At 36.4% G+C, this 57,581-nt stretch overlaps 1 protein-coding gene across 2 annotated transcripts; it reads right to left on the bottom strand.

The window, feature by feature from the left end:
* Positions 1 to 21,781: 21,781 nt before the first annotated feature.
* On the bottom strand, positions 21,782 to 26,790 carry LOC150030058 (protein POLAR-like 1). Of its 2 annotated transcripts, XM_090310109.1 has the most exons (4): positions 26,018 to 26,718; positions 24,990 to 25,450; positions 23,888 to 24,207; positions 21,782 to 22,128 (listed from the first exon to the last, which is right to left on the bottom strand). In XM_090310109.1, exons 1-4 carry the CDS (start codon positions 26,388 to 26,390, stop codon positions 22,113 to 22,115), a joined length of 1,170 nt encoding a protein of 389 aa, XP_090166235.1. In that variant the 5' UTR covers positions 26,391 to 26,718; the 3' UTR covers positions 21,782 to 22,112. The 2 variants fall into 2 exon arrangements, with proteins under 2 accessions (XP_090166235.1, XP_090166236.1); XM_090310110.1 differs by lacking the exon at positions 21,782 to 22,128 and having other exon boundaries at positions 23,383 to 24,207; positions 26,018 to 26,790.
* Positions 26,791 to 57,581: the final 30,791 nt, after the last annotated feature.

The following is a 57,581-nucleotide window of genomic DNA, read 5'->3' as shown; positions in this document are numbered from 1 at the left end:
TGGCTTAGTTGTACTTACGAGCGATTTGTGAAGGGTTATCGCACTGCTGATTGGTTAAGATGGATACATAATATATCTATGGTAAGTAGAGTTCAGCTGTCGGTCTTTAGTGGAGTGCCTGACAGTTAACGGATAGTGGATCCTGTGACTAAAAAGTTTAGTAAGTTATTCACGTATTGTTGGAGCTTCGAGCTACAGTTCTATAAGGTCCCCTTGGTAGCTCAATGGATTCAGTTGAGGATCAGTTCTTGGAGTTGATTTGAAATGTTCAAATTGACAAGTGGTAATTTGATTATATATGATATGATTGGTATGATGTATGAGATACATCTAGTGGAGGATTAATGTAAATGAGATTTACATTAAGTACATGGAATAGAAAAAAAAACTATTGTTTATATGTTTCATGAGATGAAATATTAAAACTATAGGTTATAAATATAATATGGTAAGTTGGTTATCATATATATTTATAATAATATTAATTATTGGATAATTAAATCTTTTTCTCTAATAACGAATTGAGTGGGAGGTTATTGGTAGTTTGTGGTAACCATGAGATAAAATAAAAATTATTTTTCTAATTTTAGTAAGTTTTTGCAAATGTTGAATTTGTGAATTTTCTCTCGAAAAAGAAGTTGTCAAGTAAATAGGATTTACTAAACGACAACTTTACTAAGGTAAACAATCGTGTAGTGTTTTATATGCGACAGACACGAAACTAATCGATGAGTTAAACGATCGCTTAGCTTTTGCTAGATGATCACTTAACTTTTGCTAGACGATTGGGCATCGACCTATACGATAGGTTTCAGCCATCTCCCACTTGCCCAATCGTGTACACGTTTATTGTTTTCTCCTGTTTTTGTCTCAATCCAAGTCCACATAGAGCCCACCCTCTGGATTTTCACACCGAGAATACAAAGGTAGCCTTCTTGGTGGCGTCTTACTCAACTCGACACCGTCGAGGTTTTGTGGAAGTCGTTCGTGCTGTTGGGGTGTTCATAATCGTGGCGATTGCTGAAGACGAGTGCACGATGTTCGTGCTATGTAGTGGTCATATTGTTCGAGCATTCGAGATTGTTGTGTTCGAGTGTTCGTGATCAAGGAGCTTAGCGTTGGAGACGAGTCTACAAATGTGTGTAGAGTTTTCTCTTCTTGATCATTTGTCGTTTCTTGCTGTAATTTCTATATCGAATGCATAACCATTTGTCTCTGTTTATAACTGTAATTTGTAATGTTCATACTTGATTGTAATTTTGAATGATCTATTCTGCTGCTCATGGAAATCCTCGTGATCGATTTCCTTCAATTTTATGGAAATCTCGTTGGGTATTTAAAGGTGTTAAGGAGCAGCTTTCTCTTCTCTTTCTAGATTATGCCAATAAGGTACATTAAATTTCATATCCTGTTGCGCTGCCTACTCCTCGTCAGAAGTTCATTGGCTCTGCCGTGAAGCTTTCATATCCTGTTGGGGTGTCTGATTTGCTTCCACTGCCCATGTGTCATGTCATCCTTTATCGCATACGTCTACCAACTTATTCAACTATGTGATTCTAATGTTGGCATTGAGAATTCCTTGCAATTGCATAAGTATATTTCTTGAACCCAGAAAATCACGATTTTTATAACTTTTGTAGATAGAGACTTTGTGTGTGTGTGATTGAATAATATAACTATTTTTATTAATTCCTTATCAAGTTGTCGCATTTTCATAGCTTTTTTCTAATTGCTTTAGATAAAATAGATAAAATAACTTGTATTTCTACAAGTTATCAATGCTTCATGTTAAAAATTCCCTTGGAGTTGTCGATGTGCTTCCTGTGCATGCCAGTTTTAGAGATAGTAGCGTTCTCCTCTATACAGAGTCAAGAATACTTCAACATTGAGGTGCCCGATGTCACACAGATAATATTATCTTGTACAAGTTTTGGACCATCATACATGTGTATTGTTGCATTTACACATGTTTTGTAATGTATATGATTGATTCTTATACCCATTGAAACCCTCAGTCCTTGCGGTCGAACAACTGCATCCCTGAGAGCCCTAGAATTGGCTGCCGAACCTTCCCATCCTTGAATAAAAAATATGAATTCTCCATTTTGATCACAAGCCGCAAGAACATTTGTGGTGATTCCCCCATTTCTCATCCTATATTGTGGTCGATCAACGACACTGATATTCACTTTGGTATCGTGTCGTCCAATGCACCCAAAAATTCTATTAAAATTAGGTTAGTCATGATAACTCGAGACAATGTTAGTACAATTTATTTCAAATGTATTCATAGAATAATACTGAAACTCTTTTGTAGCTGAAACCATTTACATTGTCATTGATACATGTACTTATAATTGGTTGGAGGGTTTTCAACAAGACTACATGAAGTTGTATTACTGCCCCAAGAACTACATTGAAATATCTCGGGACTGTCTCACTAGATCTCGAGAAATATGTACATATTACTCGATTCTTGACATTGTGAGCAAGAATGTGTAGGAACATTGCCACCATCTCTTCAATACCAATACATCTAGTTGGTTCTGAACATCCCGTCATCCTAAGCATATTACACAAAATTATAAACATTTTTCTATCCATTCGAGTATTTTTGTGACATGGCAAGTCATTCTCGTAAATGTGGCGAAAGAAAGTCAACTAGAAAATGCAATGTCTAACGTATAATGGATTTGTTCTATCCTTCGATAATTGTTAAATAACTTGGTTGATGTTATAAACAACTATCTTTGGGATTATATAATAATTGTTATGATTGTAAACAGCTCCTCAACCGTCTCTATCTTACTAGGGTAAGGGGGAAGTAAGTAGATCCTGAAAGGAAAAAATGTACTTAGCATTAAAAGAAAAATTTTTTGCCAAAAGGGGAGCTTGTTATTGCAATTGATTGGCTTGTAAATTTTCTTTTAGTGGAATGTTGGTCTTCTTCTTTATGACTTCAATTTTTGGTATCTTAGTGCTCTTTTGCATGATTTTATTCTTATACCTTTTTTGTTATGGTGCTGATTTTTTTTTTTCGTTTATTCCCCTTTTGGGTTGTGATATAAAAGAAAGTGTTTGAAGTTGTTGCCTTAAGCTTTTCTTATGGAGAGACTATTCTTTTGATGTGTGGCACTATGTCATGTTTTGGTTGTGAAAAGAGAGAAAAATGGCATCATCCCTGTTGACATTGTCTTCATGACTTTTGATAAGGAGCATTGAGTTTAAGGGAGTCTAAACTTACAAGATCGAACTTGCAAAAATCCTAGTGTTCAGGGGGCGCCTAACGTGGGTTAAGATCCTGTGACAAGCAATACGAAGTCTAGGGGGAACCTAGATAGAATACTTGTCTTTTGTTTATTCTAACACATGATAATGTATCTATTAGATAAGTAGTTTACTTATAAACCTTTGAACATCATTGATACTCCTTTTCAATTAGGTTCTTAGCCCCCTAAGTGTAGGTGAAGTTACACCGAACTGAGTTAACATTTTGTGTGTTTTTTTCCTCTTCTTTTATCTCTTTGTGTTGATTATTTTGTCAACAGTTTCGTGACTGACATTGTGGTGTTATAACTCAACAGTCTATGTTTTTCACAAACCCAAAACATAAATTTGAAAAAAAACATAGAATCGTAAGTTAACCTAATATTGAAAGAACAACAGAACATGAAGGAATCAAAATGCTAACATATAGATCCAAACCCAAGATATAAATCCCAAAAAATTTTAAAACCCTGGGCTAAAGAAGTTTTACAGCCATAGAAAGAAAATAAAAAAAAAAAGAGAAAAGATGAGTTCAGGAAGAAAAAGGAAAACAAAACTCATACGAGTCAAACGGAGTAAGAAAGAAGATGAGAAAGACAAACCATACGGCGAAAGAAGAGATAATATGAGAGAAAATGAGTAAATGTGAAGAGTCACATGAGAGAGATAGAAACAACAAATTGGGGGAGTAATGAAAACAAATGGAAAATTGGGTGAGAGTGATAAAATGGTTGGTTATTACACACATCGTTTTATTTTTATCAGTGCAACAAACACAGACCCAATCTTTTTTTACCCACCCAATCCAACTCAGATTGGGCTACCAAACAACCTTTAAGTTTTGTAGTTGGAAGGAAAAGTTATTGAATGAAAAATGAAAAAGAAAGAGAAAGGATGGAAATGGAGAAGAGATTCAGATTCAAAATGAAATGAGGGAGAAAGAAAAGGGAGAAGAAGAGAGAGAAGAAAGAAAGAAGAAGGAAAAAAAAATTTAAAAATATATATTTTTAGTCATCTTACCACATCATCATTTTGTCAAATTTTTTTTATTAAATTTAATGATTTTATTAGTAGGGAAGACCGTTTAAACTTATTCTTGAAAACTCAAGGACTAAAATCGTCAATTTGAAACAGTAGAGACCAAATACACCTATTCTTCAAAATTCAAAGACCAAAAATGTATTTTTTTTTCCAATTTCTTTTTGTGATTTTTGTTCCTACATCATATTTTTAGAAATATAGCGCAAAGAGGACACATATTATAAAATAAAATGTCTACATTTTTTTGCCACTTAAATCTATTTCAATCTCTAAAACTTCATCCTTGTTTAGTTTTCTAGTCTTCCAATCTTTTTTTTACTACGCTAACTTCGTGGAAGATTCAAACTACCAACTTCGAAATTGCTATCATATAAACTCCTAAGCTTGTTTTACTAAATAGTTATTTTTAAGTCCTCTTAAATAAGTGTTTAATGTCTTTACAAGTAAGTGTTTATGATGATAGCATCGTGTATAATGTTGTGAATATGATGAGCTTGTAGGTGTTGTTAAAGAAGAAGAAAATTTCTAAGTGTTAAAGGCAAGGCTCTCAGGTTCTTTAGAAGGCAGAAAAATATTCTAAGTATGGAAGGTTAAGCTCTTAAGTGAGAGAAGAGGAATTAAAACTTGGAGGGAAAAACATAGAGATGTCCATGCGATGAAATCATGTCAATGTATACGACAAGTCATGCCAGTTCATGCGATAACTCTTCCAGATGACATGCGGCCAAATGTTTAAGGAAAAAGGAATTATGTCTAAGTGTTATTGTAGGGTTTTGGAAGTTCGTGAAGGAAGTTTAGTTAAGGGTCGAGTATGACGTTGTCTGAAGCTAGACAGAGTGTAAAGGAACTCTTAACGAAGAGCATCTATGAGTACGTTCGGATCTTTCCTATTTCATTGTGACCAAAATTACCACACACACATTCTATCAAACTGTTATGCAATTTACACTAATTAACGGCATGCTTTGATAAATAAAATACAAGGGATTGAGTTCACATACCAGTTGAAGACTCTCTTCGCTTTCAAACTCAACGCAGCGGAAGAACCTCTACGTTCTCTATCCCCTAGCAAAACAGTCGGCTACGACAGCATGATCGTCTACATGAACAACAGCAATGAAAGAGTTAAACAACATGCAGCGGAAGTATCAAAGATCCATAAGCATTCTAAATCACTAATTTTAGCAAAAACTAAAGCATGCTCTTCTCAAAAAGTAGGTTTTCCGAACATACCTTTGATGAACTATCCAAGAAAATGTCTGCTCAGCTGCTGTCTTCACTTGTTATCAACATGAACCACCTCAAAGCCTTCCCTATTATGTTCTTGGAGCTTTAGGCAGAGTTGTGGGACTCAAGAACAACTTAAAGATGTGAAGAAACCAGAAAAAAAAAACTCACAGCAGCCCGAATGAAGAAGACAACTATCTTTGTGACGAGCACATCTTCTCTGTGTACAATCTCCCGGATGATATGGTGCTTTCGAGCAACTGCACCATTGTTGTCACAATAAAGTGTGATAGGCAGATGCATATTTGGTATGACTTCCAAATAAACTAAGAATTTGCGTAGCCATACTGCTTCCTTAGAAGCTTCGCATGCAGCCATGTATTCTGCTTCCATGGTGGAGTCAGCGATACAACTTTTCTTGATGCTTCTCCAAACTATAGCTCTTTCGTTAAGAGTGAAAACTGATCCTGAAGTAGATATCCTAGAATTTACGTCAGTCTAAAAATCAGAATCAGTGTATCCCGTAAGGATCAAATCCTTAGGTCTATATACAAGCATATAGTCCCTCGTTCTCCTAAGATACTTGAGGATATTTTTGACAGCGGTCCAATGACCATGTCCAGGATTAGATTGGAACCTGTTGACGATTCCAACTGCAAAACATATGTCGTGACGTGTACACAACATAGCGTACATCAAACTCCCAACTACTGAAGCATATGGAATTTTGTTCATCTCCTCAACCTTTTGAGCTATCTTAGGACATTGTTCCTTTGACAAATGAATTACATGCCTTAAAGGTAATAAAACTTTCTTGGAATTTTGCATATTATACCTTGACAACATCTTGTTAATATAAGATGCCCAAGACAGTGCTAATGTTCTATTCTTTCGGTCTCGAAAGATCTGTATTCCTAGAATATACTAAGCATCACCCAAATATTTCATTTGGAACTATGATTCTAACCATCTCTTTATGTCAGCAAAAAAGCTTATCTCATTTCCAATGAGCAAGATATCATCAACATATAGAACTAAGAATGCTATAGTTTTGTTGACTATCTTCTTATATACACAAAGTTCGTCAACGTTCTATTCAAAGCCATAAGATTTGATCGCAGTGTCAAATCTTATATTTCAGGATCTGGACGCTAATTTCATATGGATCGATTAAGCTTACAGACTTTCTCTTCCTGTCCTGTTTTGACGAACCCCTCTGGTTGAGACATAAAAATACTTTCATCAAGATAGCCATTCAAAAAAAGCTGTCTTGACATCCATTTTCCATATTTCATAGTCATAATATGTGACAATGGCAAGAAGTATTCTTATTGATTTAATCCTGGCAACAGAAGAAAAAATTTCTTCATAATCAACTCCTTCTCTTTGGGTAAAACCCTTTGCCATGAGCCTGGATTTACAGGTCTGTAACTTGCCAGTTTGGTCTCGTTTTCTCATGTAGATCCACTTACAACCTACAGGTGTAACACCTTGTGGTTCAGACTGAGTTGAAGTACATAGACTCCATTTCATCGTCCATGGCTTTTATCCATTGTTCCCTGTCAACATGTTCCATTTCCTTCTTAAAGGTTAATGGATCCTCTAAACCATCATCTTGTATGATGTTTTGAGTTTCTGTTATACCCATGTAGTGTTCAGGTTGTTGAATAACCCTTCCACTACAACGATGCATCCCCAACTCTTGGGATGGACGTGATGGGACAACAACCGTTGTTGATGGACCAGTTTGATCAAAAACTCTTGTTGATTTTTCTGTAGTATCTTTAGACAGTTCTTGCAATATTAGTTTACTGCGAGGTAGATGATTTTTAATATGATCCTCTTCCAAGAAAGTTGCATTTGTGGATACAAACATTTTATCTTCTTGAGGATCATAAAAGTATTCTCCTTTTGTTTCCATGGGATATCCTACAAATAGACATCATTTCAAATGTGTTTCCAATTTTATAGGATTCTGTACCAACACGTGTGCTGGACAACCCCACATGCGACAATTACGTAAACTTGCTTTGCGTCCTTTCCACAATTGATATGGTGTTTTTGAAACATTTTTGGATGGAAAAACGTTCTGAATATAATTTACAGTTTGTACTGCATATCCCTAAAATGATTGTTGTAATTGAGCATAACTCATCATAGACCGAACCATGTTCAACAAGGTTCGATTTCTCCTTTCTGCAACACCGTTTTGTTATGGTGTTCCAGGTACTGTGAGTTGGGATTGAATTCCATGATCTACTAGATAGTTTTAGAATTGCAAATCCATATACTCACCACCTCGGTCAGATCGAAGTATTTTAATTCTTTTACTTAACTGATATTCAGTCTCAGCATTAAATTCTTTGAAATTTTCAAGAGTTTCAGACTTGTGACTGATTAAGTAAATATAGTCATATCGAGCGTAATCGTCAAAAAAATTGACGAAGTACTGATATCCTCCTCGAGCTTTAACATTCATCGGACCATAAATGTCTGAATTTATAAGTTCAAGAGGTTCTTTGGCACGAAGACCTTTGTCAGAAAAAGATCCTTTCGTCATTTTTCCCTCAAGACATGATTCACATGGAGGAAGGAAACTGTCTTCTAACTGATTTAGATGACCGTTTTTTTACCAATCTCTCAATCATGTTGAGAATAATGTGACCAAGCTTGAGGTGCCAAAGATAGACGTTAGGAGAAATTTTCCGCCTTTTATTATGAGTTTCAGTTGTTTTAAATATCTCTTTATTTAAACTAGCTTTTGCTTCCGTTGGTTGTAATATGTATAAGTTATTTGCAAGTCTAGCAGAACAAATATGAACACCTCTTGAATAAACAAACACTTCATTATATTCAAAAGATATACTGTACATATTAGGTACAAAGAACAGATTTCTTTTCATCTTAGGTACAAAGAACACATTCTTGAGTAAGATAAAAGAATCTCAAAAAAATAACTTCACATCTCCCACTGCTTCAGCAGAAATGACTTCACTTGTGCCCACTTTGAAAGTCGTCTCATATTCAGAAAGTTTTCTCCAAGAACTAGTTTCCTGTAGAAAGTACAAACATGATTAGTAGCGTCTGAATCTAATATCCAGGTAAGGTGAGAATTTTTCACTATACATGTTTCAACAACTAGTAAATCATATTTACCTTGTTTAGTCTTTTCTACTTTCTTTTCAGTTAGATATTTTGGGCAATTACGCTTCCAATGCCCAACCTCTCCACAATGGAAATATTTTCCTTGGGAGTTTTGTTTTTGTTTTTCTTCACAGTGGTTTTATTTTTCCCTTTTCCTTTCTTTTTCATCTGTACGGTTTTATCTTTAGAAGAAGAAGAAGGACCAGTTTTCTTATCATCAACGGGTTTCGTACCAGACGTAGACCCTTTGTAAAAATTTTTCAGTTTAGAAATAACATTTATTTCATTTTCCTTGAGTTTCATCATCGATTGATAAGTTTGCAATTCATTCAACAATGTCGTTAAGTTATAAGTGATTTTGTTCATGACAGCATTTGTCCTGAACAACAGATAGCTCTCAGAAAGAAATTCCAGTATCATGCTTACTTGACTTGTTTCGTCTATCATAGCCCCGTGAGCCTCTGCGATGTTAAAATGGATCATCATGTCGAGAACATGTTCTCTCACGTTGGTCCCATCCTTCATACGTGTCACATACACATATTTGATAACTTCATGTCTAACAGACGATGACAGTTACCCGAACATCTCCTGTAATGATGCCATGATCTCACGAGCTGTGGGCATGAACTCATGTTTCTTGTTGAGTACATAAGATATACTCGCCAAGATATAGGCCCTGTCTTTTTCGTTCGCCCTTACCCACCTATCATAAACATCCTGAACATTTCGGATTGTCGTTGTACTGGGAACTAGAGGACGTTCCTCCGTTAACACAAACCTCAAGTCATCTACTACTAATATTGTATTGATATTTGATTTCCAATTCGAGTAACCCTCTCCGTTAAATTTGTCAGAAGCAAGTAGTTGTATAATCGAGTTCGACATTGCTGGAACATTTTAAACAAATTCTATTAAAAAATACATCTAAATCCATTTTAGCAAAACTAATAAAGTACCCAATAAATCTTTATTTATTTGCAATGATACTTAAGTGATTTAGAATAAGTGCTACCGTGGGGTAGTCAAGAATTCCTTCACAGAAGGAAGACAATTCTTGATCAAATACTATTATCTAGAATAACTCATATCTCAATAGTCCTCGTTTTCGGTCATGATCTTTACTAACACTTAGTAATTTTTGTAAGTGTGACCAGCCATTTTCAAATCGTATAGGACGGTATGAATATGCCTCCGAGAGAGAAGACAATATCCAAGACGGAACTATAAGACCCTATTCATTTTACTGAAGCCTGAGTTTTTCCGAATCTTATGTTACAACCCTCCGTAGGGATCGCAACAGTTAACGACTGGCTAGTGCCGCATAAAAAAAACAGCAGGCGCAACATAGAAATCTAATGGTTTAAATTAATGGAGGAGATCGTAGGACAACGTTGACACATTTCCTTCATCCACTTACTGTAAACCACTTCCGTCATTCACCTTGTTATTGACCCATGCAAAATATTTCCATATAGAGCAATCGCGGTAAAATCAACAAGAAGCCAAGTATGGATCTCATGGTGTGAACTCTTGAGGATGTGAGAGCTAATAACTATATATCAAATATATTGTTAATCTCCCACTTAAGTGTTCTAATTATTTGGGTAATTTATTTAGTCGACTAATTTCATACAACCTAAGTCTAAGTGGTTTATCCAAATATAACTCTTATAATTGGATTTAACCTACAATATCTAGGTGATAAATCATTTTATTACCTCACATCGCTCACGCAAGCTCATAAAATTAGTTAACAACTCTCAATTGTTTGGTCATAATCCCCAGGTAGGAAGTATTCCGTAAACTGTCAACTTAAGTACCCCCAGCCTTAGACAGGTTTATGAATCGATATGAGTTTGTAACCATATTTTATACGACAACAATCTATTTTAACGATTAAAATTAGTTGTTAACCTAAGTGAGCATGCAGCTATTCTTTGTTATGGATTTTAAACGTCTAACCAATTTTATAACAACTTACAAAATTTAGACATTCTTAACATCCACAGCATTAACCAAAGGTATCTGATATAACTATTATATTAAACATAACCCTAACATGCATACTATATATTATAACAATTATAACATACTGTCAATGCATGTAACATGCTTCCTACGGTGGGATTTTAAATCTACATGGCATACTATTTGCATATACATGAATTTATTTAATTATCACATACATCTTATGCATAAACAATTAAATACTAATTGTTATGGTTTCCATTTTGGCATGAACAAGCAAACAGACAGCTAACTATTAAAAATAGCTACATAATCGTCTTTGAACCACTCGAACCTCTCCAAACCGAACCCAAAACAACTTGAACCGGGTTGGACGAGTCTGAACATGACCAACCACAACGATTTGAGGCTGAACCGGATTGAACCTTGAGTAAATCAATCGAACCGATTTCTCTCGGTCCAACCTTAATATACTGCTAAGGCCGATCGTTTAACGCCTAGATGTAATCGTCTAGTGTCATCGCCTGGGGTTGAGAGGAAGTACACGATCGCATAGTGTTTCCTGAAAGTTGAACGATCATTTAGCTCTATCGCATAGGACTAGACAATTGTTTAGTTCCATCGCAGTACAATCACTTAGCTCCATCGCATAGTACTAAGCGATCGCATAACACCATTGTCCAACGCATTCAAGTCGTCTTTTAGTATCCACCGCAGCTAAACAATCGTATAGCTCTATTGTATAGAACATCATCGCGTTGCATAGCATTGATCTACACGATTGCTTAGCTCCGTGACCAAACGAACACTCAATGCTATCAGTAGCACTTCATTGCATCATTTAGCGTGCATCGTTGTTAAATGATCGTATAGCGCCATCGTCTAGCAAAATCAACGTATTGTCTAGTTCCCACGAAAAAACTAAACGATCACGTAATGCTATCATATAGCAAATGAACGCATCGCTTAGCTTCCGCAGGTACACGATCGTTTAGCGTTCAACATCACAACGACCAGCGTATATTACTAAACGATCGTCTAGCTTTTCTTCTCATCGTGTAATGTCTGGAGCTAAACGATAGTTTAGCAACTAGATCTCAGCAACAAATTTAAGCAAAAGCTAAAAAATCTGAAACAACAGCTCGACCTCCTTCGCTTGTTTCTTCAATTACATCTTAATTTTAACTTTAATGACTCCAAATAAATTACAGACTCTTGCTAACATATAAATGCTCATAAAAAATCACCAAATAAAAATTTAATTGAGAAATTAAAGAGAATTAAAATGCCAAAACAGAGAAAAGCATAGCAGTGCATCAGTTTCATATATCTTATGAAAAAACACCCACCTTGCCAAAATTAGACTAAATTGAAAGCTTAAAAGATGCTCTGATACCAATTGAAAGAGTTAAACAACATGCAGCGAAAGTATCAAGGATCCATAATCATTCCAATTCACTAATTTTGGCAAAAACTAAAGCATGCTTTTCTCAAAAAGTGGGTTTTTAGAACATACCTTTGATGAACTCTCCAAGAAAACGTCAGTACAGCTGCTGTCTTCACTTGTTATCAATGTGAACCACCTCAAAGCCTTCCTACTATGCTCTTGGATCTTTAGGTAGAGTTATGGGACCCAAGAACAGCTTGAAAATGTGAAGAAACCAGAAAAAAACTCACAGCAGCCCGACTGAAGAAGACAACTTCTTCTTTAGAAAATTTTCTCTCAAATTTTGTATTCTCTTCTTCTCCAACTACTCTACTCTTCTTTATATATAATAGATGAACATGCAAAGAGATGGAGTACATGGCTTGCAACTCATGCTTGAAGAATCAAAGTAAAGAAGATAATGTATTTTGTGTGAGCTTAAAGATGATGGTAATGGAGAAAATCCATTTTCCATTTTGAGCATCCATGCAAACGAATTTCTATTTTCTTTTTAAAACATAAAATGATATTAAATCATTTCAATTCAAAAATTTATTTTCTTAAATTAATTTAAAAAATTAATTAATTTAATATCAAATATTAAATTAATTTTCAATAATCATCTTTATATATTTAAATCATATTTAAATATTTATTCTCTTGTTCCGTTTAATTTGAACATTTCAAATTAATTTCTTAAGATACTCTAAAGCTTATCCATTTACAAGCTAGTAGGGGGACCTCGCGGACCTACACATCATGGGCTCCAATGATTCGAGATTAATCGGCTAAATCATTAGTCCGATCTAACTCCCATTCGTTAACTAATGGGACACTCCACTATAGCCCATAGTTGAACTCCCCTCACTGTAGATATATTATGTCCACTTAATAACCGTAATCAATAAGTCAATCCTTCACAGGTTGTTCGTAATCAGCTAAGTCAAAAATATCGTTTTACCCTTGTGACTACATCTTGTTCCTTAAGTTCCTACTGGTCCTCTAATGAACAATTCTGATTCATAATCTTTATAAATCAAATCCTTTCTCTATCATGAGAAGGCGAAGCCCTATTGTTCAAGACATGGAGTCAGTACTTAAGAGAACAACCTATCTACTAACAATAAATAGAGTATGAGCGAATTCCATCTTGCAAGGCTATGTCCCCAGCTATTCATCTAGTCTTATCCCCAAAATGGTAAGCTTATTGAGTAGTGTTGTTGGACTACTCTCACCTTTTGCAGATCAAAGGATAATCCCGAACAAACAGGAGTTCATAGCTAGCTCAGGATTAAGATCGAGTTAACCTAAGTTATACAATAAATGAAATAGTGAGTTTTAATAGTAAACGGTCGTTATAAAGAAAAGTGATTATTTTCGTGGTCCAATCTATATGCAAACTCATCGTATAGGATGCCCCCACTCCCTTGTCTCAACATGAACGATTTGTGAATCACATCGTTTTTAGCACCTTACAACTTCTTGTAACAACTATAGAGTGGGCCGCATCCAATAATGTTACCAGGATGAGATACCCAGCTTAATCCATATACTTATTAGACCATTTAGGCTATATACTGTCAACTTGATCCTATTTATGTCACTACATAAAGTTACAGCATTCAGACTACAGCCAATGATGCGTTTATTGGATTTTCATAATAAGATGCAAAATCAACAAGTCATTGTTATTGATAAAATAGAATGTTTAACACGAACTGCAACTTGTTGGACATTCCCAACAAGTAACACGAACAAGCACGAGCAAGCAGGAGTGGGGACGGCACCACCACTTAGAGCCCTTGGTATTCTCAGGGTGAGAATCCAAAGCATGATCTTTGTTGAATTTGGTAGAGGTCGGAGGAATGGGCTGATCATGTAGACGATAAACAAGTAGGAGAGAAAGCTATCGTATAGCGGGGATGCTTATCATTTAGAGAAAGCTACACGATCGTGTAGGTTTTACTAAGCGATCGTCTAGTAATAGGTAAACGATCGTTTAGAAAACACGGCATGCTAGGCGATCATTTAGATGCGGGTGTGCGATCATTTAAGCGATGAAGCTCTATCATATAGGCTCTCAGCTAAGCAACCAATACGTTTTCATACCTTTTGCGATTTTTTACGAACTCTTTGCAAAATGAAATAAATTTTTATTTTATTCTTCAGTTATTGTTATTACAATAACCAAATACTGAATTTCCCACTAATACACGATCGAGGAGAAGATTTCGGCCAATTATCACATAATTAACCAATTTAATTAATAAAAAAAATATAATTATATTATATTCTTACCCTATAGTTTGATATCATTTATGTACTATAGTAATTTCTCCTCCACTTGATATGAATCATATTTATATCTAATTTTCTCCAAAATAATGTATCTCATACATTTAGCCAAATATCATATATAATTAACTAGTTCAATTATATCATATATAATCGAACTCCCTATTGTCAATTTGAACATTTCAAACTGACCTAAAAACTGATTCTCGACTTTATAAAAGCTACCTAAGGGACCTGATGGAGTTGTGGCTCGAAGCTCCAATGGTACATGAATAGCTAACTAAACTCTTTAACCACGAGATCCATCATCCGTTAACTGTCAGGCATTCTACTAAAGACCAACAGCTGAACTCTTCTTACCACATATATATTTCTGTATCTATCGGATATAACCAATCATGAGTACGATGACCCTTCACAGATGCTCGTAAGTACAGCTAAACCACTTTACCGTTTTACCCCTGTAGTTACATCTCATTCCTTATGTACCACTGATTCCTCTAATGAACAATACAACATAGTCCAACTATGTGTGAACACTTCTCAGGCCAAGAGAAGGTGTGTGGTGCCACATCGTTCAAGCCCTGGAATCAGTCCTTAAGGGAGTTATCTATCTACTTGCCCCTGCTTGAAGAAAGAAGTGAATTCCATCTTGTGTAGCTGCGTTCCCAGCTACCAAATTAGACGAATCCCCAAAATGGTAGGATTGAATTGGCAACCTGGCCACTCGGACCCATACAAGTCAAAAGACCGCCCTCAATGTCAATAGTTCTAAACTCACTCAAAATTGAGATCATGTTACCTATGGTCATCCTAGCGAAGTGAAGTCTTTGTCATGAACGGTGTTATATAACGAGACGTTAACACTTCGTGGTTAGGTCTTATACAAACTCTTTGTTTAAAACGCCCCCGCTCGCATGTCCCCTACACGAATGATCAAGATCAGATCATCTGTGACAAGTCACAACACTTGTGACCATTCCACAAAGTGGGTCGTATCCGTAGCGTTACCAAGATAAGGTTTCTCTCCTATATCCATATACTACAGACCAATTTGGTTATCACTCAAGACATGATCCACTTGTATGTCACCACATACATGCTTAAGTTACATACAGATAACCAGAGATTTTATGTTTATTGGTTTGTGATAAAGCAAATAAAATATACAATTGAGCAAAATCAAGATGTGAAGTAAATATCATATATTATACAACACAAAAAGGTTGAGGAGATCCGAGAAGTTTTCCAACTGAATAAAAAATGATTTGATGCTCAAATTCTAAGGTAAGTGAGCTATAAAGTTTTGAGCAAGTTTATCAAAAGGAAATTTAGTTATTAATAGCTGGTAATTGAATTATGGGGTTTAAAAGGTTGAATCTAAATTAATGTTATGGATGAATAAGCAGGCAGCTACATACGAAGATTAAGCAAGCAGTTGGTTTATCAATGAGTGTGACGATGCACAAAGGCATAAAGTAAGGCACGTGAAGGTTGGTTGATGCATAGAAACAGAATGTTGTCCTTGCGACCATAGAGTACCCAATAGAGAGGGAAGCCAGTATCTAGACAATAAAAAGTAAAGTGGCTAAGTATAAGGGATGTGATGAACTCAGTTATGGTGCGATGATGTTATGCGATGATGTTAAGTTAAGTATTATGTTAATCTCAAAAGGGAGCTAATGAAACTAACCAATGAACCTCTTCTTTATGGGGCAAACGTAAGTAGGAGAGGCTTATAAATCCGTTGGATAAGTAGCTTAAGACGGCGAGTGACAAGTTTTAATAAATGTTTTTTTTTCCAAATATAGTTTTTATGAATGTTTTTATCACATAGGCAGTTTACATGAAGTTTTCATATCATGTTTTAGTTGACACATGCTTTTAATAAATGTTGATCACTTGAACCATATTACAAATGATGAAGTTATTTATGAATTTAGCATGTGTTTTTCAGTAAGCATATGTCATGTTTTATAGCATGATAAAGTTTCATCAAGGAATTTTACAAGCATGCTTATTGTTTTACAAGGCACCATGCGATGATAATGAAACTATGAAGAATATTTTAAATGAATGTATATTCTACCATGTGCATAAATGTTTTGTGCCTTGTATGAACCCTACTCTAATGTTAGTACCGAAGATTTGGTAAGGTACCCAGATTTTAGTTATGCTAGGAATCCTTAACACCGAAGGTATGGTAAGGTGTTCATGACCCAGTTCAACTCTATGTGCACGTGTGATTATGTTATTGACGTTGATGAGATCGGGCAAAAGAGCTCTATCTCAACTAAGGTTATTAGGGATTGAGCAAAATGCTCTCCCACATGTCTAGATAGTGGAGTAGTGGTGTTTCCCAAAAATATGCTAATGAGTTTTATTTTGGGTTTTTACGTGATGTATTTTACGACTCCAGTTTCATTTTCAAAACCCTATTATGATATTATAAGTGTCTCAATGATAAACATGTTCACATTATTTATGATTTAAAGCATATTTTATTTAAGATAGTCACTCACTAAGCATTTTAAGCTCACTCTTTTAAATGTTTTCTTCCCTATGTAATGGTCGACGTCCCGAAGCCGAGTAGATCTGCCAGTCAGTCACTATCTAGGATTTCCTCCAAAGAATAGTGTTTAGGTAGTTCACCATTTCTGTTTAATTATGGTTTTATCTATACATATCACGGGGATCTGGGTAGAAATACTGAGACGAGGATTGTAAATATAATAATGTTTGTTACTAGTTTAACTGTGATGTGAATGAATATAGAGTTTTAGATCAATAGCACCTATGTTAACATGTTCTTATGGAATAATGCTTGGAGTAGTTATAGTACTGAAATGTCTATCTGGTTGCCAGGTGCTAAGGATACAGGTTACAGAGTTTAATAGGATAGTATTGTCACAAAAGGGTTGGCAATTATTGTCCTTACATCCCTTCTTGGATTAAGAGGGTAATCTAGGGAGAGGTTTGACATAACACATATAGATGTCAATCGAGCTATACTCCTTTTGACAAGTTCTCCAAGCTTCAACCCTGACATTCATGAGTTTTTTTTTTTTTTTTTTTAGTTGACACAAAATCTATTTAGAAGCATTTAAAAAAAATTTGAACTTGTTCTAATTTCAAGATTTAACATGTAGTTTCGGAAGCTAGTCTAATTCTTTAAAAAAAGTGATAAAAAGATGAACTAAACGAACAAGACATTAAAAGAAATGTCATACATATGTTATGTATTTGTAAAGTCATTTCTTAAATATTGAAACTATCATCTGAAACTAACAAAATGACAAAATCAAAGTGAGTTTGGCTCATCAGTGATTGATATAACTTTCTTCCTTTAAAATTGAAAGTTTGATCATCCATCCTAAAATTGTTTAAACTTTTATGAAGCTAATAATATTAATCAAATATAAATTTGAAAAAGAGGCCACGGATTGTTTAAATGTAAGGTTATAGTTATAGTAGGCCCATGTGTATTTATAAATTAAGAAAACGTGATATGGGAAGTACTTTATTTCTAAAATAGAAACATCACCTTCATATGAATATCTTTCACACATATAATTATTTTTCTTTTCTAGGGATAGTGGAAATCACTTCTTGACTTTATATTTAAAAAGTTTATGTAGAGGAAATGATACACGAAATATAAAATCAAAAGCAGAGGATTGCATCAACACTTTTTTTCTTTTATTATGAATTATATTAATTTTTTTAAATGTCACACTACCTATCACTTTGCTTGCAAATTTGGAAATATGATCATCTCTAGACTCTAACAAACGTTTTCATAAATATTTCCAACGATTGAATTATCTTTTTAAAGTCAAAATTATGATTTTTTTTCCCATTTAGACTTTAAACGTTGTGTTTGCATTTAACTGGAGGTTCATTTGGTCTCTATCGTTCATACTAACGATCTACTAAATAAAATTTGATTATTTAATTTGATAATGATAAAAATTATAAAGCATGGTTATATAGAATACGATCTAGGAATATGATATGAATTATCGAATCTATCTAACTAAGAGTATACATGGTTATTTGATGGTTGTGTTTTCGTGATTTTTTTATTGCTTAAAATTTCGTGTATATTTCATTATTTTTTTTCCACATATTTTCATGTTTATTTATATTTTTTTTTTAAAAAATAAATTTATTGGATAAGTATTTGATTATTGATTTTTAGTTTTTAAAAATAAGTCATATAAACATCATTTTCACGTATAAATTTTTTGTTTTGTTATTTACTTTATCATTATTTTAAGATTACATTAAAGTCATTACAAGTCCAACTCTTAGTTTTTAAAATTATGTTAAATAAATATCTAAACATTTAAACTCGACTTTAATAATTCCTTAAAAAAATGTCTAATAGATTTGTAAACTTTTAATTTAGTATCTAAAAAACTCATGAAATATTAAAATATTTAAAAATTGATTATTATATTAGCCAACAAATTATTTTTGTTTATAATTGAACATCACAATTTTAATTTTGTAGCCAATAATTACATTTTTTTAGAAAAACAAACATATATTTGGTACTACGTATTAGATACACTAATTGAGTTATCAAATTTCTAGTTTATATTTTTTTTAAAAAAAAATCAAAAACTATATATATGACACAAAATTTGACGTAATTGGCAAAATTTTAATTTTATATAAATGTGTGTCTGTAACATAAATTCTAGATATGTCACTTTTCTATGTTGGTTAGTTATGATCGTTTTGACGATATTATATGATTTGAATATTATACTAATGTATCTAATATTATATTTATATGAACTTGTGCCCTTTATACAGAACCATGTATTCGCCACTGAAACCAATTATGGTCGTTTAGTAAATGCTAAAACCGACCTCGTTTGTTGAGGAGTGCAAATTGATCATCGCTCGGTGGATTTTGGTGATTTTATTCCTTAATTTTAAAAAAATTATCAGTTTGGAATTTTTCCAACCCGACATCGTCTAAGCCCATCCTCTTCTCTGACTGACCGCCCTTTGATTCGGCCAGTTTTAGTCAGTCGACTCAATTTTTCGATCTAGCATGCTCGCTCCTACTTCTAATCAGATTTATCGTCATCAAATGAGTTGGAGATGAACATGTTAACCACATATACTAAAAGTTACCATAACATTTAAATCACAAGTTTATAATTTGTAACTTAAAAGTTTCATAGAATAAATGTATGTGGTATTCAAAATTTAAAAAATCAAAGTCATATCATGATCGCAATATTAAATTTTCATTGACATTTTGATATTTTTACCAAAAATTCACGTATCCATGTATTCGACATCGATACAAGGAATAAATCGATATTTCACTTATATTATATAAATTTGATAAAACATAAAAAGAAACAAACAAAATAAAACAAAATATAAGCTAATGTGACTTTAATACTATAATAGATTTCGACTAATGTAAAAGGTACTAGAAGTTTATTTATTAATTTAGATATATCTTTAATTTACTATATTTAATATTTTTTAAGAAAAAATATCCATCAACATTTTATCGCCACTTCTATAAAATTAAGATCTCTATATTTTGGTATTTAATATCCGTGCTTTTACAATCTTTATCTCTCTATTAATGAAATCTATCAAACAATTATTTTGTAGTCATTAAAAATATCACTCTCATGAAAAGAAATTAAGATTGCGAACCCTTATCTTCTCTTATCTAGTATATAAAATTGTAATAAAACTTTTTAAATGATATGAAACTTTAAATTGCTATGCCTTTTATATTTTTATATTGTATTTGTGACAATATATTATATAGATAGGAGTTTAGTCCGTGGACGTCAACCAGTGAGAGAAAAAATAATGAATGGGACTACCGACATTTTTTTATAATATTATAAACAAATTGATAAAAATCTTCCAAAAGGGCTATTTTGAGAAATATTTACTTATTTTAAAGTTTTTGATGTGATTGGACGGTTGTTAGTTTTATTTTCTCCATTTGTTAGCCCTTTAAAAGTTTTATTATTATCTTATTTTTTTAATTAAGATTTGGTTAATCTCAAAAGTTATCTGGCTTTAATATTTTTCTTTGTTATGTTGTGATTTCAATTTGAGAAAACCTATCCGAAAAGTAAAACTAACATGCATTTTAAAAATTTCTCGTTCAAGATGATCATCGATATTTACTTAAAAATTTAACTTTTTCTAATTTATAAATTATTTTTTGCCTTCTCGATACATTTGGATTACACTCGAGATTATGCTGCTTCTTCTTTTGATCAATCTACCAAAAGCTTCTATTTTCTTTGATTGGTAATCAGTCAATGTACCAAAAGCATTCATGAATTTCTTTTTCTCGTCGTCGAAAATGGAGGCTGTTGAGATAATAACTCCGGATTTGGCATTAAATTCCACATGGAAGTCCCAATTTTCCCATCTCACTTGATGGCTTCAAGGGTGAATTTTCTTTTCGTCGTTTAAGTTTTGGAAATATTACATAATACTTGAAAAAATTGGTACAATCTTTGTATATACATTGTCCAAGATTTCACCAAAAAAACAAAAAACAATCGATAACATAGAAAAATATAGATTTTAAAATAAATCTCGATGGTTGATCCCAAAAAGATATAGTGAACAAATTCAACGACTTAAACGTGCTAATTTTGAAAAGTAAAAAATTTGGAAAGGCTATTTATATCAATTTTCCAAAACCTATAATCTCTTTATTAAATTGTACACTAAGCAATTCCGAGTTAGGTTTAATAGAAATAAAGCAATGAAATTGCTCTCCTAAATAACAACAAAACAAACAAACAAACAAATAATAATAAAAAAAATTAAAACTTTGTGGGTTTGTATCAATCAAGATTTTAAACTAACACAAAATATTTCATTAAATTTGAGTTTAGGGTAATTTGCGACTTTATTAAATCGAATCTAAAGATAGCAACAATGATCAAACTTAAACCTACGAGTGATTTCTTGGACCTCATTTGGTTTTCGATTTTTCATTTTGAAAACCGCCCTTATGTTTTTACAACTTCCTTACCATAGTTTACATATTTATTATTAAATATTTGAATTATTCACCAATTTTTTTTAAAAAAATTTATTTTGAGTTTTCAAATATGGGTTAAAAAGTAGATTAATAAAACAAAGAAATCAATAGTAACTAGTGCTTAAAACTTAATATTAAATTGTCGCTTGACCTAAAATCTTAAATTGATGGATGGATGTAAATTGATTTTCATTTATTAGATCTTCTATATATTTCAAATTCAAAGAGAAGTGTTAAATTACATAATATCAAATTCACCTTCTTGATAGACTTTGAGGTCAAAAAATGATTTAACGCTAAAATGCAAATTATCAAACTTTTAAAAAGATTAACTCGAACATAAAGAAAATGTATAAAGAAGCTAAAAAAGGTGATGCATTTAAATCCAAAAATTGACCACTAATTTTACCTTTTCTGCACCCAAATCTTAAATTTTAGTATCTCTTCAAGCATAAAAAAAAGTTCCAAATATTTCAAACTTGGAAGGATTTTGGGAAAATATTAGGAAGAGAATTTGAAATGGGACACTACCAAATTAAGATAAGAAGGAATCTGATTGTGTTGTCAGTTGAGATTTGTGGAATTGACCATTCTTTCATTCTCTTCGTCCTTGGTGCGCATCTTCAAAATAAAGTTAACCCATAGGGCTGCTTTCGGCATGTTTTTATATCCCTTTCATCATGATTAGAGCCTGACCTTTCTGGTTAAATGAACATAATTCATAGGTACATGAATGTCACAATTTAATACATCTTAGGCAACCTTTACTCTATATAAAATGTAATAAATTAATGGTGATTTAAAAAATAGGCCCTAGGTTGTCGTTGTAGCTCCATAACCATTTGAGCTAACTATTATAAAATGTAGCCTTACTACAAATTTCATGAACCCTCATTTCTAATATGATGGTATTCTTACTTAGACATAAAATTTGTACTATCGACATTAATGTCAGAAATGAAAGTATTGATGACATTAAACTTACCATAACTCATCTTAGTATAGAGTAAAATTTTATGTTTGAACTTTTGTAACGTATTTTCTTCTCCAATTAATATGCATTTCTACTTGTTGAACATTCTATAATTTCTCAAACGTATAAGTGTGAGATATTGATATAATTGAGAGAGAAACAAATTTGTGTTACATATCATTTCTTTCTAAAGGACATTGACATGGAGATTATGACATGCTATTTTCTAAAATTGGTAATAGATAACACAATATTGTTCTTAATATTGATTTCTACTCATATGTTAAAAGTATTAATATAACTAAATTTAACAAATTTGTGTTGTATACCATTTCCAAAGAACATGGATTCAAAGCTAGACAATGGTATATAACATAAATTTGTTACTTTCTCATGGCAGTCATTACCCATACGACATGGTCCTTTCTAAAGATTGTGATATGCTATTTTATGAAAATCTAAGACATCAACAAAAACAAACTAGGGGTGGTCATTCAAACCACAAAAACCGAACCAAACCAAAAACTCAGTGAAACCGAAAAATGCGGTTCGATCCGGTTTGAAGAAATTTTGAAACCGAATTAATTCGGTTCAGTTCAGGTTCACTTTCAAAAATCGAATTTGCAACCGAACCAAACCGTTTTTAACTAATATATATATATATATATATATTTATATGTTAAAAAAAGAGTAAAACCGAATTTAAAACCGAACTGCTTTTAATTTAAAGAACAAAACCGAACCAAACCGAACCGTTTTTAATTTAAAAAAATATAACATGGATTTTTTAAAAAAGTTAAAACCGAATTTGAAATCAAACCAAACCACATATATGCGGTTCGATTCGATTTCACATTTTAAAAAATTCGGTTCGGTTCGGTTCGAACCATTTCCACCCCCTACAACAAACAAGTATCAAACTCGTTTTCAATTTGTTTAATTAATGTTTGATACGTGTTTATTGTGATAACTGCTAACAAGTGACAGAACAGTCAAATTAAGGAGTCAATGACATTAATCCAAAAGGTTGAGATAGCCCTACAAATATGATTGGAATAACATTCCTGTCCATAAGGCTATGTGGAATGAAGACTTTGATACACTTAAAAGAGGGAGAGAAAAAGGGGGGAAACCTAAAGGCAAGTTTAAGAGTGATTTTAAATGTCAAAATTACTTTTGTCATTTTCAAATTTGTTTAGAAACATGTTTTTTAATATTCAAAATCACTTTTGATGATATGAAATTTGCATTTAAATGTGTAAAAGTAAATATTAAATTGATTTTACGTGACTAAAGGCATGTTCAAAGTCATTTTAAACATGACAAAAGTAATTTTAACAATTTAAAAATCACTCTCAAATTTGCTCTAAACGTGATATTCTAACTTAAAAACTACATCATGTGGGCTGTATCAAAATCTTCAGTCATCATTTCAATAGCATTAATCTCTCTGAAGAAGTTTTGTATACTGTAGAAGGATGCTTACCCAAGTAGTTGAAGCTGATCATGCTGAGAAGCAAGTTTAAGTCGTGAATGAGCTGGAATATGCTTAGAAATAACTTTTGCAGTTTCTTTCCACCAAGAAACTTCAGATTCTTTTTCAATAATTTCTTGTTTGGCACATTCTAAAGCGCCTTCGAGTTCTTTTATCTGTTCTTGCTGCCTTGCTTCTAGCAATTCATGTAACTTTCTTTCCAGTTCTGTAGGAGGAACTCCTTGTTGCCTCTCAGTGCCATCATCTCCAAGATCAGTGACTTCACCAGAACTCATACAGCAGCTTCTAGTCAAGTTCGTGTTCTTCGCAGTCTGTCATTCCACATAACCCAGTTTCAGAGCTTGCAATCAAGAATTGAATATGCAACATAATACAGCATTACCATTACAGATAATATGTCAGAAATATATGTCTTCATCCTCTTAAATCTGATAAAATGTTGGGAAATATTTTACTCCATGATATTAAAGATAAAACCGTCTACCATTCTTTCACTTTCAAGTAATGTTATGAAGTTGACAATCATATCAAGCGAGAACGTAAAAAGTAAAGAAATCAACACAGAGCTTTACATAATTCACTAACAGTATGCTAACTATGTCTAAGGGCATAAGGAGAGAGTAGTTTATCATTAAAGAGAAAATACCATATAATATAGATAACAAATACGATAGTAAGGTTAGAGGGTTTACATATACTAGACCCCTCATGATTGATCATTCAAAACATTAAATAACAACTTCAAGACATTCCAACAAGTAAGATGAGCAATCGTGAACTACCATAGATCTTAGAAAACTTATCACATAGATATTTATTATTTGCTCCTCAAACCATATATCATCTACATTCTTCATAGAAATTCAGCGGTATCACTTAAGTTATATATGGCTAGTCCAAAATTAAATCAGGTGTAATGGCATCAGAGATAACTAGTGTTGATCAAATTCTCCAAAATAGTCATAAAAATGAGATCAATTTTATGTAGACTGCAACAACTATAAGAGTGAGCATTTCCAAACCAACAAGTCCCATAAAATTAACTTGGAAAGAAAAGTTATCTAGAAATGTTAGAATGTTCTCTCATACATACCTTAATTCTTGGCTGCTCTATGCGTCCAGAAGAACTTTCAACTTCCAAGTGAAGCTGCAAACGTTCTAACTCGGCCTCGAACTCAGATTCCAATTCGTCAATCCGTTCCTGACATTCCCCAACGTGTTCATGCAGATGAGACTTCCGGGAATGATTTAGTATAGTTGATTGTGCATCAGACACAATTTGAGATGCAAAATCTTGCTGATATGAAAGCTGGCTGGTAGAGCAAGGACCATCTTGGCAATCTGTAGAGGAACATGCCACATCTGTATTCAAGTGGAATGACTCAAAGGTATTGTTTTTTCTTCCCAGCTCCTCTTTGATCTCTTGAAGAAAATGTTCCATTTCTCTCCTCAAATCTACCATCTTCGAAAGTTCATTTTTACTCGCAAGTACAAGATACAACAAACTGCATCCAACTCCCAAGTTGAATGATGTATCGTCTTTCCTACTCACTCCTGTGAATTTTAAGCACACGGGCAAATTGAAACATAAGAGAAAACAAGGACAACATAGAGATGTAGAAAGTTCAATCCATTTGTCACTCTCTCATTATAATCCAATCCCGTGATTTTGAAATGACTGTCATATTAAAAAATGTTGTTCTTCAATATCAATTTCAAGTTTTAACTTTTCATTTTCGAACGCAGTTTTCATATCATCAAGATTTATTTTGAGCAATTAAAAGCATATTTTGCACTCACAAATGCATGGCCTTCATCAACCCATAAAACAGATCAAGTGAAGTTATGTACTTTTGCAATAATTTCAATAAAATGTTTGCTATCTTATTTACGTTTACATTTTCAAAGTCGGCCTACGAATTTCCAGATCCAGAAGTAGCTATGTACATCCATTCGGCACTAGAACGTTACTATACCTTCATTTCCTAATCATTTTGCTTATAATCTCAATCAACGCAGTCAAACATCGATAAACCAATACAAAATAGTTTCGATATAACTAAACCCATTCTATTGCTTAAAACCACTAGCCAAATCAACTCAATCAATATACTCACTCACCTGGCCCAAAAATCTTCGCCGGTGAAGACGACGAAGCGCCACCGTCAACTCCATTTCTCGAGCACCTACAACACGTCACCGGACCATCAGAATCTCCGCTCTCGTTCTCTCTCCTAACCTCCTCAACCGTTCTCCTCCGCTTCGGTCGCCGGAACGAAGCCACCCACCGAGCAACAATCCGCCGAGGCGACAAACAGTGAATGCTCACCGATTCATCCGGCAGGCGGCGCTCTCCAGCGTCGGACATACCCACATCCCCGGAAAATCCGTCGCCGCCCTCGCTTTCTTCCCGGAGAATATCTACCACACGGAAAATATGGCCGGTGGAGTTGCAGGAATCAGAAACTTCGTGGGATTTAAAGGGTGGATTCATAAGAGAATGTGATTAAAGGGGCAGAGAAGATATTAAATTCAATTAAGGAAGTGACAGAGACGAAAGTGAAAGGTTTTTCGAATTGGAGAGAGGAATATTAATGGCGTGTTGGATTGGTTCTGCAATTCACGAGATTTCTCCACGCTTGATTAAGAACTTCAATAACTTCGTTGAGGTTGATAATGGAGAATTGGCGCTCAATTATTTCAAGGTATTTATGAATTTTCAATCTGATGTCGATGACTGATAATGAAAATTGGATTGGACTCAATAATTTCTGTGTGCTCTAATTATTGCATTTTGAATTCCCATCGATTCAAATTTCTTTAAAATAATGTTTTCGTTCTTTCTTTCTTCTTCTTCCTTTTTTTTAGTAATTTTTTTTTTTTTTTCTTTACTTACTATGTTATTTCGTACATTTCCTTTATATGGTTTTCCAGTCTTTAAAATATTAGTCTTAGACTTTTTGGTATGAAAATTTAAGGACATGTTTGATAGAAAATCTGAAAATAAAAATTTGAAATAAAGAGATTTAATGAAAATAAAATTATATTTATAGTATTAATTCAATCAAATAAACTAAAATAAAATAAGTAAATTTATGGTTGTATTTAGTTTATTTGATTGAGTTAATATAATATAGTTTTATTGTATAGTTTTGTTTTCCTCTTATGAGTCATAGGTTCAAATCTTTTATATAGCTTATAACCATATGCAAAGTAATATTCTCAAATGATCCACCAAGCCTCGTTCAATTGAGATATTGGAATCAATCTAATTTACCGATTTAACCAAATGAGGTAATACTAAATCAACATGAAAACACAATTTTTTCTTTTTGGTTCAACAACATTTTGGGTTGGAGTATCTGAGCATGCATATACTTAAACTAATTTGTTCTATTTAGGTTATATATATATATATACACACGAATCAAAACTTAACTTACATGGAATGGAACAAGGAGGATCCCCTAAGATAACACGTCTAGCCCCAAATGAGCATGGGCTTGAGCCATTTGATTTGACCACTGATGTTTAGTCCAAATATCTTGTTTTAGATGAGCCAACTAATTTGGTTAATGGACAATTCAATTTTAATCGTAGGATTTTAAGAATGGCATCAACAAGGACAGGTGTTTGATAAAAAAAAAAAAAAAATCTTAAGTCAACCTCTATATAAATAGACTGTGCCAAATATGTTGCATAACATTAATTCTTAATACGCTAGCACAAACTCATTTAGATATCAAAGTGTGTTTTGACAAGTTTGTGATAATATGTTTTCAAACATATATTTAAACTAATTTGTCCTATTTAGGTTGGTTTTAATATATATATATATATATATATATACACATACGAGGCAAAACTTAACTTACATGGATTGGGACAAGGAGGATCACCCTAAGATAACACATCTAGTCCTAAATGAGCATGAGGTTGAGCCATTTGATTTGACCACTGATTTTTAGTCCAAATATCTTGTTTTAGATGAGCCAACTAATTTATTTAATGGACAATTCAATTTTAATTTCTAGTATTTTAAGAATGACATCAACAAGGACAGGTGTCAATAAAAAAAATCTTAAGTCAACCTCTATATAAATAAAGTGTGCCAAATATGTTACATAACGTTATTTCTTAATACGCTAGCACAAACTCATTTAGATATCAAAATGTGTTTTGACAAGTTTGCGATAATATCAAACATTTTTCTATCTCTCACTCTTTGGATTGTGTATAATATAATACACCGTTAAACCAGTTTTATGCATTAAAATGTATTTTTATTTCAAAATTCTACATTGTGCAAGTAATTTCAAATTAAAAGTATTTGAGAGTTTGTTGTTATTTATAATTTTATATATACACACACTGTGTGAAAATACATGTATATGTGGGCCTATGACAACGTTATTACAAACGAGTTTGTTATCTTTTGTAAAATGGAGGCGATTTAAATTTATTTACGTAGCACATTTAATTGGAAGTAAAATAAATTTTAATGTAAAATGAAAAGAAATAGGAAATACATTAAATCGGTACAGTGTTGAATCATGTAAATGAAATGTTTCAAAAATAAAAGAAAAATTCGATGAACGAATTTGCTGTAAAAAATAAAATGAGGGTTTTTTTTTCCAAATATATTTGTTAACCAATTCTTAAAAATCATAATATATTTGTTAACTTCTTTGTAAATTTAGTATAGAGTGTACATTTTATGTTATTTGAAAAATGTCAACAAGAAGTAAAAGATTACAGATAAACAAAAATTAAAGAAAGAGAACAATTAATTATTAGATGGCTTGCGATATAGAATTGAAGGAAGTCTTTCTATCAGAAGATTGTGAAGTGATTCATGGAGTATCTTGTTGTAAGAAGCTCAAAGATCAATTGTTTTGGCCCTATGATGAAAAAGGGGCTTATACCGTCAAGAGTGGATACAATCTCTACCTAAAGACCAAAATCCTCATGGATTCATCTAGCACAAACTATATGACGAGTTGTGGAACAAGTTTGGAAATTAAACATACTAAACAAAATCAAGCACTTTATGTGGAAAGCTTTAAATAATATCCTTCCTACCAGAGAAAATCTCATTAAACGTGGGATAGATATTGTATCCGATTGTCCTTTTTGTCAATACCTAAAAGAATCTGTCGATCACATTTTGTCTTTATGTCCTAGAGCATTGAAGATTTGGAGATATTTATGATAGAGAGAAAATAATCGTTTTGTTCCTTATACCTACTCCATGTATCGGTGGATGAAACTCAATTCTTCTTGTTCAACAAATGAGCTCGAGTTAATTTCCATTTGCTGTTGGGCTATTTGGTCTTAAAGAAATAAAATTGTTCATGGTGAATAAATTGCAAATGTTACCGTCCGCAGCAGATGGATTCTGAAATAGGTTGACGAAATTACATTGAAGGTGGGAAGATCTCAATATTTGGCTTCGATCATAGCTGCTACTAAATCTTTTCTCGGTTATATTTGTTGGTTTCCTTCTACACAGGGTGTTTTGAAGATCAATACTGATGCAACCTGGACTTCTATCCTCTGAAATCTGATGGGGTGTTATTATAAGAAATTGCAGGGGTGAATTAAAGACAGTAGGAACAAATTATTTTTAGGTTTTCTTGAAGCTTCTTTACCTGAAATTTTATTTATAGTTGAAGGTGGTCGATTGGCTCTTCGACTGAAGGCTTCTGATGCGTTTTGATGAATGTGATGGTTAAATGCTATATGATATCTTTAAGAATGCATCGTTTTCCCTAATTAAATCCAAGTGTAAATTTAATTAGGCGCCTAGTGAGTCCGTGGCGAACACAAGGATTGCTTACTATTGATGCGATGACACTACTGTTTCGATCTTGATGCTAATTTGTTGTTAAATAAAGGCGATGAGTAGATGTTACTAAGTGTTGAAATGAACGATGATGAATGCGTTGGAAATCACACTCGTAATGGAAGCAACTTATATACAATGCTATGGAGTTTTCTAAGAGATGAACTAGGGTTAAGGCGTATATTCATTAACATTCCCTAAGTAAATGCACAAACCACGTGTTCAAGTAAATTTCTCATAAACCATAACTACACATGTAAACCCCAAATCCTATTTTTCCTACTTAAGTATGATAATTAATATGTTAATTAAGGTTAAGTAAAGGCTAAATATTATGTTTGTAGGGAAAGCTTGAATATGGTTAAAGAAGAAGGAAAAGTTCTAGGTGTTAAGAAATAAGGCTCTCGGGTAGCAAGGTATTGATGACACTTAGTAAGGAAAAATTTGGCTAAGTGTGGAAGCTAGATGTGCCCATGCGTTGAAGGTTGCTGAGGAGTGCGACAACCATGTTTTATGGAGGTTAGTTGAGCGCATGATGGGCGTGAGGCATGGAGTGAATGGCTAAGGGTTGGCCAAGAATATGCCATGTGTTGGGCATGGGTGGTGCATTGGCTAGGCAAGGGTGGCGAGCAAGGGAAAGCCAGACGTTGACTGTAGGCAATGCGGCAGACGCAAGATATGTAGAGAGTATACGTTGGCCAAGAGGGTATGCGTTCGAATGTGCCAGACGATGGTAAGAAAATGGTAAGCCATGCGTTGGTTTAAGAAGTGATCACAACTTAATCACCGACTTGAGTGGGCCAACTGTCAATGTTAGGAGGATTAGGCCCACTTACTGAGTGAGTTGTCAGCATAAGGATGAATTGTGGGCATGCAGTCTCAACTATATAAAGGAATGCCTCAGTTCAAGGGGTCGGTTTTGAGCAAAATATTCATGCTATTGAAATGATTTCAGAGCCAATTGAACAGGGGTTGAGTATAGTTAAAGCTCCAGGGCTACCATAAGGAATCTTCTAAGGATTCAAGGTGAAATCTAAAGAAAACTTCAAGAAGGCCAGTATCTCAGATGAATCTGAGCCAGTGGTGAAGAGTGAAGGCTTCTAACCAAACCAAGAGGAATTTAGAGCTCAAATTTGAAGGTAAGCAAGTTAAGACGTTTCTAAACAATTTTATAGAAGGAATTTTTCTAAGAAAAGGCCTAGAAAATTTCTTATTTGAGCTCAACATTTAATCTGAAATTTTGGTTAAACAAGCAGGCAGCTGCAACCGTTGAGCAAGCAAACAGCTCAATCCAGGCAATCTGCAGGCATGCACAAGGGGCTGGTTAAGCGCAAGGCATGCGCTAGGCTGTACGCAAGGATACATTGGTGTGAGTTGGACTGTGCGGTCATGTGCTCAAGCCGTGAGCACAAGGGAGGCGTTGTGTGGGTGTTGGTGTGCGGTTGGTTGAATGCCTAGAACGTGTGTTGGTGCATGGGTTAAAGCTTGACGATTGCATAGATCAACTTTAGTCCTTAAAGATTTTCCTAAGTGTTGAACGCATAGGAAGGTATACGTTGGGCTGAAAGATGATGTTTTAATTTAAAAGTTAAGCTTGTTTATGTGAGATAGTCTCATAAGGAGATCATTAACATTGGCTCAACATATTATTCATTTTCACAGTGTTAATGCCAATAGAAAGGGCTTATCAACCTATGAGGAATGTCCAAGGTTGTGAGTGACAAGTTTAATGTTTTCTCAATGTTTTAACTCATGTTTTATGTAAAGTTCAGACTTATGCTAGCTTATTTTAAAGAATGTTTCCAAAGAAAACCACGTTTAAAAAGTTATTAACGCATGTTAGCCAAAGGGAAGTTCACAAGAAATGTTTAAGTATTTAAAAAGTTATTAACGTATGTTCTCTTTGTTCTCGAATGTATCCGGAGATGCACGAAGGCCTATTGTGCAACTTAGATCCTAGTAGCAGATCTTCGTCTGAGAAGTCTATGGATGTACAACACGAGGCATACACACGTGCTGCGGAGGTCGGTGCACCGGACGCGTTGGAGTCCAACAACGCCTCAATGAGGGTCGTCTTAGCTTCTTACGGAAGTGAGAGCAAGTCTGAAGGAATTTTATCAAAGAGCACCTCTGAGCGGAAGCAAGATCGTTCCAAACTCATTGTGATAGAAATACCGCATTCACAATCAAACATACAAGTTATGCATTTAACAACAAATTACGGCATGCTTTGAACTATTAAACAACAAAAGGGACGAGAGACATACTAGTTGAAGAATTCTTTTTCGCTTTAAATCTCGCTCATGTCAATCCAACCAATCTCGTTGTCGCTGAGATTGTCAAGCCTATCGTCCACCATGATGGAACTCTTATTCAAGAGTACCTACAAGCGGAAGCGGATCTTTCCAATTCATTGTGACAGAATTATCACATATACATTCAAACATACTTTCATAATGCTAAAGGGATCAAGAAATCATACCAGATGGAGATTTCTTGTTCACAGCGAGTCTGAAGCCCAACCGTCTACCTCGAGCAGTCACCACTCGGACAAAAGGAAATGGAGAAGACAACACCACTCAGAGCCCTCAGTATTCTTGGAGTTAGAATCCAAAGTGTGGGCTTTGTTCGGATTTGGTAAAGGGAAGGAGGAAAAGCGACCGTACACAATGATCAAGCAAGTGGGAGATGTGGTCGTCTATCGCATAGACAATATGCTTGATCATTTAGGTAAAGTATACGATCGTGTAATAAAAGTAAGTGATCGTTTAAACGATCATGTAGAAAAAGGTAAACAATCGTCCAAACAATCGTGTAGGAAAAAGGTGAGCGATCGTCCAAACGATCGCGTAAGAAAAACTAAGCGGTCGTCTATACGATCATTTAGTAAATACCGGGAGCTAAACGATCGCTTAGGAAAACGATCGTTTAGATAATAGCACGTGACGGTGTAATCGGTATACGCTTACAAATATCGTATATGTAAGCGGTCGTGTATTCCCTATCGTATAGACACTGATTTTCTAAACGACGACACTATCTTTTTCACAATATCTACGCACACCGAGATCAACACACTATCTGCTATTTATAATGCACTCATCCATTATTTAGAACGAAGAGGCGCCTTCCCATTTCCTTTATAACCGTCTAATGAATGTGATCTTATCACATTCATAACTTATAAATTAATATCAAATATTAATTATAATATTTTTTCTCTACTAGATATAAATCATATTTATATCAAATTTCCTCCAAATTAATGTATCTCATACATAAAGTTAATTATATCATATTTAATTAACTCGTTCAATTATATCATATATAATCGAACTCCCTCTTGTCAATTTGAACATTTCAAATTGACCCAAAAACTGACTCTTAACTTGTATCCAAGCTACCAAGGGGACCTTATAGACCTATGGCTCGAAGCTCCAACGGTACGTGAATAGCTGACTAAACTCTTTAGTCACGATATCCACTATCTGTTAACTGCCAAGCATTCCACTAAAGACCGACAATTGAACTCTTCTTGCCATAGATATATTTCTATGTCCATTAGATATAACCAATCTTCAGTACGATGACCTTTCACGGATGCTCGTAATTACAACAGGCCAATTTATCGTTTTGCCCTTGTAATTACATCTTTCTTCTTAAGTACCACTGATTCCTCTAATGAACAATACAACACAGTCCTACTATGTGTGAACACCTCTCGGGCCATGAGAAGGTGCGTAACGCCACATCGTAATCCTTGGAATCAGCCCTTAAGGGAGTTATCTATCTACTTACCTCTGCCTCGGGGAAGGAGTGAATTTCATCTTGTGAAGCTGAGTTCCCAACTCCTAAATCAGACGAATCCCAAAAATGGTAGGTCTGAGTCGGCGTTTTGGACATTCGAACCCATGCAAATCAAAGGACCGCCCTTAATGGCAGGAGTTCCCAACTCATTTAGGATTGAGGTCATGTTACCTATGGTCATCCTAGTGAAGTGAAGTCTCAATTATGAACGATGTTATATAACGAGACGTTAACAGTTTGTAGTCAGGTCTTATACAAACTCTTTGTATAGGACACCCCCGCTCGCATGTCTCCTACACGAATGATCAGGATCAGACCATCTATGACAAGTCACAACACTTGTGACCATTCCACAGAGCGGGCCGCATCCGTAGCGTTACCAGGATAAGGTTTCCCTTCTATATCCATTTACTACAGACCATTTTGGTTATCACTCAAGACATGATCCACTTGTATGTCACCACATACATGTTTAAGTTGCATACAGATAACCAGGGATATTAAGTTTATTGGTTTGTGGTAAAATCTAAATGTGCAAAGTCAAGTAGTGAAGTAAATATCATTTATATTATACATCACAAGTGTTCGTACAAAGTTGTTTACAAACTACTGGATACGAGACTTTAGGGCACAAACCCCAAAATCTCCCACTTGTCCTAAAGCGAAGTGGGGAGTACAAGTAAACAGACACAAAACAACAAACTAGGATAAAAACCTAGTGCAATAAAATCTCTTACTTGCCCTAGTCCAGCCGCGAGCAGTCCCGTAGACCCATGCTCTGAAGGTGACCCTCAAACACCGTAGCCGTGAGAGCCTTCGTAAACAAATCAGCAACGTTTTTCTCCAAGGCGATCTTTATGACGATGATGTCACCTCGATGCACTATCATGCAGATCGACTTTAACATGGCAAGAGGTGAGAAAGTCTCCTTATAGTCGACTTCCTCCACCTGGGTATAACCCTTTGCCACAAGCCGAGCCTTGAAGGTTTGCACCTTCCCATCAGCACCCCGTTTGCACTTGTAGATCCATTACAACCTATAGGTCTTACCCCATTAGGTTGATCTACAAGATCCCATACCGAGTTGAAGTACATCGACTCCATCTCGAGATTCATGGCTTTGACCCATTCATCCCGGTCAACATTCTCCATTGCCTTTTTATAGGACAACGAATCCTCAACGTCGCCATCTGTCACCATAGCTAGGATTTCCATGAAACGAGTTTTTCGCTATCCCATCAACAATTCTGGTTGATGAAGCAGGTCCTTCAACAACTCTTGTTAAAGCTTCAGTAGTTTCTTTGAAAAGCTCACTTAACACGACTTTACTACATGGACTATGCTCCCTGATATGATCCTCCTCCAGGAAAGTAGTGTTCGTGGAAACAAACACCTTGTTTTTGGACGGATCATAAAACCTCCTCGTGTACCTTTGGGGTAGCCTACAAAGAGGCACAACCTCGGTCGTGATTCCAACTTCTTGGGATTTGCCTTAAGCACATGTGCTGGGCAACACCATATGCGGATGTAACGTAAACTAGCTTTACACCCGTTCCACAACTCCAGAGGTGTTCTTGCAACACTCTTAGAAGGAACACAATTGAGAATGTATACCGTAGTCTCCACTACGAAACCCCAAAACGAGTCTGGTAAAGAAGTGTAATTCATCATCGAACGAACCATGTCCAACAAGGTTCTGGAGAAATTCGTTGGCATTTAGATTGAGTTACGACAGATTTAGACATCTTTATGTTATGGAGGGAACTTACGGCTAAAGGTCTTAGCTCATACAATTATTTTCTAGTTTAGCTGTACAAATTTCAACACCATCCTTATGAATAAACGCTTTATTCAATTTTAAAAGAAATAGTGTAATTGTATTGTAACATACACTTTACAGAAATAAGGTTCCTTTATAGTTCAGGAACTACAAAGACATCTTTTAATATAAGAAACCTATTTTGTAAAGTAAACTGGATGTCTCCCACTACCATAGCTGAGATGACATGGCCTACTCGCAACGTCATCTCACCAGCCTCCAACTGTCGCCAGGATCTAATCCCCTTTTTCTAGCTTGGCCTTAGCCTTGGCAACCTTCTTTTCCTCTAGATAACGAGGACAATTCTTCTTCCAGTGTCCATCTGGGTTACAGTGGAAACATTTTCCTTTTTCAACCAGTGGTGGACGCTTATTCTGGGCGATAGGTGGCGGGTTAGCAAGCGCATTTCCTTTCCCTTTACCACCCTTCTTCTTCTTCCCCTTTTCAGAGTTAGAAGTTGAAGGTGAAAACTTTGTTCCTGAGGTCGAACCTCGATAGAACTTTTTAGAGGACGAGACAACAGTTGCCTCACCTCCCTTTTTCTCCTTACTTTTCAACAAGGATTGGTAAGTCTGTAACTTTTTAAAGAGAGTGGTAAGGGAGTAGTCCACTTTTTAAGAATCGTATTGCTAACAAAGTGAAGGAAGCTCTCCAGCAATGAATGCAGGATAATACTAACCTGACTGCCCTCATCGATTTTAGACCCATTCATCTCCGCCACGTTAAAGTGGACCATCATTTTTAGCATGTATTCATAACACAGAGGTGCCTTCCTCCATTTTGGAGCTGAAGATGCGTTTCAGAGCCTCATGCTTGAGCTGTCCAGACGGTTGTCCGAACATTCCTCGTAGGGACTCCATGATCTCACGTGCTAAGACTATGGACTCGTGTTTCTTGGCCAACACGTCACTAAGATTGGCCAGAATATAGACTCGGGCCTTCTCGTTTGCCCATGTCCAACGCTCGTACGCTGCCCGAACATTTCGAGTAGCGTCCTGAGGTGGAATAGGAGAACATTCCTCTGTAAGGACAAACTTGTGATCCTCGATGATGAGTATCATTGTGAGCATATGATTCCAACTTGAATAGTCTAGGCCATTCAGTTTTTCGACGCTTAATAAATTGATAGTGGCTGAAGTTATTAAAAAACGTTGCTGAAAAAAAAACAAATAACCTTTTATAAGACTTTGCAAAAACTAAATTTTAATTAACCAATTAATTTTTAACAAAACAGATTCCAAGTACCCTAAGTGAAAAGATTTCTATTTTGCAAGGATGCTCAGTGAGGCAAGACAAACGTCACTGGTGGGGTGATCGGATGACCCTTCACTGGGATGAGACATTCTTAACCATTAGGAAAAACCAACTCTTGGAACTAAACCTAATAGCCACCATTTGTTCGGTCCAGAATAGTTAACCCTTAACAATCCTGCATAAGTGTAACCCCTCGTTTTCGGCCCTGGAGTCCCACCCTAATGCGCTCACCGTAGGGAAAAGACAGATTAGGACAAGAGACTAAGTAACCTTATCCTCTTACAGGAGATCAAATAAAGAAACGTGCAAAACATCCATCCTATAGGGGGACACTCTCAGGGGTGCCACGAGATGATGCACAGAAACTTTATTCAATCCAATGAGGGAGACCGAGGGATATGTTGTCGCACTTCCCGCTCCCACTTACTATGAACACTCTTTCCATCCACCTTGATATTGACCTACCCAAACGCCATCAATTGGGGGGACATGCCAAAGGTGCCTCGAGGTCGAGGGTAGATCTCACGGAGTGGACTATGAGGGAGAAACGTGAGAGGTGAAAATGAATCAAATGCCCTAAGAACCTCCCACTAAATGTTCTACCTAGGGGTTTATTAACCTAGACAATCTGGCTAATGATTATGATCTAAGTCATTTATAAAGTTTGCTAAAAAAACAACTTTTTTCTTTGAAATAAAAAAAATTCAAGTAGTCACATTAAACTCTTTAATGGACTGGCCTTAGTTTGCATGTATCAAATCTATCTAAATTACCTTTCCAGGTAGGGGTGTTCCGTTGCCGTCATCTTAAATACCCCAAGCCTAGACAGAACCCGTTTTCGATAAAAGGTCTACTATAGATAGACTTGCTACATATTAATCTTTTACTAATTATTTTAGTTCTAATTTCATTTTATAACCATTTATAAAATAAACAACTAAAACACTCATCCCACATAATGCAGTATTTATAACCCTTATAAATAAAACATTAAAAAAATAAAGCATATATAAATATAACCCTTATATTATATGATGCATGAGCATGCATTTATGTAAATTAAAATATGCTTCTCTAAATTATAACACTTATAATAAAGAGAATATGCATGACCTAAGGTGAGATTTATCTATATGTGCATACCATAGAACATATAAAACATACATCGCATGTAGTAAATAAAGGATTAATGGACCGGGATGAGCCTTTACAAAACTGGAATGAAATAACCCTATCTATTACATTTTTCATCGAGCAAACCGGTTCAAAGGCAAACTGGGTCTTGAACCGCCAGGAAGACTCCATCGTGTAGTAAATTCCGCGGGTAGACGATCGTCTAGCGCAAACTAGACGATAGGAGCAAAATTAAACGATTTCATAGACGACAATGAGGCAACGAAGCTTGATCGTCTATGCAATCACTCAATGCGGTGACATGTAAACGATTTGCCTTGCGTTACTAAGCGATGAAGCTTGCTGACCAAAACGATCGTCTAGTGCGATCTTTTAACGCGACATCAGGTAATCGATTTACCTTGCGTTACTAAGTGATCGTTTAGTCAATTACTAAGTGATGAAGCTTGCTGACCATAGCGATCGTCTATGCGATCACTTAACATGGCGTCAGGTAAACAATTTACCTTGCGTTACTAAGCGATTGTTTAGTCAGTTACTAAGCGATGAAGCTTGTTGACCAAAATGATCGTCTATGCGATCACTTAACGCGACATCAGGTAAACGATTTACCTTGCGTTACTAAGCGATCGTTTAGTCAGTTACTGAGCGATGAAGCTTCCTGACAAAACGATTGTCTAGTGCGATCTTTTAACGTGGCGTCAGGTAAATGATTTACGTTGCGTGACTAAGCGATCGTTTAGTCAGTTACTAAGCGATGAAGATTGTTTACCATAATGATCGTCTATGCGATCACTTAATGTGGTGCAGGTAAACAATTTACCTTGTGTTACTAAGCGATCATTTAGTCAGTTACTAAGCGATGGAGATTGTTGACCAAAACGATCGTTTAGTGCGATCTTTTAACACGACGTCAGGTAAACGATTTACCTTGCGTTACTAAGTGATCATTTAGTCAGTTACTAAGCAATGAAGCTTGCTGGCTATAACGATCGTCTATGCGATCACTTAACGCGGCGTCAGGTAAACGATTTACTTTGCGTTACTAAGCAATCGTTTAATCAATTACTAAGCGATGAAGCTTGCTGACCAAAACGATCGTCTATTTGATCACTTAACGCGGCGTCAGGTAAACAATTTACCTTGCGTTACTAAGCGATCATTTTGTCAGTTACTAAGCAATGAAGCTTGTTGACTAAAACGATCGTCTAGTGCGCGCGCGCGTTAAGCGATACGCGAGCATCAAATTATCTACACGACCCAATACTTAGTGATTGCGTAATCGATCTTCGACACGATGCGATCAACCCTCGATCGTTTACCCGATCGTCTACATAATGTGATCATCTGCGATCGCGTACCCCATCGACTGCACGATGTGATCAACACTTGATCGCATACCCTATCGTCTAACCGATGCGATCAACAACGATCGTGTACCCCATCGTCTGCACGATGCGAACAACCCTTGATCATCTTCTTCTTCGAAGAACCACAATGCTTGCTCTGATCTTCTTCACGAATGACCCGAAACTCAAACAGACTTGATAACGATTATTAATGCCCAAAAAATGCAGGGGCCTTTACAAACAACCACAAATGTAAAAGTATTAAATTAAATCGAGGCTAAACATCCATAAATCTGCATATCCACAGCAATTTAACGATTAAACAGTGTAAAAATGCACCCACCAAGAACGTTTTTGCAATTCTTTTGCAGCAATGAATTAGAATATCAGAAAACCTGTCTCTGATACCAATTGAAGGAACTCTTATTCAAGAGTACCTATGAGCAGAAGCGGATCTTTCCAATTCATTGTGACAGAATTACCGTATATACATTCAAACATACTTTCATTATACTAAAGGGATCAAGAAATCATACCAGATGAACATTTTTTCTTCACAGCGGGTCTAAAGTCCAACCATCTACCTCGAACAGTCACCACTCGGACATAAGGAAACGCAGAAGACAACACCACACAGAGCCCTCAGTATTCTTGGAGTGAGAATCCAAAGTGTGGGCTTTGTTTAGATTTGGTAGAGGGAAGAAGGAAGAGCGACCATACACAATGATCAAGCAAGTGGGAGATGCGGTCGTCTATTGCATAGACAATATGCTTGATCGTTTAAGTGAAGTATACGATCGTGTAATAAAAGTAAGCGATCGTTTAAACGATCGTGTAGGAAAAGGTAAACGATCGTCCAAACGATCGTGTAGGAAAAGGGTGAGCGATTTTCCAAACAATCACGTAGGAAAAACTAAGTGATCGTCTATACGATTGTTTAGTAAATACCGGGAGCTAAACGATCGCTTAGGAAAAAGGTAAACGATTGTTTAGATAATAGCACACGACGGTGTAATCGGTATGTGATCGCTTACCAATATCATATATGTAAGCGATCGTGCAGTCCCTATCGTATCGACATTGCTTTTCTAAACGATGACATTATCTTTTTCACAATATCCACGTACACCGAGATCAACACACCGTCTGCTATTTATAATGCACTCATCCGTTATTTAGAACGAATAGGCACCTTCCCATTTCCTTTATAACCGTCCAATGAATGTGATCTTATCACATTCATAACTTATAAATTAATTAAATATTTTTTCTCTACTAGATATAAATCATATTTATATCCATTTTCCTCCAAATTAATGTATCTCATACATAAAGTTAATTATATCATATTTAATTAACTCATTCAATTATATCATATATAATCGAACTCCCTCTTGTCAATTTGAACATTTCAAATTGACCCAAAAACTGATTCTCAGCTTGTATCCAAGCTACCAAGGGGACCTTATGGTCCTATGGTTCGAAGCTCCAATGATATGTGAATAGGTGACTAAACTCTTTAGTCACGATGTCCACCATCCGTATACATAACACTAAAGACCGACAGTTGAACTCTTGTCATAGATATATTTTGTATGTCCATTGGATATAACCAATCTTCAGTACGATGACCTTTCACGGATGCTCGTAATTACAACAGACCAATTTACTATTTTGCCCCTGTAATTACATCTTTCTTCTTAAGTACCAATGATCCCTCTAATGAACAATACAACATAGTTCTACTATGTGTGAACACCTCTCGGGCCATACGAAGGTGTGTGGCGCCACATCGTTCAAGCCCTGGAATTAGCCCTTAAGGGAGCTATCTATCTATTTACCTCTGCCTTGGGGAAGAAGTGAATTCCATCTTGTGAAGCTGAGTTCTCAGCTCCCAAATCAGAAAAATCCTCAAAATGGTAGGTTTGAGTCGGCGTTCTGGCCACTCGCACCCATGCAAATAAAAGAACCGCCCTTAATGGCAGGAGTTTCCAACTCACTCAGGATTGAGGTCATGTTGCCTATGGTCATCCTAGTGAAGTGAAGTCTCAGTTATGAATAGTGTTATATAACGAGACGTTAACACTTAGTGGTCGAGTCTTATACAAACTCTTTGTATATGACGTCCCCACTCGCATGTCCCCTACATGAATGATCAGGATCAGACCATCTGTGATAAGTCATAACACTTGTGACCATTCCACAAAGCGGGACGCATCCGTAGCGTTACCCGAATAAGGTTTCCCTCCTACATCCATATACTACAGACCATTTTGGTTATCATTCCAGACATGATCCATTTGTATGTCACCACATACATGCTTAAGTTACATACAGATAACCAGGCATATTAAGTTTATTGGTTTGTGATAAAATCTAAATGTGCAAAGTCAAGTAGTGAAGTAAATATCATTTATATTATACATCACAAGTGTTCGTACAAAGTTGTTTATAAACTACTAGACACGAGACTTTAGGGCACAAACCTTAACACACCAAATCTCGCTGTCTTCTACCACGGAACGGTCTTCTCATGAACAAGGCAACAATGGAGGACACAACCACTCGGAAACCTCGATATTCTTGGAGTGATAATCCATAAGGTGTGGGCTCTGTTGGATTTAGTAAAGGGATGGAGGAAGGGACGATCATTTACCACTACCAAGCAAGTGGGAGATGTCTGAAGTCTATCGCATAGATGACTGCTTGATCGTTTAGTAAAAGGTACACGATCGTGTAGTAATGAGGGACGATCGTTTAGTAAAACGCTCGGGCGCGCGATCGCTTAGAAAAAGCTAGACGATCGTTTAGGTAAGACTATGCGATCGTTTAGGGAAAGTTGTGTACACAATCATTTAGTAAACTTTGAGCTGTCGTTTGAGCTGTTGTGTATGCTCTCAATTTGCTAGGCGATGGGCAGTGTACTAATCGGTGAGCGATTATCTGATTTTTTGCAATATGAAAACTATTTTCATTTTATCCTTTAGTTATGAAAACTTATTGCAACCTCCCACTCGGTTATTGCAACCTCCCACTCGGTTACGGAGAGCTGTCGTTCTGAAGTCTATCTCATTCGGTTACGGAGAAAAAACCGCCAACAATTATCTTATAATTGTTAAATTTAAAATAAATATAATCATATTATATTTATAACATATGGTTTAATATCACATCATATGCAATATATGAACCATAGTCCTTTTCTCCTCCACTAGATATAAATCATATTTATATCCTTTTTCTCCAATTAATGTATCTCATACATCATGTCAACCATATCATATATAATTGACCAGTTCAATCATATCATATATAATCAAACTCCCTCTTGTCAATTTAAACACTTCAAACTAATCCAAAAACTGATTCTCAACTTGAATCCATTGAGTTATCAAAGGGACCTTATGGACCTATAGCTCGAAGCTCCAACAGTACGTGAATAGATGACTAAACTTTTTAGCCACGAGATCCACCATCCGTTAACTGCCAGGCATTCCACTAAAGACGGATAACTGCACTCTTCTCACCACAAATATATTTTTGTGTCCAACAGATATAACCAATCAGCTGTACGATAACCCTTCACAGATGCTCATAAGTACAACTAGGCCAATTTACCGTTTTGCCTCTATAGTTAGATCTAACTCCTTAAGTACCACTGATCTCTCTAATGAACAATACAACATAGTCCTACTATGTGTGGACACCTCTCGGACCACGAGAAGGTGTGTGACGCGACAACCAGGGATCTTAGTTTATTGGTTTGTGATAAAGCAAATAAAACATCCAATGCTTCATAGACAATAGTGAAGAAAATATCATATATTATTACATCACAAGCATTTGTTCAATATAGTGTTTACAAACTACAGGACCCAATGAGAGTTTAGGGCATCTTCCCCAACAAGGTCATCTATGTTGAATGATGGTAAGCCCTTCGATTCTTTCGTCGATTTCAATGGGCTTGGGAGGGTATCTTCTTCTTCTATGGTGCTGACAACATGACATGTAGTAGCTTCTGGCGTTTCTCTTGAACCCCAATCGCAGAAGTTCTTCGGGAGGAAATCCGCCAATATCACCTATCGCCTGGGATGAGGAACATCATCATCTCCCTCGTCAACAACCTTGGGCTTTCTGGCCTTCTTTCTGTCCTTCCTGTTTTGTGTCTTGCTCCCTCTCCTGTAACTTCGATAGAAGCGTGGCTCTTTTTGGGTAGAGTTCGACCCTTTCTTCTTACGGTGTGTCACAAGGATCTAGCCTTTGTTATTGTCATTATCAACACATTCTCCCCTATTTCTAGGATCCGTGGCTTAGATCTCCCGTTGAAACCCCACAATCACAGGTTCGAAGGTTCCAAATTGAACCAAACTCTCACTTTCTTCATAACATATGATTGGTATCAGTGCGCTTGGAGTTATCATCACCACAATATAATTTATTTGGACCACGGTCCACCTCATCTAGATCCAACTCTATTTTCCTCTCACGAGCCAACTTAAGGATCAGCTCCTTCAATACAAAACATTTTTCAACCAGGTGACTAACGACCTTGTGATACTTGCAGTAATTGGGATCGTCCACTTTGGCGGCTTGTTCCAATCGTTTACATTCCAGTAGCTGGATAAGGTGGTTCTCCAATAAGCATATGTGCAATGTCAGAGTCAGGGAACAGGCAGAATTTTTCCTACCGCTTCTTTAGAGTTAGGCGACGTATTTTGCCTCCTTCATCTTTCTTTTCCATCTTTTTCCCTTTCGAGGAAAACTTCAACGGGGTCGTATTAACGACTATTGATTCTTTCGTGGTGCCTTTCACAATCTTCTCGATGCCCTTTACTTTCTTCTTGTCCTTCTTCGGCTCGGGGATCAGGAATTCCTTTATTCCCCTGTTGCAATGCTTAGCTCCATATCGTGGGCGCGAGTTGCCAATTCTTCAAAGGTACAGGACTTTATTCTCTGTAGGATATAGAGGAGTCCCTAGTGCATACCCTGAGTGCACATTTCCACAGCAAATAGTTTAGTGAATCGGTCTTTGTAGTCCAGACTTAGTGCTCTCCATCGATTAATGTAGTCAATGACCGGCTCCTCTTTCCGCTACTTGGCGTTTTTCAACTTCATCATGTTAACGGTGAAGGATTTCATATCTAAGAGTTTCATGAGCACATTTGGATCGCTCCGATCTCATAGTGACCGAAATACAACAAGATACATTCAACATACAGTTATGCAAACAAATGTTAATTAATGGCATGCTAAGAACAACATAAATAACAAGGGAGAGAGTTCCATACTAGGTGAAGACAATCTTCACAATTCGGAACTCCAACGTAGTAGAACCCTCCAAGTGATCTACCAATGCCTAGCGGAAACATCAACAATAGCAGCACAAAAAACTGTAAACCCACGATCGCAACGGGGACGACATCACCACTAAAGAGCCCCGAATATTCTCAGAGTGAAAACCCAAAGGGTGGTCTTTGGTGAATTTGGTAGGGGAAGGAGGAAACACGAATCGTGTAGGCGATAAGCTAGTGGGAGGGAAAACGATGCTATCACATAGCAGAAGTGCTTATCGTTTAGGAGGAGCTACACGATCGGGTAGGATTTATTGAACGATCGTTTAGGAAAAGGTACATGATCGTTTAGTAAAATCGACACATTATACGATCGTTTAGAAAAGCTATCCGATCGTGTAGGCGATAGTGTGCGATAGTTTAGTGCGAGGTGGACGATTGTTGAGGCGGAGAAGAGCTATCGTACAGTCTCTTGAAAACACTTAAGCGATCGTTGAAAAATTCTCCAACACGCGCTCTCCCACGAATACTTTGGACGATTGACCTCTGGGCGATTCAAAAATGAAAACTCTTTCATTTTAATTCATCGGTTACAATAACCGACGTTGCCCACTAACCCACGTCCAAACGTGAAATTTGGCATAATTATCTTATAATTAACCAATTAATTAATTAATTAATATAATCATATTATATTTGTATCCTATAGTTTGATATCACATATCTACTACAGTATTTTCTCCTCTATTTGATATAAATCATATTTATATCTAATTTCCTCCAAAATAATGAATCTCATACATTTAGCCAATTATATCATATATAATTAACCAGTCCAATTATATCATATATAATCGAACTTCCTCTTATCAATTTGAACATTTCAAAATAACCCAAATACTGGTTCTCGACTTTATCCAAGCTACCCAGGGGACCTAATGGACCTGTGGCTCGATGCTTCAACGATGTGAATAGCTGACTAAACTCTTTAGCCACAAGATTCACCATCTGTTAACTGTCAGGTGATAACGGGCAGAAATGCACGTTATTACAGCACAAAGTTATAAAATGATGCAGGACTGCGATGATAAAAATATACAATATTGCGTCCAAAAGCATTAAAGCATTAAGTTCACAACATTGCGATCGAATGCATCCATCGCATTAAAACAGCTAACTTATGTATTTTTTGTGCAGATAATGCATTTACGCAAGGCAAAAATGCGACCCAAAGAAATTAACGTCCGAGCGCATTAAGAGAATGTGTTAACGCAAGGCTATGCGATCATTTGCGCTCACAAATATCTGCTCAAGAAGGTTGCCGCATAGAGTCGACGCATTGGGAAGCAAGAAATTGCTACTAGAGCGAGAGAAGGGAAGAGACACCGAAAGATCGACCTGGTCAGCTCGAGAGAGAACCCAGGAGGCGTGAAAAAACAGAAAGAGGGCTGATTCTTGCGAGAGCAAGATTATCTTTTGAGCAGAGTAAAGAAGAACATGTAAAAACCTTGGGAAGCAAGAAATTGCTACTAGGCTCTTTATTCTTATTCCGCATTGTCATTCTGAATTTCAATTATATATCTATAAAATGGAACTTGCTTATCTACATTTGTTCACTTTTTTTAAAACACACATGAGTAGCTAAATCTATCGAATGGGTTGAGAAGTACTTAGCGAACATGATCTAGGATCTTCATTGCATGCGATCATCTTGTCTTATGTTGTGCCCAACATCCCTTTAGAGCTACTCGAGAGAGAGTCTAAAGAAAGAACCTAAGACTTGAGAGAGCTCGGTTAGAATCTAGACTCAAGAGAACAAGATTAGATCTGCATAAGCAAGAGATAGGGACTTAGAGATAAGCTCTGTTTGCCAACATGCATCGGATGCACCCTAGAGATAGGTTATGTTAATATGCGGTCGCTTTGTATGTGTGTGTGTCATTCGTCATCGCGTAGACAAGAATAGAGGCTTATGTGTAAGTCCTATAGACTTCATTGCATATATCGCATGCATTCTAAAACTAGAAGTCGTAGCATTTGTATTGAGAGATGATTTGCTATTGTATGTGTGTAGCATGATCGCATAACATGAACGCAATCCTAGGAAGTGTTAGCTAAACCCCTTTTCAACCCGTTCCCCTGCATATTCATTGCATCTTTCGTATTATTAACTATTTTCTCAAATCCGCTGCATACATTTCATATTGTAAACAACAAACCAACAAACTCTTTGATTTATTTGTTACCGCAAAGTGATCTCAAAATTATCACCGCATATTGTGTTCCTTAGTCCCTAAGTTCGACCCTGGGCTTACCAGAAACTCAGTAGGATTTATACTTGAGTCCTACTGAGAAAACTTGTTTGCACAACGCAGTCCCTACCATTATTTAATCGCATAAAATAAGCATCAAGTTTTTGGCGCCGTTACCGTGTGCTAACGGTAATTTTCTGATTTTCTTTGCAGCTTTCAATCTCTGGCGAATTATGACCCAAAGATTGAAAGAACGTTCCGACGAAAACTAAGAGATAGCCGCCAACAACAATAACAAGAGAAAGATAACATGGCGAAACAACCAGGAAATGGAGCACAAAATGAAAATAATGTCATTGCGAATCCCATTTTATTGACGAATGACCGCAATAGGCCTATTCGGGACTATGTGTCGCCCAACCTCTACGATTTCTCCTCAGGAATCATGAGGCCCGCTCTTGATGGATTGAGATTCGAAATGAAGCCAGTGATGCTACAAATAATCCAGACTGCCGGACAGTTTGGTGGAAGGCGTGGCGAGGACTCGCACGCCCACCTCCGGAGTTTCAAAGAGATTTGCAACACTTTTGTGTTCCCGAATATCTTTACCGAGGAAGTTCAACTAACTTTGTTTCCATTTTCGTTGTGTGACCAGGAATGAAAATGGGCGTACTCTCTCGAACCGGGGTAGATTACCTCATGGGAGCAAGTAGTAGAGAAGTTTATGAAGAAATACTTCCCTCCAAAGGAGAATGCTAGAAGAAGAAAATTGATAACCAATTTCGAACAGGATATTGATGAATTGCTCAACGATGCTTGGGCGAGGTTTAAGAGGCTGGTAAGAAATTGTTCGCATAACGGCTTACCAGACTGCTTACAAATAGAGATTTTTTTATCACGAATTAAACCCTGCTTCGCAAACCGCTGCCAATGTGGCAGCCGTTGGAGGTCTGCTAGATAAAACTTATGATGAGGCCAAGAACATCCTTGATCGCATTTTTAAAAACCATGAAGACTGTAGAGAAAGCGATCAAAGATTGAGAATCAAGGACAGTGACGCGAACAATGGTGCCATTGCATCCCTTCATATTCAAATGACTGTGATGATGAACTTGATACAGGGAATCGCAATCAACAGCCCAACAATGCATAGTGGGCAAATGAATGCAATCAACCAGACAACCGCAAGGTATGCTACTTGTGGTGAAGGACACGCAATGGAGAAATGCCCTCAAAACCCACAATCAATTTATTTTGTGAAGAATAATTCGTTCTCTAACACGTACAACCCTGGGTGGAGAAACCACCCCAATTTTGCGTGGAAAAATCAACAAAAAAATTACTAATCAGTGGTGCAGAAAGAAGGGCCACCCATATTTTTCCGCGAACCAATGGTCAAACGAGTAATCAAGCCAATAGTTTGCATGTGCTGCAATCTTCCCCTTTGGAAAGTTTGTTGAAACAATACATTGAAAAGAACGTTGTGCTTCAAAACCAAGCGACATCCATCTGTAATATGGAAATTCAGATAGACCAGATTGTGGGCGAACTCAAGAACAGACCGCAAGAGGCCCTGCCGAGTTTAACGGAACTCCAACGCAACACAGGGTGTACGGGTAAAGAGCAATGTCAGGTCGTGACGTTGCTGAGTGGAAAGACTGTAGCAGGGGAGAATTAGGAGCCTAGTCGGACTGTTCCAATTGTGCTAGAACCAGAGATTGCGGTGACTCAAGAAGAAACATAAAAAATGGAAGCGATGAACCCAGAGATTGCGTCCACCTCAGAGCCAAAAGAACAGGGGACCGTAAGAATACAATTGCCACCTTTCCCACAGAGACTCAGAAAGAAGAAAAATGATGAGGTATAGTACCAACGCTTCATGAATATGTTAAAACAATTACATATTAATATTCCGTTCACTGAAGCAATTAAGTAGATGCCCGCATATGCAAAGTTTCTAAAGGATATGGTGACAAAGAAGAGAGGCACTAGTAAGTTCGCCACGGTGGCTTTGACATAGAGTTCAAAATCTAGAATCCCACCGAAAATGTGCGACCCTGTGAGTTTCACTATACCTTGCTCCATTGGAGGACTATACATCGCACAAGCGCTATGCGGTCTCGGGGCCAGCAATAACTTGATGCCCCCGTCAATTTTCAAGCAGCTGAATGTGGGATAACTTGCGTCCATGACGGTGACTCTCCAATTAGCGGATAGATCTCTTATGCACCTAGAGGGGAAGGTGAAAGATGTGCTGGTTACAATCAACAAATTTATATTACCAGCAGACTTCATCATCCTGGACTACGAAGCTGACAAGGATATGCCCATCATTTTAGGGCGACCATTTTTGTCAACTGGTCGTGCCCAGATTGATGTGCACAAAGGATAGATCATCTTGAGCGTGAATGGATAGAAGCTCATGTTTGACATTATCCGAGCCATGAAATATCCTGATGAAGAAGACATTAATGAATCTGACGATGAACAGAGTTTGAACGAAGAAGAGAAGCTGGAAGATGAAAACGAAGATGAGGATGCGATCGCATCCATTGTAGCATGCAATGCGATTACAGAAAAAACAAACAAGGAAGATGAGGTGATCGCATCCCAAGAAGTTAATCTAACAGTGAATGAAGAAAGAAAAACAACAAAACCGTTTTTAGAACAACCACCAACAGTAGAATTGAAGACCCTTCCTAACCACCTGAAGTATGCATTTTTGGGGCAAAATGAAAAGCTATTGGTAATCATTTCCTCTACACTTAATGAAAACCAAGAAAATGCGTTGCTGAGCATTCTGAGAAAATATGTAAAAGTAATTGGCTGGACGCTCGTAGACATTAGAGGAATCATCCCTGCATACTGTATGCATAGAATTCGTCTAGAAGAGAATCACAAAGGATTGATTGAACATCAGCGTAGACTCAACCCTGCGATGAAGGAGGTCGTAAAGAAGGAGATAATCAAGTGGTTAGACGTGGGCATCATCTATCCAATAGCAGACAACATGTGGGTCAGCCCCGTGCAATGCGTGCCGAAGAAAGGAGAGATGACGGTAGTCCCTAACGCAAATAACAAGCTGATACCGCAAAGAACCGTCACTAGATGACGGATTTGCATGGACTACCGCAAACTAAATGCGACAACAAAGAAGGATAATTTCCCTTTACCTTTTATTAACCAAATGCTGGATCGTCTAGTTAAAAATGACTTCTACGGCTTCTTGGATGGGTATGTCGATTATAACCAGATCATGATTGCTCCCAAAAATCAAGAAAAAACCACATTCACTTGCCCGTATGGAACATTTGCATTTCGATGCATGTTGTTTGGCCTCTGCTATGCGTCGAGCACTTTCCAAAGGTGTATGACGACCATCTTTTCGGAATATCTCAAAGACTCTGTAGAAATATTCATGGACGACTTCTCTGTATATGGGCACATATACGAAGTCTGTGTTGACAACTTGGAGAAGATATTGAAAAGATGTGAGGAGACGAACTTTGTGCTTAATTGGGAGAAATGCCATTTCATGGCAAATGAAGGCATTGTGCTTGGGCACAAGGTCTCTAGGGACCGGTTGAAGGTGGACAAGGCAGAAATTGAAGCGATTGAAAAGCTCCCACCTCCAATAAGTGTAAAGGCTATCAGAAGCTTCTTGGGACACGCTGGATTTTATAGACGTTTTGTCAAAGACTTCTCAAAGATTGCCATGACCGCTGAGTGCGTTGATGGAGGCACATAAAAAGTTTGACTTTAATGACAAATGCGTGAACGCATTCATGATTTTGAAGAATGCATTAACGACCGCACCTATGTTGATTGCACCAGATTGGACACTCCCCTTTAAATTAATGTGCGACGTGAGCGGTTATGCGATGAGCGCAGTGTTAGCGCAGAAGAGAAAAACAATGCTACATCCCATCGCATATGCGAGTAAGACTTTGAATCCTGCTCAAACCAACTACATCACCATAGAAAAAGAATTACTTGCGGTAATATTTGCGTTGGAAAAATTTAGAGCATATTTGCTGGTAACAAAAGTATTCATCCACATTGACCACTCGGCGATAAAATATTTGATGAAAAAGAAGGATACGAAGCCGAGGTTGATTATATGGGTTCTCCTTCTCCAGGAATTCGATATGGAAATCATTGATCGCAAGGGGACAGAGAACGAAGTTGCGGATCATTTATCCAGATTAGAAAATCCAGAGGTTGACCGCAATCAGTCAGAGGTGAGTGTAGCGTTCCCAAACGAGCAACTATTTTAGATTGAAGAATTGCCATGGTACACAGTCGTGGTAAATTATCTGGTTTGCGAGCAATTTCCCGAAGATTATATCGACCACCAAAAGAGGCAGCTTAGACATGAATGCAGATCCTAGTATTGGGATGAGCCAAATCCGTAAAAGGGGGGTCAGACCAGATTCTGCGACTGTGTGTATCGGATGCTGCTCACCAATGCATATTATCGCAATGTCATGACTCGTCTTATGGAGGGCACTTTGGAGGTCAGCGCACAGCAGCGAAAGTATTACAAAGTGGGTATTATTGGCCAACACTATTTCAGGACGCAAGAGACTACGCGATGAAGTGTGATCGGTGCCAACGCATAGGTAATATTTCATGGAAACATGTGATCCCTATGAACACCATTTTAGAACTGGAGTTGTTCAACGTATGGGGCATCGATTTCATGGGACCATTCCCACCATCGAATGGTCACAAATATATTTTGTTAATCGTCGACTACGTGTCTAAGTGGGTAGAAGCAGTAGCATGCGCCACAGGTGATGCGGCGGTAGTCTCCAAATTCCTGAAGAAAAATATTTACTCGTTTTGGCACTCCACGTGCCATAATAAGTGATGAAGGCTCCCACTTTGTCAATCACACCGTCAAAGAATTGCTGCGCAAATATAATATCCTCCATAAAGTGGCCACCGCATACCATCCACAGATGAATGGTCAGGCCAAAGTGTCCAATCAGGAGATCAAGCTGATATTGGAGAAGGTGGTAAACCCTTCGCGAAAAGATTGGGCAACAAAACTGGACGATGCGCTGTGGGCATACAGGACCGCCTATAAGACACCTATAGGCATGTCTCCGTATGTGTTGGTGTTTGGTAAAGCATGTCATTTATCGTTGGAGCTGGAGCACAAAGCGTCATAGGCGGTGAAAAAGCTAAATTTTGACTTAAAGGCAGCAGGGGAAGCAAGAAAACTCCAATTGATCGAGCTGGAGGAATGGAGAATTCACGCATACGAGAACGCAAAGATCTATAAATAGCGCGCAAAGCCCTGACACGACAAATAATTATGCGGAAAGAACCTTCAAGTCAGGCAAAAGGTCTTACTATTTAATTCACGGCTACGACTCTTTCCTGAGAAATTAAAGTCACGTTGGTTCGGACCCTTCATAATCAGAGAGGTATTCTCGCATGGCGCAGTCGAGTTATCCAATGAAGACGGAACCAACATATTCAAAGTTAATGGGCAACGAGTGAAAATATATCGCGGAGAAGACTGGCATCGCAAGGTCACCTTCGTAGACCTGAGAAATCCGAAATGAAGAAAAAAATCGAGGGCCCCTGCGTTAGCATGCGACAGAAAATCATTTGGGGCATAAGTCTTTTGGGATACCCTTTTCTTACTAATGATTCATGAACTCTCACTATTCTTACGTTTATCGTCTATCTTGCTTTAAAAGAAAAGGGTTTTGTTAACTTTGTTTTATTATTATTTGACCCTTTCAATATTTTTTTTCCTGCAATGATCGAGGTGAACGATTGCGAAGGCGCTACACGAAGACGCAACTACTTTATTTCGTCACCGCAATAAAAAAAAGGGTAGATCGCCGCAAAGTAGGACGCGTCCACAAATAATGCGGGCGACAATGCAAATTTGGGGGTTGTATCTTTCCTTGACTTTATTCTAAATTTTGCACTATCGCATGGCATTTTAATTTTGAAAATTTTATCACCGTATCCTCTTTGGTTGGCGCAATCATTTAACATTAATTAATTTAGTAAGTCACCGCATGATTTTTCTTTGCCAATTATGATTTCAATGATGAAACGCATGCTTCTATTTTTCTTATACACTAGAGTCAACTTAATTTTAGGATAGTCAACCAATAAAATATTTCTAGAAGTTAATGGTCTGCCAACTTTCTTTCAAACTGATCCTTCACGAAACTTCCTAAGAGCATCGCATGAGTTCTTTCAATCTTTTAGCAATGAGGACATTGCCGCATTTTAAATTTGGGGGTGAGGTATTCATTTTTCAACCTTGCTATTTTTAGTCTCACAAAAAAAAATTCATAACATTACGATCGGATCCTACTCGTAGTTGGATGTCTGTATGAAACACGTGGGGACAAGCCAAAATGAAGGTAGAAATCGTGATCAACACATAAATAAATGATCGTAACTCCGCTGCCAAATAGGCATGAGTCTAGACTGAGAAAGAGTGCTTTGCTCGTAGTTGGATGTCCGTATGACACACGTGGGGGCAAGCCAAAACGAAGGCTAGGTACTTAGATCAGCGCAAGGTCATAAATAAATGCTTAAAAAAAAGTCTAAAATATGCAAGGATAAAAAAATCATTTGAAAACACCTCAGTGAAAAGTTATATATATATATATATATATATATATATATGAAATAAATCATGCGATGCCCTGGAATCTGGTAAAGTCTTTTTGAAGGTTAAACTTGCGGTCCCTAAGTTTTAGAAATATTTTAAGAAGAGATCTGGATAAAAATTAAGGAAATTTTGGTACATAGGATTTGAATAAGGCATCCTTGAGAAATCTAGGAAAGAGAAGATGGTTGACTATCTAAAGAAAATCTTTAGCTTATGCTTGAGGACATTGTTTAAATTTGGGGGTGTGATAACGGGCAGAAATGCACGTTATTATAGTGCAAAGTTATAAAACAATGCAGGATTGCGATGATAAAAATATACAATATTGCGTCCAAAAGCATTAAGTTCACAACATTGCGATCGCATGCGTCCATTGCATTAAAACAACTAACTTATGTATTTTTGTGCAGATAATGCGTTAACACAAGGCGGAAATGCGATCCAAAGAAATTAACATCCGAGCGCATTAAGAGATTGCGTTAACGCAAGACTATGTGATCATTTGCGCTTGCGAATATCTGCTTAAGAAGGTTGCTGTATAGAGCTGGCGCATCATGGTGGGCGCATCTGGGTGAAAAGCATAATAAATCACGATGGGACAGAAAGCTGATGATGGTCGATTTCGAATTAAGTTGACAAGCCGTTAACGACCTACTGTAACAAGTACACTCAACTTTTTTGTGACAAATATTCGGCGTATCAGATAGAGAATTAATGTCATCCCATTAGTGTAATCATAAGATAGAAGAAGCCTTTCACCTCGAAGCTCTATAAATACCGAAGGCCACCTTCAGTGAAGGAGTTCGTTCAGTTCGATAATTTTCTCCATAGATAGAAGTAGACTTGTTCATAGTTTTCTTATACTCAGAAGGCGGAGCGAGAGAAGGGAAGAGACGCCGAAAGATCGCCTTGGTCATCTCGAGAGAGAACCCAGGAGGTGTGGAAAAATAGAGAGAGGGCCGATTCTTGCGAGAGCAAGATTATCTTTTGAGCAAAGTAGAGAAGAACAGTGTAAAAGCCTTGGGAAGCAAGAAATTGCTACCAGGCTCTTTATTCTTATTCCGCATTGTCATTCTGTCTTTCGATTATATATCTATAAAATGGAACTTGCTTATCTACATCTGTTCACTCTCTTTAAAGCACACATGAGTAGCTAAATCTATCGAATGGGTTGAGAAGAACTTAGCGAACATGACCAAGGATCTTCATTGCTTGCGATCATCTTGTCTTATGTTACGCCCAACCCCTTTAGAGCTACTCGAGAAAGAGTCTAAAGAAAGAACCTAAGACTTGAGAGAGCTAGGTTAGAATGTAGACTCGAGAGAGCAAGATTAGATCTGCATAAGCAAGAGATAAGGACTTAGAGATAAGCTTTGTTTGCCAACATGCATCACATGCACCCTAGAGATAGGTTATGGTAATATGCGGTCGCTTTGTATGTGTGTGTGTCATTCGTCATTGCATAGACAAGAATAGAGGCTTATGTGTAAGTCCTGTAGACATCATCGCATATATCGCATGTGTTCTAAAACTAGAAGCCGTAGCATTTGTATTGAGAGATGATTTACTATTGTATGTGTGTAGCATGATCGCATAACCAGAGATTTTATGTTTATTGGTTTGTGGTAAAGCAAATAAAACAAGTAACTGAGCAAAAATACAAGATGTGAAGTAAATATCATATATTAACAACACAAGCGTTCGTACATACTGTTTACAAACTATAGAACACGAGACTTTAGGGCATCAACCCCAACAAATGGTGCGTCTAATGCTATAGAAACGATTCAAGAATTCCCTTTCAAGCTGCTCCCAACTGTCGATCACCTTAGGCTCTAAGTTTGTGTACTAGTCAAAAGTGTTTCCTCTGAGGGTTCTGACGAACTACTTGACTAGCAGATCTCCCCTTGTTCCTGCATTCTCGTATGTTTCTACAAAATGGGCGATGTGTTGCTGGGTTGCCCTTTCCATCGAACTATTGGAACTTTGGGGGTTGATATCTCGTAGGCATTCTCAAGTTGTCGATCCTCTGGGTGTATGGCTTGGAATACATGAAGGAAGTCTGAGCCAGGCCTTCATACTGAGCCCTTATAGAGGTCATGATCATGTCTTGCAGCTATTGAACCGACAGAGAGGCCACCGAAGTTGATTGTTGCAGCTGGTTTTCTTGCGGTACGGTCTTCCCTTGTCAGTTGCTTTGACCGTAGGTGCTTGACTTGATTCAACAACCTTTCGAGACTGCATTTATTCTCTCAGGGCAGCGATCTCATGGTCTCGCTCCTCGACGAATTTCATCAAAAAGTTGATATTCCTTTCCATCTTTGCCATGACTGCTTCAGCCGTTGCATCTACCATCATGACAGAAATCACATTTGGTTGCGAATCTTTTTTCGGCTTGCTGGAGGCGGAAGTAGAGTTGTCAAACAAGGGGTTCTCCTTGATGACAACCCCGCCTTGTGGAGGCTCCATCATTTGCCTCAAGATGTTGTGTGCAATGAGGGAGCTTTGCTCTTGCTCCTACGTAACTTCCCATGAGCGACTGCGGGTGACAAGTCCCATGTAAGAGCTGTTTGTAGAGGAAGCTCTAGATGCCATCTTCTTTGGTGCCATTTGTCATGTTTGGATGTTGAGAGAGAGATGAGAGGTAGAGATATCCCACTGGACGTGCCAATTTGTTCACACGAGGTTTTCGGAGAAACGTATTTCGTGGAATTGAGCTTGAGTTGGTGTTGATGTCGATGTTCATTTGATGCGATGTGGTTTGATCTCTAGTACATGATCCTCTGATTCTCTCTCAGATGAGTGGATGTGCTTGACTTGAAGAAGAAAGACAAGAACATTATTGAAGTAGAAGTCTTGGAAGAGTCTTTGTGTCTTCAAAGGTCTTCTGTCTTTTAGAAGCGCAGCTTCATGATTCTTGGGAGTCTTCTGCTTGTTGATGAATTCTCTCTAGACTCTCTGAATGTAGAATTGCTGACCCCCGATAAATGAAGAGAGCTTCTTTATTTATAGAGTTCTCAGGTGGACTTCATGGGCTTGGGCTTGATTGACCCATGGGCCTAGCACTTGGGCCCAATTAGTTGGATTTGGGCTTGGTTGATCCATGAGTATAACTCTTAGGCCAAATTAGTTGGATTTGGTTTGATTTAACATCTGGGTCAAATTCAACATATTTTTGGGTTTAGAGACTTTAACCCAAATAATAATAATATTGAATTGGACCAAGTTAACTTTATCCAATTCAACGGTCATGATGAAACTATGTGGCATCATCGAAATTTGTCTTCAACTTCAATTTGGGACGCATGTCAACTCCTAATTGGTCTCAAATTTAATATTTTGGAATTTTATCACTAATTTAGTAAACGACATGGCAATTTGTGGTTGGTCCAAAATTTCTCCTTCAACAATTATTATTTTTTAAATTTAATAATATGTAAGAACATAATTGACTGCTAAATTAAATAAAAATATAATTTAAAATATAAATAGTAAAAGAGGGTAATTTTTGAATAAAGGGAAAAATGAATCGTCATTTCATTATTTTGGTTTATTAAAAAAAAAAGAAAAAAGAAGAAAAATTGGATGATCATCCTCGAAGGAAATATTTGAGGGTTAAAAATGTGGCAAGTTTATATATATATATATATAACAACAACAACAACAATAATAATAATATATCTAGTGAGTTTATTTTCCCTTTTATTAAGGTAAGGACATTTCCTTTCAGTATGATGACTTTTTTGTGCTATGCTTTCTTGGTGTTAAGATATATTATTATGTTTTAATGTGGTATAAATGTTAGATAAGATTTATATCTATATTTTTGCAACTAGTCTCTAAAAACTATGAGAGAAGTTTTTACTTGGGTTTTTCTTCTTTTTTTGGTAATATGTTTACTCTTGATCTACTATGTTTATATTTTGCAAGAAATATTTTGTGGAATGAGTAGGTTCAAGAAATAAGTTTTGAAGTTGGAATACTTTTTTAGTGTCAAAGTGATGTATCATATTTTTTGATACAATAAATATCTTTTGTATTCAATAGATACATGTTTAGCTTGTTTACCTCCCAAAAAAAAAAAAAAAAAAAAAAAAAAAAAAAAGGGGAAAGAAAAAAAAAGAAAGAAAAAACAAAACAAAAAATAAAAAAACAAAAAAGAACTTTGATTTTTTCATATAACATTTGTCTCATTTGACTCTATTTTTTCCAATAGACCCATTTGTGATATTCCTACTTTGTGGAAGTAAGTTTTAACATCAATATTTATTGTTTGTTATAT

This window comes from Benincasa hispida, unplaced genomic scaffold (assembly GCF_027475165.1).
Source record: "Benincasa hispida cultivar pf3 unplaced genomic scaffold, pf3_genome.v1.1 HicScf644, whole genome shotgun sequence".
Lineage (NCBI taxonomy): Eukaryota > Viridiplantae > Streptophyta > Magnoliopsida > Cucurbitales > Cucurbitaceae > Benincasa > Benincasa hispida.
This window is presented reverse-complemented; position numbering and strand designations above follow the sequence as displayed.

Bases quoted from the DNA above. Each gene is read 5' to 3' on its own strand.
- LOC150030058 (XM_090310109.1), bottom strand. From the start codon at position 26,390: ATGAATCCACCCTTTAAATCCCACGAAGTTTCTGATTCCTGCAACTCC. The intron at 25,451-26,017 runs GTGAGTGAGTAT...TAAAATTCACAG, and splicing joins GGCGAAGATTTTTGGGCCAG to GAGTGAGTAGGAAAGACGAT. The intron at 24,208-24,989 runs GTATGTATGAGA...GTGGAATGACAG, and splicing joins TAGAGCAGCCAAGAATTAAG to ACTGCGAAGAACACGAACTT.